The sequence below is a fragment of the Ambystoma mexicanum genome, chromosome 3p (assembly GCF_040938575.1).
Source record: "Ambystoma mexicanum isolate Mex_15411 chromosome 3p, UKY_AmexF1_1, whole genome shotgun sequence".
In the NCBI taxonomy this organism is placed as follows: Eukaryota; Metazoa; Chordata; class Amphibia; order Caudata; family Ambystomatidae; genus Ambystoma; species Ambystoma mexicanum.
The window spans coordinates 255,853,852-255,925,940 of record NC_090925.1 but is presented as its reverse complement, the minus strand read 5'-3'; the positions used below and the strand labels follow the sequence as shown (position 1 = coordinate 255,925,940).

Genomic DNA, 72,089 nt, shown 5'->3' with positions numbered 1-72,089 from the left:
AATTAATCACTTAATCCTCCTTGACCGCCTCCACTCCCTAGGAATTTGTGGAACCGCTCTAAAGTGGATAGCTTCGTTCCTCAAAGATAGGTACCAAATAACGCTACTCTCCACCTATTCCTCCCAAGCTTGACCAGTCGACACAGGAGTTCCACAAGGAGCATGCCTATCTGCCCTCCTGTTCAATCTCTACTTAATCACCCTTCCACCAATAATTTGCTCACACAACATCCTGTGTTACAACTACGCTGATGACACCCAACTAATTCTAAAATTCCTGAACTCAAAACCCAACTGCCGACCTGACCTCGCTTCCTGCCTCCTCGACATAGAGCTCTGGATGACCAGAAACCACCTCTTGCTAAACACCTACAAAACTGAAATTATGCTATGTGGCAACTCTGAACTTCTTCCACACCCACTACCATGGCCATCTGCCATGGGAAATTCACCGAGTCCCTCTAAGTCAGTATAAAACCTTGGTTGCACCCTTGACTCTGACCTAACACTCTTGCGCCAAGTCAACAACCTCTCAAAGTCCTGCCACTACCACCTTAAAACTCTTAAGCACATCTTTCCATATCTCTCCTTTCCCAACAGACTCTCCTCGATCCAATTAATTGTTATATCAAGACTGGACTACACTAACCCACTCTACCTCGGAATCCACGCTTACCAACTGAATAAATTACAAAGAGCACAAAATGCGGCAGCCAAGTTGCTACTAGCGCAAGGTCACATCTCCCCAGCCCTCAAAACTCTCCACTGGCTTCCGGTGGCCCGAAGGGTGACTTTCAAAACCTTATGCATTTCTCACCGAGCACTGCATAAAACTGGACCTCAATATCTTCAAGACAAGTTAAAACCCTATCAACCTCCACATACTCTAAGCTCTAGCTCAGCCGGCCTCCTAGTCATACCTAAAACAAACTCAGTCAGGTTAGGCGGATCATCATTCTCAGCCTTGGCCCCCATGCTGTGGAATGCATGAAACTAACTCAAACTGAATAACAGAGAAGCAATGACACCAACCCAACAAACTACCGGATCTCGAATAAGACAAATAACAATACAACAGCCAGATCCAAGCGAGAAATCGACAACTAATAACCGCTAATGTAAACTAAAAGGAGAAACAAATAGAATGAGGAAATTGGGTCAATGCAGTGAAATGGATAAAAAGAATGAATCGTACGAAAACAGTAATTGCGGTTTAAATGATTGAAATAGGTGTAATGATTGCAATGGACACACAAACTAAATGATCGAAATGAATAAAGAGAAGACGGAGGAAAGATGAATACAGGAGATTGATGAGTACACAGACCGACGACATGGAATGTATGAGTGCATGGCATAAATGGGACGTACAGAATAGAAGATTCAAGTACATGAGGCGGGTGCAGTGCATGAAACAGAGAGCATGGAACGGATCCAGTGCGTATGGCAAGTGACATGGCCTGAACCGATAATGCATGATGAATAAACGAAGCGAGTAGAGCGGACGAAATCGGTAGAATGGTTGAAGCGCGCTGAGCAGATGAGTGCGCTGAGCGGATGAGTGCGCTGAGCAGATGAGTGTGTAGATCGGATGAGTGTGTATGAGCGTGTAGATCGGATGCGTATGGAGATCGGATGTGTATGGAGATTGGATGCGTGTGTAGAGCGGACAAATGCGTTGAGCGGAAGGGTGCTTAGAACGGATGAATGCATAGAGCGGACGATAGCGTAGAGCAGACGACTGTACTCAGTGGACGATTGCGTAGAGCAGAAGAGTGTGTAGAGCAGACGACTGTATACTGCGGATGTGCCTATAGAGCAGATGAGTGCATATGAGCGGAGGAGTGTGTAACCCTGAAGGAGTCCATAGAGCAGATGAATGTGTAGAGCGGATGAGTGTATAAAGCGGATGAGTGTGTAGAGTGGGCGAATGCGTAGAGTGGAAGGGTGCTTAGAGCAGACGATTGCATACAGTGGATGATTGCGTAGAGCGGACGAGCGTGTAGAGGAGATGCCTGCATAGTGCAGTTGAACATATAGAGCGGATAAATGCGTAAGAGCGGAGGAGTGTGTAGACCTGCATGAGCGCATAGACCAGATGAATGTGTGGAGCGGATGAGTGTATAGAGCGGATGAGTGTATAGAGCAGATGAGTGTATAGAGCAGATGAGTGTATAGAGCAGATGAGTGCATAAGAGCCAACAAATGTGTAGAGCAGTCAAGTGCAAAAAGCAGATGAGTGCGCAGAAAGGATGAGTGCATAGAGCGGATGAGTGCGTCAAGCGGTGGAGCGGTTGAATGCGTGGAGAGTATAGATCGGATGAGTGCATAGATCGGGCAGAGCGGATGAGTGCATAAGGGCGAAGAACTGTGTAGAGCAGTCAAGTGCAAAAAGCAGGTGACTGCGTGGATCTGTTAAGTGCGTGGATCGGTTGAGTGCGTAAGAGCGGACGAGTGCGTAAGAGCGGACGGATGCGCGGAGCGGGTAGGTGCACGGAGCGGACGAATATGCAGAGGGACGAGCGTGTAAGAACGTGTAAGAAAGGAATTTGCAGAGCGGATGAGTGCCTAAGAGCAGAGCATCGCGAAAGAGCAGATGGATGCGCAGAGAGGTTGGGTGTGCAGAGAGGTTCGGTGCGCAGAGCAGGTGAGTGCGCAGAGGGAACAAGTGCTTGGAGCGGGCAGGCGCCTAGAGCAGACGAGTGCCTAGAGCGGACGAGTGCCTAGATGACGGAACAGGGAAGTATGTGGATGGAATGGGCGATGTATGTGGATGGAATGGATGACTTATGTGCATGGAGCGGGTGAAGTATGTAGATAGAACGGATGAAGTATATGGAAGGTACTGGTATAATATGCGTAAGGTACTGGTGAAATATGTGGATGGAGTGCATAAATAAACTTGGAATACACCGACCGGATCGGAGTACATGGAACAGATTAGAGTGCATGGAACAAACTTGAGAGCATGGAACGGGTTGGAGTGCGTGAAATGGATTGGAGTCCATGGAACAGATTGGAGCACATAGAAGTACGCGACATACATGGAATGGTTTAGAGTGCTTAGAACGTTTGAAAGAGCATATAAACAATCATGTCACATTACCATGCTTACTCTCTTCTTCACACCACCACTCAATTAGAACACAGAGATACTATGACACCATTCGGTATAACTGTTATCATACTAACATCCGCCTCATACTCCACATCACTCTAACTAAACACTGCTGGTTACACACCATCCAGCCAGGCGTTCTCCTCAGGCCTAACGCAGCCAGAATAGATCTGGATAAACGCACCAGAACGAACACATACTCCTGATCTCCCAACCACCACACCTAAACCTAAGAAGCAGCTATTACACGAATACGAATGCCACACCAGCTGCACACACATACGGTGCTCACACGCACCTTTGACTCTCTATACTCTCTCTACTGACTTGAACTTCGGTTCCCGAGGGCGTTCAACCTACCAGCGCCTTGAGACTATACCAATGGTACATAAGACGCTATATAAATGCAAAGTAACATAACAGTAACATTGAAGGGATTGAGTATCCTGGTGGAGTCTGGATCGGAAGGTGGCATTGTTGATCTGGAATCGCTGGACAGGCATATGATGGGGCATGTCAGGGAATGATGGAGCATTTGTGTCTGAGTGAGGGCTGGAGCACTCTGTTGGGAAGGAAGGGGGGCATCTGGGTTTGAATGGAGGGATGGGGTATGTATGTCTAGATTGAAGGATGTTGGTTTATGGAAGGGGTGGGAGCATGTGTATGTTGAAGGGACGGGGTAATCGGGTGTGGGTATAGAGAGAGGGTGGATGGTGCCATCTGAGTGTGAGTCTGGAGGTAGAGGGTGAAGCATATGGGTGTGGCTCTGAGAGGTGGAGCTTCTTGGTGTAGGTATGGAGGGACGGATGTTGTTGTCTTTGTGTGGGTTTGTAGGGAGGGATGGTGGCATGTGGGTAAGGAGGCAGGTGACATTTGAGTGTGAATTTGGACATGTAGGGCTGGGACATGTAGGGCTGGGGTATCTGCTTGTGAGTGGGGGCATGAAGGAACATGAACAGCGGAGCTGCTGGAGGGAGAGCCACGGCCCGACTTCGGTTGCATCCCAGATGTGCACTCACACAGCCCAGGTCACCTCTCGCAGAGAGGTCCGGGGTGCGTGGGCAACCAGGTGCCGGCGAGTGGGGATTCCCTTCCAGCATTGGGGGGACCGCAACCCAGCAGATGGATGGGGACACCTGGCAGGGTTGGGTTAACCTGCTGGAGATGTCCCCAACCATGCACTGGAAAGGAAGCCCTGTGCGGCCCGCTCTCGTCACCAAGCAGGCCGCTGCGGCCAAGCACTCCACTTTTTGACCTGCCAGTGGGTGGGCATTGGTGGGCGGACCCCGGTCAGCAGGGAAGCCCCGAATGGGGGCAGCTGGGAGCTGAGGGAAACCTGACTTCTCTCTAAGGGTGCTTCCCCAGGCAGACAGGGGCCCAGCACGCCAGGCGCGAGCCCTGAGCCATGGCGCATCAGGCTTACACAACAGGCATCGAGGTTAAACCACAATGGTCTCGGCTGAGCTGGTCAGGCCTTTGGGCTGTATCGCCACAGACTGCCTCTCCTGCACCTGGCCATGCTGTGTGTGGCTGTCTTTGGTGTCCAGCGACTACTGGCGCAGGATGGCCATAGAGCACGGGCCTTGCGACCATGTGGGCTTCGGCTACAGGTCGGGACAGCGCACACTCTGCTGTGCTAGAGGCACAGGGCTGGGGAATACCCCCTCCCCCGTACAGGCCTGAGGCCAGCTGCCCTGAGCTTTGTGCTCCCCCCAGACTACGCCTCAGATCAGATGTGGGGACCCGCTGAATTTATTACTAAGCAGAGGAAAAGAAACTAGCCAGGATTCCCTCAGTAACAGCCAGTGAAAAGGGAAGAGCCCAGCGCCGAATCCCCGTTCCACGGCAGGTGTGGGAAATGTTGCGTACAGAAGATCGACTCCCCGGCATCGCTCAGGGGACTGAAGTCCTTCTGATCGAGTCTCACCCCACGGACGGTGTTAGGACGGTAGATGACTTTGGCACGCCGGGATCAGGTCTTTTTGGAGTCAGGTTGTTTGGGAATGCATCCCAAAGCCTGTGGTAAACTCCATCTAAGGCTAAACACATGCGCGAGACAGATGGTTAACAAGTACCGTAAGGGAAAGTTGATAAGAACTTTGAAGAGAGAGTTCAAGAGGGCGTGAAACCGTAGAGGGGTAAACTGGTGGGGTCTGTGCAGTCCACCCACAGGATTCAACATGGCAGGCAGGTCGGTCGCCTGGAACGGTGAATGCCATTGCGGGACTGTGGCCCGGGCAGACCCCGCCGCTGCAGAGCGCATTTCCTCTGTGGTGGTGCACTGCGGCGGGCTGAGAAGGCCCCAGGGGGCAGGTGGCCCTCTGCTCCGGCAGAGAGTTTTACAGCCCCCTGACAGCAGTTTTGCTGTGTCTTCTGGGACATGGGAGATTGACCGCTGCCGTGCCCTTCTCCGGCAACCGTCCTGGCCCCCCTTGGGGTTCGCTGGTGTGGCGACGGGAGACAGGGCTCCCGATGCGACTGTGGTGGACTGTCCTCAGTGCGCCCCGACCACGTTGTGCCGCTCGGTGGGGAGCCCCACAAAGGGTGCCAGGGGTTTAAGGATTCTTGACATGTGCACAAGTTGGAGGGCCGAATGAAACCCTGTAGTGCAAAGAAGGTGATGGCCAGCACGTGCCGATTGCAGTGGGATCCTGTCGCAGTGGGCGCCCCACTGACCCGTCTCGCCCGCTCTCAGGGAGATGGAGCATGAGCGACTGTGATAGGACCCGAAAGATGGTGATCTAGGCCTGGTGGAGGTCCGTAGCGGTCCTGATGTGTAAATCGGTCGTCTGACCTGGGTATAGGAGCAAAAGACTAATCAAACCATCTAGTCGCTGGTTCCCTCTGGAGTTTCCCCTCAGGATAGCTGGCACACGGCTGGTAAAGGGAATGATTAGAGCTTTTCGGGCCAAAAATGATTTCAACCTAATGTGTACGAAGCCCGTCTCGCTGGCGTGGAGCCAGGCATTGAATGCTAGTGCCCAGTGGGCAACTTTGTTAAGCAGAACTTGCGCTGCAGGATGAACCGAATGCTGAGTTAAGGCGCCCGATGCCGATGCTCATCAGACCCCAGTAAAGGTGGTGTTTGATATATGGAAGTCGGAATCCGCTAAGGAGGGTTCTCTTTTCTTTGTGAAGGGCAGGGCACCCTGGAATGGGTTTGCCCTGAGAGGCGGGCCCGAGCCTTGGAAAGCATTGCGGTTCCAGCAGCGTGCGGTGGGCTCTCGCTGGTCCTTGAAAATCCAGGGGGAGATGGTGTAAATCTCGTGCTGGGCCGTACCCATATCCGCATCAGGTCTCCATGGTGAACAGCCTCTGGCATGTTGGAACAATGTAGGTAAGGGAATTCGGCAAGTCAGATCTGTAACTTCGGGATAAGGATTGGCTCTGAGGGCTGGGTCGGTCGGGCTGGGTAGCGGGGCAGGCCGTGCGCCGCGGCTGGAGGAGGCATCTCATTCTCCTGCCCCCGGGGGCGGCGCCAACTCTGCTTGCGAGCCAGGCCCTGCCTGTGGATCGCCACAGCTGCAGTGGTCACCTCTCTCCGTTCCCTTCCCAGGATTCGGGGCGTGACGTTCTGCCTAGGCTGATGCTTAGCAGCTGACTTAGAACTGGTGTGGACCAGGAGAATCTGTTTATTTAAAATAAAACATTGCGAAGGGCTGAGGTGGGTGTTGACGCAATGTGATGTCTGCCCAGTGCTCTGAATGTCAAAGTGAAGAAATTCAATGAAGCGCAGGTAAAGGCGAGAGTAACTGACTCTCTTAAGGTAGCCAAATGCCTTGTCATTAAGTGTAAGTGTAAGTGACGCGCATGAATGGATGAACTAGATTCCCACTGTCCCTACCTAGAAACCACAGACAAGGGTCAAGTCCAAGACGGGGTGCCTTTAGCAGATCCCTTTCCTCCATGTTGGGGTAAATGCACTCACAATTGCTGGCCTTAAGTTACAAAGTGTTTGTGGGTTAGTCCCGGAGGGAAAGGCTCTAATGTGGTGGGAGAAGCTCAAAGGGTGGGCCTGCCAGAGCTCCAGGAGAGTGCTGCCCGCCCCCCGGCCTTGGGCACCTGTCTCACGTGTGGGTCGACTGTCCCTCACCGGAGGGATAAGCTCCAAGGCAGGCGAGAAACCTCTTATGTGGAGGGGGGGAAAGCTCTAAGGTGTCCTGGCCAGACCTCGAGGATGACCATTGGTGCTGGCCCATGCCCTTGGGGACCTGCCGATCCTTTGTCAGGCCCATTGCAATGCATTGCCCTCCCAGATGGCCGCTCTCCTAGCCCGACCATCTGGTCGTTGGCAATAGAAATTACTGCACGGACAAGATGGCCAGCCGCTCTGGAGGTCCTGATGGAGGTCAATTTAAAATATGTTCTCCAGTTGGGTCTATAAGGAGCCCGGACGCTTTTGCCGAGAGGTCCCACTCTGTGACTATGGGTACACAGATTACAAGAAAACTTAGTCACCTTCCTCCGGATTACGAATGGACTGGGTGAGGGGGACCTGCCTGTGCTCCTCTTCGTTCTCGCTGCCCGACCCGGGGTCTGTGGCGAAACTACCACACCTCCAGCAGAGACTGTCCTGCTTGGGGCACTCTTCTGAGCACTCCATTGGATTGATTTTGCGCACTTGGTCCGTCTAGGGTTGGACTGCTTGGCCAGCCTCGGCTGTTTCAAGCAATTCGCTTCCACCTGCCTTGGGACTGTGGCAATGGTATGCACCCATCGGGGAGGGCCCCTCGTGTGGGCGGCTCTCCCCACTAAGCAGAGCAAAGGCCGTGCGGCCTGGCAGCTCCCCACTGGTCAGAGCAGCCTGGCATCTCCCAAGTGGTTAGATCAGAATGGATGGGGTCCCCCTGCAAGCCACGACGCGGCCCCTCCTCCACCAAGCATGTTTCTCCAGCAGTTCGGAACACATCTTCTGTGGGGTGCTGACCCCCTCTGTCACCAAACCCCCTACCGCTTCAAGTTGTGCCTGAGCCTGGCCTCGTCCCACCCACCCACCACATGGCAGAGCAGGCCGTGCCGCCGGCACCTGTGTGACTGACCTGTCCACCCGACCTGCACGCATTGGGGGACGCTCTTTGACGCTCTGGTCCTGCATATAGACCCAGAGGGTGCGAAGGTCGGCTCTGAGGCAGGCGTGCGCCCCCCCTCCCTTTGCCACTCTCGAGCAGGTGTGGCTAACTGGTTGATCCTGCCAGTAGCATATGCTTGTCCCAAAGATTAAGCCATGCACGTGTAAGTACACACTGCCGGTACAGTGAAACTGCAAATGGCTCATTAAATCAGTTATGGTTCCTTTGATCGCCCCATCTGTTACTTGGATAACTGTGGTAATTCTAAAGCTAATACATGCCGACGAGCGCAGACCTTCCAGGATGCGTGCATTTATCAGACCGGCTCGCCAGCCCCTTTGGTGACGCTAGATAACCTTGGGCTGATCGCACGTCCCCATGACGACGAGAATGCATTCGGATGTGTGCCCTGTCAACCTTCGATTGTAATTCTGTGCCTACGATGGTGACCACGGGTAATGGGGAATCAGTGTTCGATTCTGGAGAGAGGGAGCCTGAGAAACGGAAGGCAGCAGGCGCGCAAATTACCCGCTCTCGACTCTGGGAGGTAGTGACGAAAAATAACAATACAGGACTCTTTCAAGGCACTGTAATTGGAATGAGTACACTTTAAATCCTTTAACGAGTACCCATTGGAGGGCAAGTCTGATGCCAGCAGCCACGGTAATTCCAGCTTCAATAGCGTATATTAAAGTTGCTGCAGTTACAAAACTCATAGTCAGATCTTGGGATCCAGCTGGTGGTCCGACGCGAGGTGAGCTACCGCCTGTCCCTGCCCCTTGGCGCCCCCATGAAGCTCTTGCCTGAGTGTCTTGGGGATTCCGAAGCGTTTACTTTGAAATAATGTGAGTGTTCAAAGCAGGCTGGTCGCCTGAATACTTCAGCTAAGAATAATGAAATAGGACTCTGGTTCTATTTTGTTGGTTTTCAGAACTGGGGCTGTGAGACAGCTGGGGGCACTCGTATTGTGCCACTACAGGTGAAATTCTTGGACCGGCGCAAGACGAACCAAAGCGAAAGCATTAGCCAAGAATGTTTTCATTAATCAAGAACGAAAGACTGAGGTTCGAAGATCCATTGTAACTCCGACCATAAACTATGCAGACTAGCGATCTGGCTGCATGTTTCCCATGACCTGCTGAGCAGCTTCTCTGTGTTCCGGGAGAGTATGGTTGCAAAGCTGAAACTTAAAGAAATTGACAAAAGGGCACCACCAGGAAACCTCACCCGGCCCGGACACGGAAAGGATCGACAGATTGATAGTTCTTTCTCGATTCTGTGGGTGGTGGTGCATGGCCGTTCTTAGCTGGTGGAGCGATTTGTCTGGTTAATTCCGATAACGAACGAGACTCCTCCATGATAACCCCCCACTCCCCTCAACGGTCAGCGTTCAACTTCTTAGAGGGACTAGTGGCGTTTCACACTAGATTGATCAATAATACGTCTGTGATTCCCTTAGATGTCCGAGTCTGCAAGCGTGCTACACTGAACCGATCATCGTTTGTCTACCCTTCGCAGACAGGTGCAGCTAACCCGCTGAACCCCGTTTGTGATAGGGATTGGGGATTGAAATGAACAAGGAATTTCCAGTAAGTGCGGGTCATAAACTTGCGTTGATTAAGTCCCTGCCCTTTGTACACACTGCCCGTCGCTACTACCGATTGGATGGTTTAGTGAGGTCCTTGGATCGGCCTGCCCGGGTCGGCAACGGCCCTGGCGCAGCGGCGAGAAGACTATCAAATTTGACTATCTAGAGGAAGTAAAAGTCGTATGGGTTGGGTTAGCCTGCCGGGGACGTCCCCCCACCGGAGAGATGCAGTCCTTAGCGGCTCCTCAACGAGCTGGCCCCTGAGCCGCAGTGCCAGGCAGGGGCACGCTCCTCTATCCTGAAACGCCAGCAGGTGGGCGTTGGTGAGGGCCTCCCGGTTGGCAGCGAAGTCACTCACAAGTGGGAGCAGCCGGGAGCAGAGGGAAGCCCGGCCGTCCTCAAGGGACACCACCAGAGGTGGACAGGGGCCCGGCACGCCGGGCGAGCCCTGAGCCATGGTGCGTGTGGGCGTTGAGGTTCCGGCCCCCCATGTCCGTGGGCGAGCAATGGCCAGGCGCGCTGACACAGCGGGCGACCTTCCCTGTTGCCCAGGTGCCTGGAGATCAGCCCCATGCGGCCGGGCTGGGGTTTGAAGACTATAGCAATTCCCCCCACTCCGCTGCATGTGCTGTCTCTGGCCCGCCTCTCCGTCCGGCCCCTGAAAGGGGAGCAGCAGAGGGGGTCGGGGAAGGATGAGCGGGATCGGGGTGGGTGGGCCGGTGGCAGTGAGGCCTGCCTCTGTCCCCATGTGAAGCCGTGCTGCTGCAGGCGGCGGGCAGGCTTCCCAGGCTGAGATCTTGGATTTGTTTTTTGTTGTTTTGTTTTCAAAACCTTGATGGTCTTGGCCGACTCCCAAGTGGGAAAGCTAGACGGGGTGCTGAGCTGTCTCGCTGCGGGCAGGACAGGTAGCACTGCCTCCTCCCTGGCCTCTTGTCCTAGCAAATTTTCATCCCATTTTGCTTCTTCAATTTCGTATGAAGTTTTGTTTACATTATTTGTATTGCCATTTTAATGTTTTTAACATTAACAAACCCCTTCCCGACGACCTCCTCTGTCCCCATCCCCCCTCTCCCTCAAGATCACTGCGCTGCATATCTTCTGAGGCAAATGTACAGAGTATAACGGGCAGTAGTCTATAGAATATCTAATAGTCTTACTCTCTGAGGACACCATTGTTCACGGTAGTCTTTGTGCAGGAAGTTCAGGACAGTGTCCCACTCGTTCTTGAATTTAGCATAATCCCCCTTTCAAGTGTATGTTACCCATTCCAGTGAAGTGTAATGTCACATTTTTGCTATTCATACCTGTTCGCTAGGGGTCGTGGTTTGTTTCCACTTTTAGGGAGAGGGCCACCATCTAGGACCAAATGCTTTCCTCTGTGGTTTAGTCAGGAGTGTGTTCAGCACGTCACTCGGGCTCAGCATAGCTTCTCCATGTTCTCTCCATATTTGGGGACCAAAGATGGCTTTCATTTCTTTGTTGAGCACTTCCCAGAACAGTTTAAGGATGGGGCAGGATCACCCGACATGGAGCCACGTGCCTACTTCTTTGCATCCACGACAACACATCTGTGATACTGAGGGGTATATTTTATGTAGCTTCTTCGGTATTAGGTGCCACTGCACCAGCATCCTGATCTACATTTCAATGATCTGCATCCCTCTCATCAATTTGGGGATTCGCTGCCACACTTCCCACCACTGTTCTTCAGAGATCGGGAGGGGCAGCGTGTCTGCCCATTGTTTCATATAGGGCCACTGGACCTGTGCCTCTGGCATTGTGAATAATTTGTACATTTTACTAATCATTTGTCTATCACCAAAATGTGTTAGCAAGTACCTTTCTAGCGGAGTGAATTCGCTGGTAGTTTCATATCTCGAGTACAGAGCCAGTGCCGCAGTTGAGCATAGCAGTCCCTATTCTCCCGCAAACACATGGTTTTATTGCAGAGCTGGAATGACTTAACCTCCTGTCCCTCCATCATGCTGCCTGCTTTTTCCCACCTGGCATATGCTCCTTTCTCTAGCCCTGGGGTAAACTGTCGGTTGCGGAATAGGAGAGTGAACGGAGATGGGTAGGACATGATCTTTGCTTTTTTAACCATTGTATCCTATGTATCCCCACCAGGGCTGTAATTCGGCCTCTGTACAGGTTGGGGGGGGGGGGAGCCTGTCCGCTCTTGGGCACCAGAGGACCTCGTCTAGGGGCCTTTCCCACCACTGCCCTATCCATCCTTCGCCAGATGCTGTCGGGATTCCCATTGAACCAGTTTCGTATGACCCTCAATTGAGCTGCTCGTTGGTAGTCCATTTGAAAGTTCAGAACTCCCATTTCCCATGCCCCCGTGGGAGTGACCATGACCTTCAAGGCCACCCTCTGTCTTTTCTCTTGCCAGATGTAGTTGCGTACTAGTTTATTCAGGGTTTTGAAGATTTGTTTTGGGGGACAGCCAGGGGGGATAGCCTGAAAGTAATATAGCTCTCTAGGGAAAATTATCATTTTAATGACATGCAGCCCATACATGATATGTTAAGGAGCCTCCTCTCTCCCAGCCAGGTCTTAATAGTTTGCTTGGTACATATCCTCTAGGGTACTGGTTATTGTCACCCCCAGGTATCGAAGGGATCCCTCTGCTCGTGCAAATTGGCCTGTATCTGATGTTTCTGATGGCGTGCCTTCTTGTAGCACCATTAGTTCAGATTTTTGGTTGTTGGTCTTCAGGTCTGACACTCTGCCAAATTCCCCTAGGAGTGCCGTTAACCTCCGGAGGGAAGTGTCCATGTCTGTTAGCAAGACCAGGAGGTTGTCGACAAAGGCCATTGCCTTATGTTCTTCCCCACCAAACGTAATCCCTTTTATTCCCTCTCCTGTCTAATTCTAGCCAGGAAGGGTTTGAGAACGTTTGTGTACAGGAATGGTGACATGGGCATCCCTGCTTAGTACCCCTAACCTTCTTGAATTTTTTCCTGGGGTGCCCCAGGGCTCCCACCACTCCTGAGCCTCTAAGTACGCTCTTGCCGCCCTGGAGGTTCCTTCTTGGTTAATCCTGCATGGCAGGGCTAGTTTTCATAAGGATGGGCGGTGGAGTGAAGCAGCGCTCTCCTGCAGAGTCAAATGCTGGGGGTTGGGAGCATGCGCCGCCCACCCCTCCCCCGGGTTCCTTCCCTGCCCTTTAGCGGGGGGTGGGTGGTGCTGCAGGAGACTTAGTGCTGTCACCCTTCTATTACTGCAGTTTGCCTCTGATGTTGCTGAATGGTATGGGCTTGGGCCTTTGCCTGGGTCTGGGTATGCTGCGGGTCTCCTGCCGTAGGGTCTCCCCTTCCAAGTGTAGGTTATGGTGCGCTGGGGCAGATGCTTTTATAAACCTCCATGTCCGTTGTTTGGGAGGGGAGCGTCTTGCGTGTGCCTGCTTCATGGCTGCCAACTCCCTTAATTATGCCTGTTTACCCTCTGCCAGCTGGGGCTCATCACAGATCATGGGGGCCCTGCGCCGCATGGCTTGTGGAGGCCCTGTGCCGCGTGGAGCCGTGCTTGCTGTATGGGGCAGAGGCAGGCACAGGATTTCAGGGGAATACTAACCGCTCCCTCGCATTTCTAGCTGGGTGTCCGTGCCGCGCCGGCTCTGCTGGATTTCCGCACTGCGGTGCTTGCGCCATTGCGTCCCGGTGGGCGTGCTGGTCCGGCAGCTTTGTCTCCCCCAGGTCGGCCGCTGGGGATCTGCAGTGGTCCGCTCACACCCCCAGTCTCGCCTATGTTGCTGTGACTGAATGGGCACCCTGCGTCTTCTGCACCACTCACGTGGGTTCTCTCTGATCTCCTCCGGCTCGACTGCCAATCCCCACACAGGCATCGCTGCTGGCGGCCTCAGATCCGCTCACTCTGCCCCCAAACGCTCGAGTTGGAGTTTTCTTGGGGACCACTCGGTTCGCGGGTCGTCCCCTTTGCTTTTGCTGCCCTGGGGTCTTGTTTTTAACGCTGCTTATTGCTCCTTTTTCGGGTGGCCAGGGAGGAGCGCGCTCCTCATGGTGGAGTGATCACAGGGGCCATCTTGGATTCTTCTTATGAAGCTTTTTGAAGCCTTCACCTGCCCTTTCTTGAGTAATCTTTCTTCTTCCTCACTTTCAATAAATTTTTCACTCAGGACATGGCACATAGGGGGTGCTGGTCTCCAACTTTGACGATGTGGCTTGGCTGCATGACTTGGGCAGCGTCGGTGCTTATTACTTGACTTATCTGCCGCCTTTGATACTGTTGACCGTGGTCATCTGGGCCGGCCTTTCTGGTGCTGTTCTTTCCTGGTTTTCTTTGTTTCTCTCTAACCGACGGTCAATTTCCATCCGCCCTTTTCACTCTGTGCCGTCTGCCTTGCGATTTGGAGTCCCTCAGGTTTCCTCCATCTTCCAGGTTTTGTTTAACATGTACATGAAACCTCTTACCAAGCTTATCTGCTCTCACAGCTTCCAATGTTCTTCTTAACAGATGCCACAGATCCTGGTCCATTTAGATCTCTCTTGTCGAGACAGCTACCAGGTTTAGGGCCTGTCTCGAAGCTGTGGGTGCATGGATGTGTAATAGCTGGCTCAGGGGAAACAATTGAGGTGTTGGTGTTGGGCCCTCCTTCCTATGCCTTTTGGACCTCCACTTTTTGGCTATCTTTAGGGGTAAATATATTGTATTTTCTGTCTGCGGAATCTCTGATAAGTTCAGTATGTCAAAGGGGGTATCTTCAACTGAAAACCCCATAGTAAGGTTCTTTGTTTACTCCTTTCTCTGTTATGTGCCCCCTGTGGTGTCCTTACTTATGTCCTCCATGGACCAATGCAACACCCTATTTCTGGCACAAACCATCTACTTCTTATGGCACCTTCAGGTCCTGCAGAACTCTGCAGCCAGAGTAGCCACTTACACACCTAGTTGTGTTCACATTACAGTTCATCATGCCTTTTATGGAACGGGGGCAGAATATCTACAGGGCAAATTCTGTTTGTACATTCCTTCCCGGCCACTCTGCTTGGTAAATGCCTGATGTTAAATACTGACAAAACTGCATAGTACATATAAATCCATTATACATCCATATAAAAGTGTTGTGTGCAAAATGCATCATAAAGTCGAAGCAGAACCATATTACTTCAAGGCAAATCGCAACTGTTGGAAATGCCAGACTAAAGTGCAAAGAGTATAACGGATTCAAAAAGTGCCAGGTATACTTGAGAAAAGTGTCAAGTGTTTCTGAGTTCATTCCAGTCTAATCACATTTTTTATTTTAGGCAGTGCAAGTTGCTTTTCATGTTATTTTAACTCACTGTCCTATAAATCCATATTTGTAGTGACATTGTTAGCTTGGAAATGTTCTTTCTGAGATCTTTAGTTATCTATAGTTTGCCTGTACTTGTTCACACTACAGCACCATTATGAAAATCAAATAATGTATAGATCGATAATTGCGTCACAAACCTCCGGCACTGTGTATCAGCGTGCCCTTGCTGAAGGTGTGAAGTCGTGATATCTGTTGAGCCCTTACAGGAAATATTGTGACAAAGGATTGTGAACATTTGCAATAAGAAAGTTTACTTTTTATGTTATCCAATTCTTACATGTGCAGTTATGAGAACTGTTTTTCCGTAAATGTTTCACTGTTCGGCTTCTTTTTCTTCCAATCCCCCCCAGGTAAAGCAGGTTCACTCCATATGGCTCCACCAATTTGATCTTTGGTTTACACATGTATATGTATTATTTGTTGCTTTACAGTGTACACACTTGGCATAATAAAAACACTTCAATTACCCAATTGTCTATTTATTTCTTTAAGCTAATGTGTTTTGTTTTTAACCCCTTAACTGCCAATTCCCCCCACCCCCCATGTCAAGCCCTTTTTTGGTGGTTTCAGTATGTCCCCATTCAATTCCTTGTATTTTTTATTTTACATGTGATATCTCACCCACATTTGGCCCCCTTTCTTCTCACTTGTAGGTGGTCGTAACGCCACCTAGGAATCCTAGCTTGCTGTATGGGGGTGAGAGAAAAATAACCAAAAAGGGAGCACATTTTTAAAATTCCAATAAAATGATGTACAAAGAAGCCTGTGGTTGTTTCCTTGTAAGAGCTAGCAAGAAATGGTTTGCTGTGCTGAATTTGCCATTTCCAGGCTTTCAAGAACAGGATGAGTGGAAACAAAAACAAAACATTTTTTTATAAACTTACCATCTGAGAGCTTTGCGAGTTTACCCCTTTTTTCCCTCCAATAGTTCATGCGTGGACGGAATGGAAGAGGAGGATAGGAAAGCTGAAAGGGAAGACCAAGGCATACATTTCTGAAAAGTAGACCAAATTCCAAGTTTAGGAAAGGGAGATTTGTGCAGGTCAGGCTACATCTATGTAGGGAGCATGCCCATAGTTTGGGGAAAGATTTAAAAACTAACAGTTAAAAAAAGGTATGTGCTGGACCTGTAATGTAATGGCTTCTGTTAATATTGAGGAAAGCAATGCCCTGCTACATTCCCCTGACTTTTCCAGTTAGGAAATCGCATATTTTTTGCATTGTTTCACAAAACAAGCAATACTACAAGCCACAAACAGAGCCATAGTACACAGGAATGTTATGCTGACGGCCTAAACAGACATACTAAGCATGTGTAAATAAGGAAAATAAATGTGAGGCAAGACAAGCATACAATTTTTGATAGAGCACAGGCAGACCTTATGGAAGGGTAGGTGACTTGAGCAGGTTACAAAAGCATACAGTGCCTAAATCAGCAACTAAATGTATTTCACATTTGGGAAATTAAAGGGTTGTGCAACAAGGTGCAGTAGCAAATGTATGAAAATGTTAAACCAAGAGAAAACAACATATGTCCTACCATCCCACATTCCCACACGTGTCCTGACGAAAACTGTACCTCATCTGTCGGTGCCCCTACCTGGGTGCAAATGGAAAAGGCTAAACCACTGGTAACCCAAGTGTTTCAGGAGAACAGACTCCTGTCGGAACCCACAGAGGTCTGACTTGCGCAAATTGCCCTAGAGTTTATTACCCAAAATCCTAGCAAAGTCTGAAATTTAGGGGGAAAATTCCAACCTGGAAACTACTGAAACATACCGCCAACAACACATGTCCTACCTTCCCACAGGTGTCTTGATGAAAAAAGTACCTCATGTGTGGGTGTACTTACCTGGGTGAAAAAGAAAGTGTTGACCATCCCCAAGTCCAACGGCAGTATCAAGGAGCACCAGCAGGGTCTCCATCTGTTCCCTGAGGGGGAATTATGTAATGCTGCCTAGCCAGAGCTCCAGGATGGTCCGGGGTGATTGCCCTTGGACGACTCTACCATGTGGGTCCACCATCCCCAAGCGCAGCTGCACTCCCAGGGAGCCCCGGCAGGGTCCCTGACCTTTGCCGGAGGGAGAAGCTGTAACAGGCCAGCCAGAGCTCCAGGATAGTTGGGGGTAATGTTCCTGGCCTTGGGCAGCTGTCTCCTATATGGAGTGACCATCTCCAAAGTGCAGCGGCTGTCCCAGGGAGCCCTGACAGGGTCCACTTCCCTAAGCCAGTGGGACTCTTCCTGGAACCGCTGCTGAACTGCTGGATGTTCAACCAACATGGGAGACAGCTGCCCAAGGCCGGGGACATCACCTCCAACCATCTTGGAGCTCTGGCTGGCCTCTGTTACAGCTTTCCCCCACCAGGGAGCCCTGGCAGTGTGCCAATACCTCCATGAAGGGAAAAGCTGTAATGCAGCCCAGCCAAAACTCCAGGACGGCTGGAGGTGATGTCCCCGGCCTTTGGCATCTGTCTCCCATGTGAGTCCACCATCCCCAAGTGCAGTGGCAGCCGAAGGGGGCCCGGCAGGGTCCCCTTCACAGAGAGAAATTGTATAATGCAGGTCAACCCATAGCTCCAAGATGGTCAGGGGTGCTGTCCCTGGCTTTGGGTGGCTGTCCCTCGTGTGGTTTGACTGTCCACAAACCCAGCAGGGGTCCCAGGGAGCCTCTGCAGGGTCCGCGTCCTTCCCAGAGGGTGAAGCTGTAACGAAACCCAGCCAGAGCTCCAGCACGGTTGGGGGTGCTGTCCCTGGCCTTAGGCATTCGTTTCCCATATGGGTCTACCATCCTCGAGCACAGCGGCTGTACCAGGGAGCTTTGGCAGGGTCCCTTTCCTTTCCCGGAGGGAGAAGCTGTAATGCAGGACAGCCAGAGCTCCAGGAAGGTGTGGGTAATGCCCCTGGCCTTGGGTGGCTGTCTCCCATGTGGGTTGACTGTCCCCAAGTCCAGCTGTAGTTCTGGGGAGCCCTGGCAGGGTCTCCATTACTCCCGGAGGCAAAATCTGTAACGCAGCACAGCCAGAGGTGCAGCCTGGGCTTGCAGACAGTCAACTCACATGGGAGACAGCCGCTCCCAGGGAAACACCAAGGTTTTGCTGGTCTGGGGGGAATTTGTGCCCTGACTCTGCATTTGTGTCCCAGCCCACCAAAATACCTCCCAGACTGCCCAATGCCGTAGAATAAAAAAACTACTTGCATAACATTGGAGCTCCTTGCATAAAGAAACCTGCAAACAAAACAAAAAACATTCATTACCTATGTTCAGTCAAGCAAAAACAAATCATAACTATCACGCTCTGATCACCGCCCCCTTTCAAGCCATCACTGGTGGTCTAGTGACCCTCACACCCCAGTAAAAACACATTTGCCCCTTCCTAGGGGCCGATTTTTATTAAGACTATTAGTGACCATAACACAATTTAACCGTATAATTATAGGTTTATGGATTTTGGTTGACTGTCCCCCACGCCGCCTCCCAACTGGTTGAAAATCCCCTGCCTCTTCCCCTCATTTTCTTTACATTTTTTAAACCACTGAAGGTAGATGGTGGGTTGGGGTCAGGCAAATTGGATTGTGTAAGATGGTGGCGGGGTGACCTACCCCAAAATCTGACATTAAAAAAACTTCGGTACAAAACATTTGGAAAAAAATCACCTAGTTCAGGTTCAATTTGAACACATATTGTGAGGCAGAATCGTGTGCATTTCGCTTGGGGAACACTGCAAAAAGATTAAGACTACAGGAGCAGCAGTATACCCAATTGGTAGCAGTCTGCACCACCCAGATTTACCTGGTAGCTGTGGCTGAGCAGTCAGACTTCTCTCAAGAAGAGTAGGGCAGTATGCAGAGTATACACAATAGGGTCAAGACACAGTAGAGCAAACAAACACTGACCAGAGCTTTGTATAAAAAGTATATAATTATTTATATAAAACACACTTTAGGCAATACACTAGCACTCTCAATGAAAAGTAATCTAAAACACAGTCAGGTAAGTATACACACCTCCCTTGATAACTATCAGACAAGTCAGGGTTAAAGCACAACTATTTGTTGAGCTCTCCAGCAGAAGATCTTCTCTTGTCGTTGGAAAAGTGGTGGGTTTGTCGCAGCAGGGCTTCACCGGTGGTGTCGTCGGTTGCAGGTGGCTCAGCTTCTTCCCTCTTCGGATTATTAGGTCCTGTGGCGACTTCTGAAGTTCCCGTACCAAAGGCGCTGTTTTTATGCAGAAAAAAACCCATTCATCAGCCTAGCTGTCAATCACACAGGCTAAGTGTGAGTCGGGTGGCTCACCACTGGGCCAATCAGAGTAGAGTGTGACTTGGGTTGCTAAGGCAACGCAGTCCAGGGTGCCAATTCCCCCCTCCACCCTTCCTGTGGAACCCAGACAGAGAGGCACCATTTGGAGGGCTTCTGTGGAGAAGCCCGCCAAAATAGTGGAACAAAGGGCTCAACCTTGGTCAGAGTTACAGAGACGGACACAAACGCCATTTTAGAATCGAGTTCTGGCAAAAAGACCCAACCGGTGATTTAATATTAAATAAATAAACCGCCTGTATATTTAACATTGCACCAAAAAGTAGTGCGTTTAAAATCAATGGGAAAATCCCATAGAGAATATTCCAGAGGAATATTTCGCGTGATAACCACTGCCACCAGCCAGAAACTCGACGAGGGGGGACGGGACAGTGCCCCCTCGAAAACAGACCCAGGGGCAATCGAATTACCCCTTACCAGTACTTCCACAATATGAAGGTTTGTACTGGTTCTGTTCACAATTTTGGACTAGTAAAGCCAATGGTGACTTTACATGCCCTGGGAGACAGTAGTCGGTCCCAGGGTATGGAGTCTATGTTTGGGGTCACTGTGACACCCCTGTGGCACTGCACTCAGGGTGCTGTGTACCACACATACGGAAAAACAGATGATACCCTATGGAGTAAAAAAGAAACCCCATAGCCCATAAGCACATAACAAGTCAAGGACATACCTCAAATCATGTCTAAGAGTGGGAGTAAAAGAGTCTCACTCTTAGCAGGAGAAAAAAATAAACCCCAAAAATCCAGCAAAGCTGCTGGGGGACTCACTAGGTTTGGGAAATTAGCCTTATCAGAGAATTCTCCCTAACACATAGATCCTTAATTATGCCAACGGCTATGATCACTTTGGTCCAATTAAATGGCCATAATAAATCTTAAACCATGAACTGATAATTCTAGTAATATAATAAATGAAAATAAGGCCTACTTTAACAATATAAATACTTTCATGGAATATACATGACTGAAAATATGAAACTGTCAAAAGAATTACATATTGAGTACAACAGGGAGCTGAGTGACGGCTTAAAAAAAGGAGAGTACTTTGACCATGTCAGGGTCAAAGTACTCTCCTTTCTGGGTGGACACATAGGACTGGAGCTGCGAGACTGTGGGGGGCTGTACCTTCAGAAAGATAATAGCCAGCATATAAGTTATTCCCAAGGCATCTACCCTATCCACGTTATCCTTTGCCAGGTACCAGTCTGTAATTCAAGACCTAGTAGAGTTTGGAAGAATGAACAACTCTGCATTAGAAGGATCAAAAGATCTGAGGGTGTTGTCTTTGATCCCACTAAAAGTACATTTGAATACACAGTCTGCAAGATGGACTGTGGAAAAGACGTACTTGAGCTTGGGTATGCAATGAAGTTGGCAGATGAGGTTCAAGGTTGGCAGAGTTATTGTGCAGCTGCCTGCAGGAGGCACCATGGGTGGGGTCAGGAAGCTACCATGACAGCGCTGCTTGACTTCAAGTTGGCAGCTGCCAATTTATAACTGATACAAATTGCTAGATCTGAAGATGGTGAGTTACTCAGAAGAGCCAATCACCTTGTCACGTACACACAAGGACTTGGGCACATTCATTAACACCCTTCCTTTTCCAGTATCAAAAGGGGCAGGACTATATGGGAGGCTTTGGTAGAAGGCCTAGTATGAGAGTTTCCATAAAAGTATTGCAGTAAAGAGCAAAGTAAAAGAGGAAGAAGGAAGGTGAAGGGGGTGGAAGGAGAGTAAGACTTGAGGTGGATGGGAGAGGATGGTGAAGATGCGTCAAAAGAAGAGAAAGGGGAGAGCAGTGTGAAGAGGGGAAAACTAGCAAGGGGGGAAAAGGAGAGATGGAAGGTGAGACACAAGAGAAAGGAGGAAATTACTTGGAGAACAGTTTAAAAGGTACAGACAAAATCAGTGTAGGTAGATGAGAGCCACCGATGGAGGAACATTTTGGGAGAGGTACTGAGGAAGAAAAGGAAGGTGGAGGAAGGACGAAGTGCAGAAGGTGGACCCTGAAAATAAGGTAAATACTGTGAAAGAAGGCCTGTGTCCATTAAGAAGTATGATGGCTGGCGCCCGGTTGTACATCTTAACCTAAAAACTAGTCCATCAAAAGTAGAGAGGGGTAGTGGAAAGACTAGGACGACTGCAGTACCCTGGGTAAACCAACCTGACCATGGTTTAACTCTCAACACCAAGCTGAGTGGGCCTCTCTTCAGTTTCTGGCCCTGCCAATGCATCACATCATCAGTTTCTGGCCCCTGGAAGGGCCTATCTTTGTCTTCAAGCCCAGGACAGACAAATGGTCTTTCTGGCAAGGAGAGTAAACAAATCTTTATGCCTAACCGGGCCAATACGTCATCAATCCTAGGAGGGTCTACCCATGCTCATATAGAGCACTAGAGGGGGACTAACTGAACTATTCACACTTGGCAATACAACACTAGTTGAGTAATATTAGAATACAGAAAGTGGCCATGGGAATAAAGTCCTCTAGAAGAAAGGGGGACTCCTTACGGTGTTAGGAATGTCAGCAGTGGGAATGTTATGGGTGTGGAATGCGAACAGAGAACACTAGTAGAGAATGCAAGGCAAGGTGTACGGTGGTTGGTGTAAGGGTGAGGACAGAGAGAGTTGTTACAGCATAAAGATGAACTTAAAAGAAATTAAGTCACACATACTGGCTGTGTTCTGGTTCACTTCCTTAACTGGTGATGAGTTGCAGCAATGACAAAGAGCCTGCACTTGCCATAGATTGTGGTTGCCCTGGCTGAGCAGGTACAGGGTTAGTTGCACAGTCGAATAGTGGCTCACTCTTCAGGCATGTATTGGGGTGTATCTGGGCTGTGCGTTAGCCTACAAGGACACATGAAGCACCCTAGCAGCATAGCCGTGCATGCACACGACACAACACGTGCTCCAAGGACGCATTGTCTGGTGTTGCAAGTTGTTACCTGGTAATTTAAGACATGATAAGGAGTTGACATGTCTGTTGCTTAGCTATGTAACAAGCTGAAGGCCTTCACTGCGGCCCTGTGCTCCGTGCTGTGCCCGTCCCACATGCAGTGTAGTGACTGAAAGAATTACTTGCACACATAAAGGAAGAATGCAGTAGCACAATTGGCTGTTTCTCTGAAAGGTTTTTTTTCATTGCACCTTAAAAGGGAGATTACAGACATTTGTCCCTGTGAACAAGGTGCCAAATACCAAGATCACGAAAATAGGGAAGCAACAGAAACTAATTTAAAGATTATGGCAAATATAACAGGCACTGGGTTATTCCTAGGTTATTAAATGGAAAGAAAGATTCCAGTAGTATATGTTGGCAGTATATGGTCCTAATTATTTGAGTAAAAAGAAAGAGACACTGTTTCATTGTCGAGGTCAGGCTGGACAACAATTTCTTAAAACTATCTGAATGCATCAAGATGGGCAACCAGTTTGATATATGCATCGCCAAGATGGACAAGCATTACGAGGTGAAGGGGAATAACATTTTTGCTTGTTAGCAATTTGCCATCAGACAACGGAAATATTGTGAGACCACTGAGGAGTTTGTTACAGCACTGTGAGGTTTGGCTATAAAGTGTTGTTTTGAACATTATCAGAAAGAGTACATTCTGCACAAGTTGATGATCAACAGGAGATCAAGAGGTCCCCTCGTCTAATGGGAACTAGCCCAATCACACTTTAGCAGCTATTTCCCATTAGAGAAACGGCCCTCCGACCTGGAGAGGCAGAAAGGTCTTCTCGTCTAATGGGAACTAGCCCATTCACACTGAAGCAGCTATTTCCCATTAGAGAAACGGCCCTCCGACCATTAGAGAAACGGCCCTCCGACCTGGAGAGGCAGAAAGGTCCTCTCGTCTAATGCAAACTAGCCCATTCACACTGAAGCAGCTATTTCCCATTAGAGAAACGGCCCTCCGACCTGCAGAGAAACGGCAATTCCGACCTGCAGCAGGGTTTCACCGGGCAAACCAACGGTCCAGGAGTTGCAGCAGTCATTTTCCTTCAGCTCGTCTTCAGTTCTTTCGTTCCAGTGGTCGGCTCTGCCTTCCAAGTCCCAGAGACCTGCTTTTAAATCTATGTATCTCTTCTTTTCTAACCTCCTGACTCTTGATTCAGGCCTTTCGTGAAAAATAACAAACACAATGTACACAGTTCTTTTGAGACATTTACAGTGGCTCAACCTACTGTTAAACTGTATTTTCCTCCTGTTGGGACACCCCCTGCTTTACCTCTAGTTCTATACACCCCAGTCCCTGACAGAGTAGGGGCCAACGCTCTCGTTTTTGAGTTTGCTGAATCAGGCCTACTGCTGAGATGGGACAGAATGGTGTTCCCGGCAAGCAAGATTCAGCAAGTGATCTTGCTGGCCTATCAAGGACATCAGGGGATGGCCAAAACTAAGGCCTGTCTGAGGTTGAAGGTCTGGTTTCCGGATTTGGAAAAGAAGGTGGATTATTTTGTAGCCGGATGCACTTGGTGGCAGGCAGTGGTCCTGGCACAACGTGAGCCATTCATTGAGTCCAATGACTCAATGAATGTTCATTGAGTCATTGGACACAGTAGCACGTAGTAGAGTTCCTGTGGTCAGTAACATTATTGCAATGTGGCAGTGGCCCTGGAGAAGGCGTTTGCCTCTCATGGACTGCCACTGGTGGTGTGCTCCGACAACGGGCCACCACAAGTAGAGTTCCTGTGGTCAGTAGCATTATTGCAATGTGGCAGTGGCCCTGGAGAAGGCGTTTGCCTCTCATGGACTGCCACTGGTGGTGTGCTCCGACAACGGGCCACCATTTAAAGTTGAGAGTTTCACCATCGCAAGAAAACCCCATGTGGCCGAGGGCAAACAGGGAAGCGGAGCAGTTGATGAGGACCCTCAATAAGGTGTTCCACATAGCAAATGGCCAGGGACACTGTCTCAAGCAAATCGTATACCAGTTCTTGAGGGAGTATCGGGTGACTCCCCATGGTTCCACCGGGGTTGCGCTGGCAGAGGCCATGTTTAGAAGGTGTCCGAGAGAGCTGCTGCCAGACACAGTGGACTGAGAACCGGCAGAAATTGACGATGACAGGGTGGCTATGGAGAGGAGAGCAAGGAAGGAAGGGGAGAACATCCGACGAGGACTCAAATCGCACTAGCTGGTTGCAGAGGATGTATTGATAGTGAGAAACCAGCACCCACAAGGGAAGTTTTCGCTTCTGTATGAACCCAACCCCATGGGCATACTAGCTGTGAAAGGGTCAATGGTGACAGAGTCTGATGGCAGTGCCACAGTCACGAGGAATGCAAGTTTCTTAAGGTGGACCAGGGAAAACAGTCCGCCAAGTGGGTTGCCTGGAAGAAGGTGTGCAGAAGAGCTCCACGATGGTGGCGGGGGTGACCGATCTCATGTCCTCCTGGACAGGGGGAAGCAGGTGAGGAGGTGCCGGGCTGGGGTGATGGCCGCGATATACACAATGAAGAGGGCGGAAGAAACCTGCTCACCTAAAAGACTATGTGCTGGACACATGAAGTTGATTTTGAACTATGCTGAGGGTTAATCTGGGTATTTTGTGATGTTATTGCCAAGTTGTATGGTGGGAGAGTTTTACACTGTTTTGTTGATATGAAAAAGGAGGAGTGTGGTGTGTTACTCTAAGAAACACATGCAACAGAGTGACGTAACTCTGTTGCATGGAATAAACAAAGGGTGTTCCCGCTGTGTATCAGTGCACGTGCGGAGCCCGGACGGTGAGTAGCTTGTCTGGTGTTGTCTGTGGGACCGAGGGGGCTTGCCGCATGGCAGTCTGTGCGGGGCAAGTACTACACCTTCCACTCAGGGAAAGGTGGCACATATTTCTATGGAGAACAAAGCTGCATTGTTCCATAGAAGCAGGCAGGAGCCCATTCTTATACTCCAGGTCTCCTAGCAGAATGGATTTGGATTGTAATCTTCGGTGCCACCATGTCCGGATTAAATGCTATTTGGAATGGGAGAAAAACATTGCATCAGACACACTGAACAGGTTAATACAGGTCCTTGACAATAGTGAAGATGGTTTTGCACAAATGGGGCCAGCCACAAACGCACTTGCTTGTGACCGAACAAAATGCTGTTCACTACTTGTATGCTTCCCGAAGTAGAATCTGACATTTCTGTCTCAGAGATGCGTGCCTCTTAGACTGATAAAACATCACTTTGGATCCCACTGTATTTCCCACATCACTCACCAAATGTAAACAGACTCTGCTCTCTACAATGATATTGATTGGGTCATTTTGGCCTTGTCAACTGGTTGTATGACTTTCAACAGCTGACTGACCAAATATAGGAGGAGGGATTGATATGCCACCTCTCCCTACCATTGCTAAAGTTGAAAGCATGGTTCCTGAGCAACTAGTTTTCGATCACCTTCAGCTTTCTTCAGAAAACATGTACTACGTCAGCTGCTAGGGCGAGTTCCGGAAAGAAGCAATTTAAGAGCAAGTGATTGACATTCTGCAAGTGTGGATTAGAAGACAATGTAAACCCCTTTTTCATGTCATTTATATTTATCTTACTTGGCATCAACAGGCGTCGTGGTCTATGTTAAGATGGATTTCCAAAATCAAACCTGGGGGTGGTGAACAGGAAACTCATTGAAGTCTAGCCAAACCCAATCAAGGTAAGGTAGCAAAGTGGCAAGGCTAAGACTCAGGAGGTGTGTGAGAGTGATCTAGGGCTACAACAGACATAGAACACCACAAATAATTCCAGTTAGACATGCAAGTACATGAATATACAATGATTTATCGGCCTTTAAAATGTACAGTTAGCAAATGAAACCTCTAGGCAAATGTTGCCACAGCCTTACTATAAAACAGATCTATACATTCTTCCTTTTTCCCTTCTTTTTCAGAGCTCCCCGCTCAATTTGTGCTGAGCTCCTGCAGCCGGTAAGACCCACCTGTCAGCCATGCTTTTAATCCCCTTCCAACCCTTGTGTGCGAGCATTCTGGTGATAGTTTTAGTTTACTTTTGCTTCATTCACCCAGTGTGACTGTGTCCGTGCCTCCTCCTTCGTCCCTCGCAGCACTCAATTGGTCCTTGTGTCGACACACATGGCCATGAAGCCCTTTTACTGGCCTTTCACAGGGCACCATTGCTCGGGCAGCCAGCAAATGGCTACAGCCAAGGGCAGCTCCTCTGTGGTCAGCTCATTCACCCTGTTTGCCCCTGTCCACCCATGGACACTGGACAAAGCACTCAACATCTAAGGTAAGGTGGTACGGGCAGTGAGCACAGTCATTACTGTGCTCTGGTAAAACCCTACCACTCTCGTACAACTACCTGCTCCTAACACTATACTAATCTACACTCTGCCTTTAGCTCACCATTGTACCACCACCACCCCACACCAACAGGACCGGGCAGGGTTACAAACTGATACGCTGGGGATAGAGGGAAGGCTAGGTATCCATTGCACCTGGTACATTGATTGACTCTGGGCGGGCGTATACTCGTGCATTGTTTGTATCATCTCACACAGTGCATAGTGCATTCTCCACTACTGTGTATGCTTTGAATCTGTGTGCATTTCCTACTGCAGGGAAGGTTTTGAATCTATGCGCATATCCCACTACAGTGAATCTTTTGAATCTAGGTGCATTTCCCACTGCAGTATATGTTTTGAATCGATGTGCATTTTCCAGTACAGGTGCATTTTCCAGTACAGTGTATATTTGATTTCTATGTGCATTTCCCACTGCAGTGTATGTTCTGAATCCAGGTGCATGGTCTCACTAAAGGTTAGGTTTTGTATCCAGATGCAGTTTTCCTCACGTTTTATGTTTTGAATTGTAAGGAAGGCATGGTTAGTAACAGTAAGACAGACAAAGTGATCATAGTTCAAGGGTGTTTATTTTACTTGAATTGGTTTGAAAAACGCCCATTTAATCCTAAATCTGAAGATGGCAGCAAACTACATAATACACCCATCATATAATAATAATGCTGTATTAGTGGTGCCTTGTCAAAATAAAAGGGCCTACACTCGATAAACCTATTGTCAATCCTTACCTCTAAATACACATAGTGTGGAAAAGAAAAATGTTCAGGAAATGATATGTCAGAATATTCAAGCCATTGGCTTCCCTTCCCTACGTTTTCAGCACAGGATAACTCTCAGCTGGATACCTTACAGAGACCTTCGATTCAGCATGTACGCGGTGCTAGACCACTCAGGAAAAAGGTATCATATATCTTGGTTTGAAAGTTCAATCACTCATCTGCTGTCAAACTTTACTTGCGTTGGTTATCACACACGTTTCATACAATGTTGGTTTCAGTGCTTGCCACAAAATGTTGCCGCTTGCAACCTTGGCTTCAACACAGACCAGTCTTGTATCTGTCTCCCCAAGCCAATGGCTGTGTTGATTTCACTGATGCTGCTTTGTTGTCGGAGCCAGGAACATTACCATCAACGGGAGGGCGCCGGGTACCTCCGACACACAATGCAGGATTACTCAGCCTGGTTTCCTGTTCTAACGCTTTCTATTCTCAAGGCTTCATGAAAGTAACAGTTACTTGTCGAAAAGGTCAAAAGGAACTTCACTCATTGTGATCCCCTTCGGTTTCGCTGTCCTTCTCTTCGTGTTAAACTACCGTCTTGGAACTGCTGTTTCCTCGTGTGCTTTGCCTCGCTCAGAGTGTGCTCTTGTGTACCGCCTTTTATTCAAGGGGGAAGTGTAATGGAAGTCAGGTGTGTGTGGTGGTCAGTAATTGCCTGACCCTGCCTGACCATTCTATTGGGACATGTCAGGTATGCAGCTCGTGTGTTAGTCCATTTCTTTTTATAGCGGGCTGTCCCTGAGAAAGTGGATACCGCGTCTCACCATCAGTGTCCCACTCCCCGAAGACCCCTCACCCATGATATCCTCCCGTACTGGTCCACCCCCAGGAACTGGATCCAAAAGCAACGGCCGTGTCCTGGCCACCTGGATGACAGATCCTCGGGGACTAGTGGGTGAGACACCTTCTAGTTTCTTACATGCCCTTCCCTTATGCGATGTAGCTGCTTCTGTTGCACAGGGTGTCACTCACCGGCTAGGATCGATGTGGAGCCAGGGAAAGGTGAGTTGGAACTTCCGGCCTGATCAGCTTGATTGAAGAGCCTGGGTTATCCCATAACCCAGGCCTCCCTATCAGAGAGCTCTTCCTCTCTATACTCCCCTCTACTGCCTTCCAATCAGGACAAGACAGAGGAGTGAATCAAGCGAAAGAGCGGATAGCACACACTGTCTCCAGAGCAACCGCCAATACCACAGAAACAGGGGGGTAGACTGAGGTTGGGTACAAGTGCGTGGGACCCGAATCCTAGCAGTATCCACCCCCAAAGGCAGAGGCACCCCTTTGGAGGCATGGAAAGCATGCAACAACTCAGGGGCATGGACATTGGCCAAGGGTTCCCATGTCCTGTCCTCAGGACCATAGCCTTTCCAGTCAATGAGGTAATACGAAACACCATTCCATACGTCCATGCCCAAGATAGCAGCCACTTCATATTCCTCTGCCCAATCTACCACAACAGGGCCCGGACGGGAAGGAACACGCGTGCCAGGAGGACCCGGCGTGAGTGAAGAGACGTGAAATAATGGGTGTTCCCGCCAGGAGGAAGGAGGGGCCAGGCGTACAGCAACAGGATTGATCACTTCCATGATGGCATAAGGACCAACAAAGCATGGAATGAGCGAGCGCTTTCTTGGTATACGAAGGTTACGTATTGAGAACCAGACACACATACCCACCCAGTAGACTGGCACCGGGGAACAGTGCACATCCGCAAAGCGATTGGCCTTTTCTTGGGCGTGTGGGAGATGAACGCAGATGTCTTTATGAAGGGACATCAGGTCCCTTATACAGACAAGAGCAGCAGGATTATCCAAAGGTAAGTCAGGGTCCAAGGGCAGAGAACGAGGATGACAATGTTACGCTCACCTGGTATCCACAGGGACGCCACCCAGCCGGGTTACTCGCTGGTATGCTTCTCAGTTTTGCCCAGATGTGGTCTGCGGGGATGGTTCTGCCTTGTGGTAGAGTTAGGCGTGCTCTCCGTCCTGCCTTCTTTGCAGGGGCGCGTTGTCTTTCGTGGGCGTGTGCGGGCCATTTACTTCACTGACGCCGGCCCGTTTGATATCGTTTAGGTAGGTCTTATTGCTGTTCTTTAGTATTTTTGCTATCCGGCATACCTCTCTTGTTTAATAATGTCTCTTTTTCTCCCTTAGGTATGCAGAGCTTCAGTGCAGCGAACTGGCTTGGTTGAGCCCTGCTGGTAAATGATGGCACTTTACGAGCGCTATGATGCGGTAAATCAGCGATAAGCGCAGTGCTGCGATGGCTTGCCTTTGCTAACCTGTTTTGTCTTCTTTCCCAGCAAGTCGCGGTGTTCTTCAGCATGTGTGGAATTTTCCAGAGTGATGCCAGCCGAGAGGCGACCAGCCAGGTAAGCCTTTTGAGCAGTTTGTAATTTGCAATGTCTCTTCTGCTTTCTTAATGTTGCCTCTAGCTTCCTCTTTCAGGTCGTGCAGTCCGGGAGTCATGCAGATCCAAGGGAAGCTGTTCTCAGGAGCTGCGAGTAACTAAAGATGAAGACTGCAGGTAAGATGCTGCTGCTAATGATGTTCCTTTCGTCTCCATGCAGGTTCTGCTTCTCCGAGGTTCGGGAGTATAGCTGGACACGGTGAGCGTCACGTTGCAAGCTGCAAAGTAATGCGAAGCGTGTTGTCTTGCTCGGGTGTGGTTTAAATAGCCCCAACAAAATAGTCCAGGTAAAGTAGTCCCTAGGCTACCACACCCAAAACACTAGAACACATAGCTGGTTCCGAGGAACCAAGCTATGTGGATGCCTCCATGTTGGCTGACAACACAATAAAGTAGTTCCCAAGCACATTGTTTTTCATGGTGTATGAGCCTGGCCCCAAGAGGGTTTTGGAAGAGGATGCCAGGCTCTAGAGGCCAGAGTCCTGACTCCACCTGGCCAATGGGTTTGCCAGAGGGGGTTTTGGGCGAGGGTTGTGACAGACAACCGTGCAACGCAAAGAATGGAGAAACCCCTGTGGCAGAGTGCACAGAACTATTGTAAGCAAATTCTGCCGAATGTAAAACCAACAGCCATGTTTTCTGGTACTGCAGGCACAGCCATTGCAAGTACTGTTCCAATGTGGCATTTAAGCGTTCGTTCTGCCCATCGGTTTGCAGGTGGTGTGTGGTTGAGTACCTCTCGTCAATCGAAAAAGAGGAGCTCAAGGATCGCCAGAAGTGTGATGTAAATTGGGTGCCTCTGTCCGTGATAATGACTGAAGGCAGGCCATATGATCGAAAGACATGTTTGAGGAACAAATCAGCCAGGACTGGGGCAGATGGAAGACCCGAGCAGGGGTCGAACAGAGCTAGTTTAGTGAACCACCCATACCGTATCAAACCCTTGGACCCGTGGCAACTCTACAAGGAAGTGCGTAGAGATCATGTGCCAAGGTTTGTATGGTACGGGAAGAGGGTGCAGTAATCCCAGCAGTCTACAATGGGTGGATTTACTCTGAGCACAAACCGCACATAAAGCAATGTGGTCAATGACATCCCTGGACAGAGGGACACCAGGACCAGCGATTTAAGAGTTCCAATGTTTTTTGTCTGCCAGGATGTGCTGCAACCAAGGAATCGTGGGACCAAAGCAATGCCCAGGAGCGCGCCTCCCCAAGCGGTATATAGATCTTTCCTTGTATATACGATAGGCCTTGGACGATTTCTAGATTCATACCCGACACCTCGTCGGGTTTGGCAGACACCCATTCTTATAGCAGTTTTCTGAGAGGAGGCTGAGGAGTACAAGCCCAGGCTACCCTACTAGGCAGAAGCAAGGGAACAGTGCTTTTGAAAACCTGGGCATCTGAGCCGGACCGTGAAAGCGTGTCAGCGCCAGCATGGCAAAAGGACTGGTCGCTACGTAATCACAAAATTGAACTGAGAAAAAAAGATGCCAGTGAGCTTGTCTGGCAGAGATACATTTCATAGTCTGAAAAAACCAACAGGCTACTATGGTCAGAATAGACAGTGACCCTGTGTTTGGTACCCAACAGATGGTGGCGCCATTCAGTAAAGGCATCCTTAACGGCCAATAGTTCTCATTCCATCACCGTATAATTATGTTCACAGGGAGACAGCTTCTTAGAGTAGAACGCCATGGGATGCGCTTCGTTGGTTCCGGGACATCTCAGAGAGTATGGCTCCTACAGCAAAACTGGAAGCATCGGCCTCCAACAGAAATGGGAGCTCCGGATCGGGATATTGTAGAATCGGGGCAGATCTGAGTCAGCTACCAAGGAACTCTAGCATAACATTGGTCCCTCCCTCCAAAAATCACAAGATGGATCTTACTGATGCAGAAATTCTTCAATCTGATTTGACTCTGCAGGAACTGGCAGGGCCTTCCCAACCAAAGCTCCACTCACTAAAATCATTGGCCAAGGCTTCCTGCGTTGCATCCCGGCTCATAACAGACAAAATCAGAGCACAGCAGGACGGGAGCAATCTACCCTCAGAAACTTACAGAGCCAAGCTACAAAATGCCACAAAAAAGCCTGGATGCGTTTTTTTCCAACTCGTCCTCTGACACGTGCCCATTGGCTTCATTACAGGCTCCAGTGGCATGGTCTAAACCTTACCTGTACCCTCCAGTCTCTGCAATTTACAGCTCACTGAGAGAATAAAATCCCCATGGGTACAACAGTTCAGCCCAGTGGCCCTGCCTGCTCAACACTTCCTGAAGACCTGCCTCCGGCCGGCAAGGTGAGCATGGCATGTGACAAAAGGTCTGCTTCGGCGCAGTCTGCAGATATGAACAACCTAAATTCTAATGGGCCAATCCCCAAAGCCACCTTGAACAAATCTGGTTTGTCATCACTAAAAGAAAACCAGTGGTTGATTACTTTCTCGTCTGAGCCAGAAGGGTGTTTGCCGGATCCAAAATGACATGGTCCTCTCACCTCTAGGCCTGCAGATTGATGCATTAATATTTTCCCCAAAACCTTTGAACACAGCACACCAGGATCCAAATGCTGCGTCATTCCAAGTGCAATGCAACAGCTGCCATAACCATCGCCCTGGCACCTTCTCAAACTTTACAAAGCCATTAATGAAAATTCCAAAGATCAAGCAACTCTACTGGCTTTAATCAAATGTAAGGTGATCTATATACAATCAGTCATCACATCTCGGCAATCAAGGTCATTCGTGGTCTGATCAGAAATGCCTTTTAAACTCTGTTTTAGATCTGCTACATCTAAAACCCCTGATTCAAAATAATTGTTTTCTTTTTAAAAAACGAACGCAAGGATAGTTCCCAAACATCACCCCCTACGAGACTACCTCAAGATGTCGAGCTCCTCCTGGACAACCAAAAAACCCTTCTCAGCCTCCAGTCAACCTCGATCAATCTCTTATAGCAGCGAGACCTGTCCTGGTGGCTCCCTCCATTTATTTCTACAGTTTCCAAGTCTGCCCAGCCGACAACCCTAGGGCCCACAAGCTCACAGTCGCCTTATAAACCTAGGTTGCGTCACAAAATTGGACATAGCTTCCTCCTGTGATGCCCACCCTAGGAAGCGGTTTCACCACCCAGCGAGGGAGTCATTGCGGGGGGGGGGGGGAAACCTAAGAACCAAAGGAATGCCAAAAATAAAAACGAACCAGGCAGAGTCTTTTATTATTAGAAATGTACCTAATGAGTTCCCCTGACCTTTATTCTGTCTATTGCAGATTATTACAAAGAGAAGAGAGCCTCTTCCGCCTCAAATTCCAACTAAAGAGATCTCTAAAAAGCCAGACAAATGTTAATTCTTACAGTCTGGAAGACTAGGAGTGCCTTAACTTCACCTACACGGTTGAAGATGAAGAATATCTGGGGGCCCGAGAGAAAAGTCCAACCTCCTCAATTTCCAAAGACAGCAGAATAAAACGTTCTTGTTCCCTTCGACCTGCGAGTTCCATTACTCCAACCTCAACATCTATCTGCTGACTCACAAAGTTGATTTAAATACCTCCAACAACTCATCTTCGTGACAACCTAGTTCTCAATGTCTGCCGTTGTCAGAGCAAATAAAAACTATACTTCAAGCAAAGCCTTCAATGTCCCAGAGACCTCCTCCGCCATGGGCTAGACCTGCTCACTCGCTGCAGAGCTCGTTACCTTGGCTGGACTATGATCCACACGCAACATGCAACTCAACACATACCTATATTCCGAAGCCCACTCAGTAAAATATAACGGGAAGAAAGGAGGGTGGCAATTGGATTGGACGACAGCTTGATAACAGCATCAGATTGTTCCATACTGTCCCAACTGCATGGCTTGTTCGATCTGAAAATATCACAATTCTCGAATTTCCTCAATAACGCAAAATGATGAGTCATTGGCCACTTGAGATCTGATTCAGGGTCTCAATTTTGGAGAAGGCCCAGTCCCTTCTACCGCTGGGCTTTGATTGTGCCGATGCAGCTTCTGAGAAGAGTAGGTCTGTTTGTTCCTGGCCCAGAACGACTTTCTCATTTTCCTGAGACTATCTACAAAGAACCCAAGTAGAAGTCTACTCAAACCCTCTGCAACTTGAACACCAGGGCCACAATACCACTAGGCCACCAGAATATATAAAGAAGGGACGCTTGGTCTTGCCATCAGAGATGGCAATCACATTATAATTACAGTCCCCAATACCAGATCCTAGTACCAGATCATCGAGATGTGTCCTTTATAGATCAGGCTTGTTGTAAAGAACAGCTTAGAACCTCCCAAAGGATCAGGAGATGAGCTTTGTTTCCACGACCCAAGTAACAACGAATTTCCAACTGGTCTATGGCCTTTACAATACCAGGGGCCACTCGCCCCATTCTCATGGCCCAGCTATCTCCTTGGGTGCCTTGGATATAATGTGCCTCCAGGAGACCTGCCTTATGTCAGCCCCTTCCCTCGATAGATGCACCTCTTTCCGCAATCCGGCATACAAAGGTGACCGAGGGTGTCCTGCCTCTCGGGCCTACTGACCTTGGTTAAAAATATCAATGAAGTGACAGTGGAGGAACTAGACACTTAACACTTTTCTTACAAGGAATTGCAATCACCTTTCCAGATACCAAGGAAGAAAAGTCCCAACAATGTCTTTTGTTGAACGGATATTGGAACCCCTTGGCCATTACTACAGAAGTCTTTTTTAATACAACGGCTACAGCTTTGGACAAATGGATCCTAAGCTTTATCCCACATGCCATAGTAATAGGAGGGGACCTCGATTGCATGTGTATTAACAAAAGACGGGTAATCTAACAGAAAATGAAAACCAGGCAGCCATTGGGCTCAGTTCATGGTAGCAAGAGACAATCACATGCTGAACGACCAAGTTAAGGGGACTGTACCCTGAATGCCCCTTGGTCCAATGGCTCAAGTATTTGGGACTACATTTGTATTTAAGTATAATGCTACACATCTTTCCTCCCCAAAACCACAAGCAACCACACCCTACACTATCTTGGAAATTCAAATCAATACGGAGCCAATGTTTGGGATCAATGAACATCGAATTGAACTCTGGGGCAAATCTGAGGGTGCCTCAAGACAGTCTTTAACAGAAAGATTCATGAGGCAGTCATGTTCTGCTGAGAGTGTTGACTATATACCAACAATCATCCAAGGCTCCTAACAGACTTACTCCTCATCTCCATCTCTGATGAGAAAATAAACCAGGAAAAAAGAAATCTTGAGGAAAGATTCTAGACTGATGACTAACCTGCGAATTTTCAACAAGCCCTTTTGCGGAATAAAAGGAAGGCAAAATATAAGAATTGGCTGAAAAGCCACAAAGCAGAATTTGTCCAAAAAGAGGCAGACACCATGCTCAAGGCCATTGCAAGAAAAGACGCTAGAGGTATTTGGCAACTCCACAGTACAGGGGTCCTGCGTACGGCTGCACTAGCACATGTGATTTCAGAGGATGCATGGACAGCCTTTTATCTAAGGTTCCTGACCACCAACTTTCACCTAAAAACCTAATAGTATGGAAATTTCCCCTAGACACCGTAGACAGATGCTTATCAAGAAGGCTAATCCCTTGAGAGCCCCGGGACACGATGGCATCTCAAACTCAGTGATTAAAGAAGCCACTGAGGCATGGACTCCCTTCATTTTTGAATGATTCAAGCAAATAATGAAAAACGCTGAGTTTCCTAGTTCTTGGAAAACTGTGATAACCATCCCCATTCATAAGAAGGGAACAAACGATCCAACAAATTATCGCCCAATTTCCACCTTGGATTCAGTGGTCAAGTTTTTCGCGACCTTCTTCTTACGGCATCTACATACCTGCATCTACCTCTATGATCTAGAAGACCTTACGGAAACAAGATTTGTCACAGGGGCAAGAACCTCTTCCTTCTGAACCTAAAAAGTTTACAAAGACAATTCTAGGATTTACCTGGCCTTTGTCGACCTTAAAGGCATATATTGCAGTCTACTGTGGTCAAAAATTGAAGCCCGGAACTGCCCAATTAATCTAGAGGCGATTAAATTGCTTTATCAATATACAAACCTTCAGGCTCGCCTTAATGCACAGGGGCACCTTACCTCTAAGATTGCAATGTCCAGAGGTTAGAAGCAGGTGTGTCCTCTGGCCCCTACTCTCTTCAACCTCTTTATCCCAGACATAGGCACCTATATGTCTGAAGTACAGGCTTTCCCTAACTGGGCAATCACCCCCTTCCTTGTCTAATCTTTGCAGATGACCAGTCCAGTTTGCAAAGGTCACTCGACTGTTTGCATTAATATCTCATGGCAATTTTCCAGTGTATGAATTTGATCAAAACCAACATTGTGGTTCTGGGCAATCAGGATCGGAAGAAAAAGGCAAGGTGTAAATGGTGGTTGTATACGAATTGTTCGTTTTACAACTGTTCGAAATGACAATTGACCTTTTCACAATTGACCGAATTGTGAAGGTCAATTGTACCATATATGTGGGGGGAAACCCCCCACAACCCCCCCACCCAACGCCAAACCCCCCAAAACCCATATCTATCTATATATATATATATATATATATATATATATATATATATATATATATTCGGTCAATTGTGAAAAGGTCAATTGTGACCCTTTAAATTCGGTCAATTGTTCATTCGAACAATTGTAAACAAACAATTTGGGTAATGCCTAAATGGTATGTGGATGAAGGAAAAAAAAACACTTAAAAATTAACAGCAGGGTGGATCAACCATGGCAGTCAGCTTTGAGGTCTAAACTGTGACATTTGCTGACACAAGCTCACCTGATCCGTGGAAGATAGGTTAAGGGCCTGATCACGACTTGGCCATTACCGCCGGCGGTATTAGCGGCAGCGGCAATAGCCCTACCGCCGAACTCCCCGGCGCTAATGGTGCCGGATCACGAGTTTGGCGGTAAAGTAATTCCCCATTCCCCATTGAGCCCATTCGGGAATTCCCCATTGGGCTCAATGGGAAATTTTTGCGCTCTTAACGCCGGCGGATTTCCCGCCGGTGGTAATAGCATGAATTTTCGGAGGATTTCCCCCCAGCACAGAGCTGGGGAGAAATCCGCCGAAGCCCTGATTCGGCAGACCCTTAAATCCGGCAGTATTAGCGCTACCACCAGATTTAAGGGTTACCGCCGAAGTCGTGATCAGGCCCTACGTTTTCAATGCAACCAGTTTGGACTTTCTACAAATCCATCACAGGCCCCAACATACGGCACAGAGGGCTTCTTTGTTTATGCCGTGGGATACTTGGCTTACACTATAAGGACTCTTTTGGAGGAAAATATTGGGCCGAAGTTCATTCCGATTTCGGTAATTCGATCAAGCTGGGCTTAATCTCTTCTGGCAAGTCACATGGAAGACTTACTGAACTGTATTCTTCCTTTGCAAATTGGTAGCGGGTGCAAGTGGATCTTGGTCACCTGGCCTAAGCCCCGCCCACCTGGTGCCTTCCGGGTTGCCGCTGTTTTTCCCCACTTAGCAAGCCCCCCCGGCCCGCCTGGTGCCTTCCTGGAAGAGTAGAAACAGATCAAGCCTGTCCGACAGCCAAGAGACTGAATGAGAGGGGGTGGAGGCAGGAGAAATAAGATGCAGAATAGGATTAGTGAGGAATGCAAACGAGAAAGCAGAGCAGACACAGCGAGAAAGAAACTAAGGAAAACTGTAGCAAGAAGGAAGGAGAACAGACAGAATTTTAAGGGTTGAGAAGGAAGAGAGCACAAAAGGATAGGTGGTGAAAGGTGAGAGTGAAGAATGGAGGTGGGACAGGTGAGGAACAAGGGTGATAGCACGGGTGCAGATGGTGTCAAGAATAGGAGATCTTGGAAGGAAGGAGGGTGACACAGAATAATAGAAAACAAGCCAGTAGCAATGATAATTAAAAACGAAAAGTACAATATAATGATATTGGGAAGTAAGATGCTGAGCAGCATAGTATACATTTCAGCAATAGTGGCCAATATTTTTATCATGGCAGGTTAGGACCTATGCCAATACTCAATTCCCCATCCTTCTGTGATACAACCTGGATGTGAAACTTTTGCCCCAATCTTTATACCAATTAAAGAAATCCCTCGACTCACCTTTATTTGAATCGGACAGAGGGGCTTTTCGTCCAGACCTATCTGACTTTACCAGAATCACATTACAAATTAGCTGCTTTCCCTCTTCTTGAAGAATCAGGGCCTCATCACAAGTTGGGCGGTAACGCCGGCGGTATTACTGCCGGCGGTATTAGCCCTACCGCCAAACCCCCCGGCGCTATTAGCGCCAGATCACGGGTTTGGCGGTAATGGAATTCCCCATTCCCCACTGAGCCCATTCTGGAATGCCCCATTCCCCATTGGGCTCAATGGGGAATTTTCGCGCTCTTACTGCCGGCGGATTTCCCGCCGGCCGTAATAGCGCAAATTTTCGACAGATTTCCCCCCAGCTCAGAGCTGGGGAGAAATCCGGAGAAGCCCTGACCGCCAAACTCGTGATGAGGCCCTCAATATTATAAAAGCCACGTATTAGAGTTATTGGGCAATTCGCCTTTTGGCATTTTACTTACTCTCAGCAACCACCTCTGACTATGGCTAGGTGGTCTCTGTAAAGTTGTGTTTCCTCCATCCCTTCCAGTGAGCTTGATGATAAGGGCAGTTTTTTTTCTCTTGCATACATGCTAACGTTTTGGATCGCCTGGGAGGGAGATGTGATCATGAGAATTGGGAGAATGAAATGTTCCCATTGAAATACATTGGGTTTAGTGATATTTTAGGCGGGAAATAGTCAAAAATACAGTTTGTTTTAACAGTAAAATCAGGAGTCTCACGCCTAAATTGGGAGAGTTGTCATGTATGCTCTAGGTGTGTGATCCTGGGCAAATATAGAGGACTCACCTTAGCAGGGCCTACATTAATTTCCACGCCTATTGCTCCCATTCACGAGTTGCATGGCCCATCCGGAGTACCCCACAGAAGAATGTGCAAAATTCTTTGCTATGCTTTGTCATACATGCCAACCCTCCCGATTTAGGCGGGAGAGTCCCGATTTTTCTGTGAAAAATACTTCTATTTTTCACGTTCTCCCACCTAAAATAATTCTTTCCCTAATGCATTCCTATGGGGAAATTGCTGTCTCCCGATTTCTCTGAAGAAATCTCCCTCCTTGGTCCATCCGAATGTTGGCATGTATGCTTTGTTGATGTGCAATCCAGGTTACTAACGTACATTGTTTGCTTGGTTGCCAAAGATGTGCTTTTAGAAGTCACATTCAGACACACATTTTCCTGAAAATAAAATGCTATTTTAATAAATGCGTTTTGTTCTACCATACGATGATGTGTTATCTTTCGGTATGTTTGCATTACTGTTTGTTTTTCTTATCCACAGTGTTTTAGAAGTGCGATTTTATTTCCAGCATATTTGGTTGGGAGTCCGCTTGTTTTGTACTTCTTTTGGCGGGGCATTCAGCTTTTTTGTCCTTTCTGACTTGGCAACGCTGGTGGAGGTAAAGCCAGGTCAGAAGGAAAAAAATAAGCTGAATGCCCCTTCAAAACGAACCCAAAACAAGCTGACTCCCAACCAAATAAGCTGAAAAAAACAAGCACACCTCTAAAACAATGTGGATAGGTCTTAAAAGTTGAAAAATAACTATAACGCAAATAATACATACAGAGAACACAAACATAATATGTTAACAAAAAGCATTTATTAAAATTGTTATTTTCTAACAATTGGTGTCTATTTTAAATTCTTGTATGTGTGCGACTTATAAAAGCACATCATTGGCTTTTTGGACCCTTGGCTGCTCTGGTCCTTGATTCGTCAATCACCTCTGTTCCTTGGCTCCATTGAACATCCGCGACGGCAGCATTGCCTTTCACCGCGCCTTTGGCACTGGTGTGTAATGCACAATGGTTGCTACATGTTCAATCAGTTGTACATGTAGCGAGCATTGTGCATTACTCACCAGTGCCAAAGCCGTGGTAAAAGGCAATGCTGCCGTCCAGGGCTGGCCTTAGCAGCAGCAGCGCCCTGGCCTAATTGACGCCCCTCCACTCGCGCTCCTTTGGGAGCCTCACATGGTCTTTATATAGAGCAGTCTTCTATGCGCATTAACACATGCCATGCGGCCATGTTTTTTTTACCAGCCAGAGCGAGCTAATTGACTGGGTTCAAATCCCAGCTTCACATCCTCTTAATAAATCTTGACATTGGGCACAACATTTTCTTTTACTGCGCCCCATCTGCCAAAATGCGGAGTCGGTAGAAGTGACTCAATGTAGGTTTTGAAAACAAACCAGTCATAGTGGAAATGCGAACCAATCGAATGCACATCACACACTTTTTAGCTTCTTGTAATGCAGCCTCCCATGAAGTACCCGAGAATCAAAGGCTGACTTAACTCCTTGTTGCTTCCGATGCGGTGATGTCCACACATATGCAAATTATGGCAGATCTTTCACTGTTTAAGTTCAGACCCGCCCTGCATCCCATTGAGTTTGCGGAGGAGGGGCTCATGTGAGGCGGGTGAATTTAATAAGAAAAGGGCGCTTGCTGCCCCTTCTCCCAGCTTGGGGGAGCCTTTGAAAGACTCCCCAGAGCTGGCTGGCAGGGGGCTAATGGCACCCTGAGGGGGCTTTGCAATATGGTAGGTCACCTGGCCTGCCCTAAGGCCGGACTTGCTGCAGTCGCGTGCGCTTTTATTTTCTTTTCTTTTTTAACAATTCCAGCGCAGTTCATGGTCTTGGGCTGCTGACTTTGGCCGGTGTTACGTATCAGTATTCCAGAGGGCCCCGCACGTGGGGCTGGCTCCGGTCCAGGAGGCCGCGCGGCCTAGGGCGCGGCATCAGCAGGAGCGCGGACAAAAGGACACCCACACGCTGTACTGTGTTCGCCCGGAACTGCCTCCCACTGTCGGGGGCGGGGTTTTTATTAGACGGCCCTACGTCACTGCGGTACGTAGGGCGGATATAACATTCCTCCTTTATTTCAAATAAACTTAACATCAACACAATCAACATACTCAACTTCAACCTCCTGACACAGTTCTCTTTTCACACTATACCAGCTCCCCCTTGTGTGGGATGCCTGGCGACGGTGTCCTGCTCAACATACATAGTCATTCAGCCTCGCGGGCGGCCTCGTGTTGGTTCTCAGACTATACCGCTTCACCTGGGGGCGGTCCCCGCTCGGCTCGTGAATCTGCTCACCTTCACTGCGTGTGTCCCCACTGCCGGGCAGGCTCTCTGGTTGCCAGCTGCGGTCCCATGCGGCTTCTTCCTCTGGGTCTTGTGCCGGCTCTTCGCTGTCCTGTTGTAAGTTGTCGTCGTCTTGAGGGCCCTCGCGATCCGTCCAGAGAGTACAGGGCACGGGCTTGAACCAGGAGGCATTCCTTGTCACTTTCCGGCGTCCCCGGGTCACCGTTATCATGGTCCCGCGCCGGTTGCTGACAGTCCATGGCAGTTCCTCGTACCTGGTGTCTAGCTTGGACTTCGTGGGGTTTCGTAACATGATGACTTGGTCACCCACGTGATGGTCGGACGGCCTTGCTCTTCGTTTGGCACTCCTGTGAGCATTGGCACGTCTTCTCCTCATTTCCATGCGGGCATTATCGACGTCATCAGGGGTCCTGCTTGGGTGATGGGGAATCGACGATCTGATGATTGTTCCGAACATGAGGTCAGCAGGTGGTATGCCTGTGGTGCTGTGTGGGGTGACCCGATAGTTCTGCAGGAACCGGTATAGGTCGATCTTCCACGGGCTGGCGTTTGCCCTTGATACTCTTAGCACCTTATTGATGGTCCTCATAAAACGCTCGACGTCCCCATTGGCCTGTGGCCACCTTGGCATGATGTGGTGGTATTTGATGCCCAGTTCCTGTAGATATTGCTTGAATTCTTCCCCTGTGAACGGGGGTCCATTGTCACTCTTGATGGTTGTGGGCAGACCATGAGTGGCAAACATCTTTTCTATCACCGGGATGACCACTTCCGCGGCGGTGGACTCCAGTATCTCGACTTCTGGATAGCGTGAGTGATCATCGATTGCCACCAGTAGATGTAGACCCTCTCTGATTTTGCAAAAGTCAATACTGATCGCTTCCCATCGTGCCTGGCCGCGCTCGGCCGACAGAATCGGTTCTGGATCTGGGGGCCCACCCGTTATTTGGCAGGGCAAGCATGTGTTTACTAGGCCTTCGACACGATCGTCGATATGAGGGAACCACACCCTGTGTCTGACCCGGGCCTTTGTTCTTGCGAGACCTTGGTGTCCTTTATGTGCTAAGGCTACTATCCTGTTTTGCAACTTTGGGGGTATGATGATGCGATCTCCCCTTAGCAGGAGCCCTCCTTCGGTGATTGAGAGGTCCTGTCGAACCGTGAACATGCCAGATAGGAACTCCCTAGCCCCCTCGGTTCTGTTGCGGGTGTGCGTCATGAATTCCTTCCAGTTTCCTGACATCATGGCATCTTTTACCAGGTCGCAACAGGGGTCATTCTGGGTTTCTGTTGCAATGTCCTCAATGTTTGCCGCTTTGGGCCTCATGGCGCGAACCACTTGGCAAATGTGTTCCTCCGTTTCTTCGGCGATCAGAACTTCCTGCTGAGTAGCTGGTCGTGAGTGTCTCGAAAGGAAGTCCGCCGGGTTGCCACTGCCTGGCTGATAGACGAGTTCGAAATCATATTGCTGGAGGTGTAGCAGCCACTTGGTGATTCTGGCTGGTGGGTGCGCCGATGACCCGATGAAGATTGGTAGTAGGGGCTTGTGGTCAGTGATTGCCGTGAACTTGCGCCCATACAGGTACATGTGGAAGTGCCGACACCCCCATAGTACGGCAATGGCCTCCTTCTCTATGTGGGAGTACCTTTGTTCCGTTGCTGTGAGTGCCCTGGATGCATATGCGATCGGTCTTTTCTCGCCCTCCTTTGTGACCTGCATCAGGATTGCTCCCAGTCCTACTGGGCTGGCATCCACGAATAGTTCTGTCGGGAGGTCTGTGTCGTAGTAGGCCATCTTGGTTTCAGTCGACAGGGAGTCTTTAATGCTCTCAAAGGCTTCCTGGCATTCCTGCCCCCAGTCCCACTTAGTGCTGACCTTTGTTAGTTCTCGTAGCGGTTCAGATAGGGTTGCTAGGTTTCGAATGAATCTGCCACAGTATGTGGCCATTCCCAGAAAACTGCGTACTTCGGTGGGGGTCGCTGGGAGACTAGCAGCTTGGATGTCCGCCACCTTTTGTGGATCAGGTGAGATGCCGGTGCGGTCAAATTTGTACCCAAAGAAGGTGATTTCCGATTTTAGGAACTTGCACTTTTCTCGATGGATTGTGAGTCCGGCTTCTTCCAGCCTGCCCAGGAGTGTCTTGAGTCTCGTGATGTGTTCCTTGGTGTCTGGTGCATGTATTAGGATATCATCGCTCACGTTCAATACCACTGGTATCCCTCTGATGACCTCCTGGATGGTCTGTTGAAAGACTTCCGCGGCCGATGAGATGCCGAAACTCAGGCGCTTGTACCTCCTCAGACCTAGGTGGGTTGAAAAAGTGGTAATGTAGCGCGACTCTCTGTGGAGCTTGAGTTGGTGGTACCCCGCCTTTAGGTCCACCTTCGAGAACACACATGACCCAGTGAGGTCGGTGATGATTTCATCGATTGTTGGTGTTTTGTGTCGTTCCCTTTTTATGGCCGCATTGGGCAGGCGCATGTCAATACAGATCCGGACTTTTCCGGGCTGTTTGGGCTTCCTGGTGACCACCATCGGGGAGACCCACGGCGTTGGTCCCGTGACCTCTTCAATGATGCCGGCAGCTTCCAGTGTCCTTAGCTCTTTCTCTACCTGTTCCCTCATGTGGAACGGTGTCCTCCGGTGTCTCACCGCACGTGGGTGTACTGATTGATCAATGTGTAATTTGATAGTCTTTCCCTTGAGACAGCCTATCCCCTTCTGTAGCTTTGGGTGTTGCTTGAGAAAGTTCTCGACTTCGGCTGCATTGTCAATCTGGCAGATGAATTTGACCACGCCCAAGTCTTCAGCCGCATCTCCGCTCAGTAGGCTTTCGATTCCCGCCTTCACGACATATATCTTTGACCACACCTTATGTTTGCCATGTTCAAGAGTGGTGCGGAACCTCCCGATAACTGGCAGGGGTCTCCGGCTGCCGTAGGCAAACAGACGGGTGTCTGTGGATTTGAGCTCAGGTGGTGGTGTTAGGGTTTGGAAAACACTGGTTGGCATGACGTTTACCGAGGCTCCCGTGTCGATGGTCATCTGTACGTACTGGCCTTGGATGGTGACCGTGCATCTTCGTCGCCTGGCGGTTCTTGGCGGTGGTACTGGACCCTGGTTCAGTGTAGATACCAGGTATACCTTTCGGCCCTTTCCTTCGCTCTCCGTGCCTGCCGTTTGCCGTAGGGCTGAGAGATCATCTCCTTCCTCTTCTGTCGAGGAGTTGACTACTGCAACCCTCCTTGCGCTGGCTTGCTTCTTTTTTTTCGGTGACCCCTTTTCCTGAGAGCCTTGCGGGGGCTGCAGCGGCGTGTTCGCTGATCTGCACACTTTCGCGTAGTGATCCTTCCTGCCGCACGCTCCGCACGTGGTGCCTTGTGCCGGGCAGTTTCGCCTTCCGTGTCTTTGGCCACCACACCACCCACATTCTGTGGGTCCTGGTACTCGAGGTTGCCACCTGTTCTGGGTGTGGCTGCCGCCAACTTCACCTCTCGTAAATTGTCTGTCAGAGATCTGGGCGACCATTGCTGTGGAGAGGGATGGCTGCAGTTTCTGTAGTGTTGCTTCCATGTTGGCGGCCCTGGAGTGGGCAAGCTCCCTCTGTCGACCCAGTTCCAGGATGCGTTGTAGAGGGATGCCTTTCTCACTGAGTACGAGTCGCCTCAGCTTCTCCGAATGTATGCCATTTATGATTTGTCTTCTAATCTCCCTCTCAGTGTTCGTGAACTCACACGACATGGCCAGTTTCCTCAGCCTCGTGTGGTAGGCGTCTAGAGTCTCATCAGTGGCCTGGATGGTCGTGCAAAAAATGAAGGTCTCATAGTCTGGATTCAGTTGTGGGAGAAAGTGTGCCGTTAAAGCGTCCTTTGCACTCAGGTATGCGTCTTGGCCATCATCAATGTTCAGGGAGTTGAAGATGCGTAGCACCTCGTCGCCCACACTGAGGAGAAGATGAGCTTTCATCTTTCTGGATGACGTGATGTCTTTGCATTCCATGGCCACCTTCGATTTGTTGTTTGTGCTGTCGTGCTGGCCTGATGTTGTCCTGCCTTATGGGTTCGTCCATACTTTGCAGTGAGGAATGTTCTTTCGTGGTGAATGTGCCCACTGGCACTTGTGCGCCGTCCGATGGGTGCCTTGTGGCATGTGCGCCATGCGGGAGAAATAGAGAAGAAGAAAAAAATTCTCGACCCCCCTGGGAGAGGGCTTGAGAGAAAAAATGTTTTTTTTTTTGTTTTTTTTTTTTTGGGGTGGGGGTCACGTGGTCTCTGTGGCCCCCACCTGGTGTCCAAAAATGTGTTTGGGACGTCCGTGGGGCATCCGCGTGTAAATTGTTCTCGAGCGCGTGGTTGCTCGTTCACTTCCTCGTCGCCATTGATACGTATCAGTATTCCGGAGGGCCCCGCACGTGGGGCTGGCTCCGGTCCAGGAGGCCGCGCGGTCTAGAGCGCGGCATCAGCAGGAGCGCAGACAAAAGGACACCCACACGCTGTACTGTGTTCACCCGGAACTGCCTCCCACTGTCGGGGCGGGGCTTTTATTAGACAGCCCTACGTCACCGCGCTGCGGGATGTAGGGCGGATATAACAGCCGGATCCCGAGATCCGGCTCCATATCTGGTGCCGGACCTCGGATCCACCGAGAGCCGGCCCAATGACCAGCACTGCTGGTGTAATAAAAATGTCTTAACCTGGTCTGCCTTCAGCCGATCTATTTATAAGCACTGTGTGTGCCCTTCAGTGAAGTCCTGTTAACAGTTTTTGGCTTTTAAAAACATATCAGCCATTTGCCAGGCACTGCCATTAGATGCCCAGGTACTTGCACCTGCTACGGTTCATACAATTAAAAACAGCAGGGCCTACCAAGGGCCTTTCCCATGCCTACACAAAAACCCAAACTACATACAATTAAAAACAGCAGGGCCTACCAAGGGCCTTTCCCATGCCTACACAAAAACCCAAACTATTGGCATTGCCAATGCTTGTTTCCATCATGATTTAACTAAGTGTTGCTATAAATACCCTGTAATTGTTTACCTCTTTGCTAGGTAATGCTTCTTCAAAAGGTCTCTAATATTGAAAGAGCCCATCAATGCAAAATGCCTCCACACAACCTACAATGGGAGCGTGTGGCTATGAATTAGAATGGCAATCAGCCCGAGCCTCACAGCTTAACTGCTTATGGGACGATGGGATGTTCGCGTTGTTTCATATGCATTTTTTTTTTTCTTTTTTGTAAATGTGGCCAAGTCGTGCAGGGAATGGCAAACAGGCGGGAAAACAAGCGCACCATTAAGGAAAAACGCGGACAAAAACTTGGACAAGCGACCTGCAAATATTATAAGCGACTTTGGGCAAAAACAAACCCAAAATCGCTTAGAATACACGGACATACAAACACTGGTCACGTGTCGCATACGCCTTACGCTAACCTCTTTGCCACCGGAAGCTGTTCCCCTACATACTGCCTCTCCGAGAACACTTCCGGAGCACGGTTTCCTCCTTTTCTCTTTGGGCATTTGTTGCAGGCAGAGGTGAGCTGAACGCGTGGAAGGGAGAGCGTGCGGTACACCCCGTTTCGGCGCGGGCCGGTTTGCCGCGACCGCTTTGACGCGGCGGTCAGTTCGCCGCGCCCATTTTGGCGCAGAAGCCTTTCTGGCGCCGTCGATTTGGCGCTAGGGACGTTTGGACGTGGCTGACATTGCAGCCACGTCTAAACTCCCTCACACCAAATTCAAAAGAATAATTCTTCTCAAATGCAGCACGTTAGCAGGTGATGTTAATGTGTTGCATTTGAAAAGAATTGCGGGTGTGAGACCGTGAGCAACTGCTGCGAGAACCAGCACGCCTGCCCCGGTGGTGCGCTACTTGGGGCACAGCGGGAAGTGCACCAGGATCACACAGCTTGTGACACGCAGTGAGCACAGTTGGAGTGGTGGCTCGGTCCGCACTTCCCTGCATGGGAGGAATCTGAATGCCAAGGGCACTGCTGACTAGCCCTCACGTGCCCGTGGCAGCACCATACCCACGGGAAGGACGAAATACCCAGCCCCCACTCATGCCTACTACTGGTGGATGGCAGCTGTATCCCGCCCAGAGGCCACCCATACCTGCCCCCCAGTGCCACATACGCGCTGGCCTGATCGGAGGCAGCAGGGACGTGGAAGTGTCAGGAAGAGGGCACTCTACATAACCTGTAACGATGCAGTGCTGCACTGCTACCTGTGCCAGGCAGAGCAGGACACTGCTGGACTGTGCACATTACCAGTGCCCTTAGCACGCGTCTTCGCCAGCTTGCCCCATAACAGGTGAGCAGTGGTACCCACTTGTCATTATACACCTGTCCTGTGCATTCTGTAAGATCAGGGGCAGTGGGTCCACGGCCAGCCAAGGGGTAAAAACCACACGGACGTGCCTTCAGGGCGGATGCTCGAGGGAGGGGGCGTCCTCGTGCAGGTCACCGTGGCGAGCCCCACTGCCTTCCTTAGCTCCGTTACTAATATGCCCATCACTGTGTGGACATCTCACCAGATGGGCCAGCCCCCGCCCTCCACACCCGGGGGCTCCCTGGTAAACCTTAACCACACGCGCACCAAAGCAAACAGCGCTGCATCCCTGGACGTGTGCAGACTAATGGGGCCGCACATGGGTTCTCCGCAGGTGTCGCCTGAGCAGTTTGACTGCACTGGTTGCAGGCTTGCAGCGTGATGGAAGCATATACACACTTTTAATTAGTGAGTGGGCGGGGGATTCTCGGGTTTCATCTGACATGTGAGTGCTTGTGGGTTGCCCCCACCCCCTGGAGACGCCTAGCTGCTTGCTGCCTTTCTAGCAGAGGCTTAGTGGGGGTCCTGTAGCACGAACTGGAAAGTCATCTTTTCGCTTCTAGGTGGCGATTATCGATATTGCAGATGCAGGTCTTGTGCACAAATAATGTCCATTAGCATCCCACACACAGACTGGGAAGATAAACCCGGCAAACCCACCCAAGAGCGCCCCCACCCACAAACACCAGCATAAGGAGACTGTCCACATCGCCACCCCGCTGCACCCCAGTTATATCAAGCCTGACCAGTGTGTAAGCAATCAGTCTTTTTTGGTATTATTGGGGCTGTCATGGGGTCTTCTTGCATTTAGAACCATGCATGCATGGCAGCGCTTCGCTGCCCATATGCAGAACGTACCCCTGGGCACTGGAGATGGTGAGCTGGGGGAGTGCATTCTCAGGGGATACTGTGGGGAGAGCTCTCCTCCCATGCCAATACCCGCGCCAAACCATCCTGGCGCCCGAACATCCCCGCGGCGAACTGGCCGTGCCAAACGGACTCTGCGGCCAATCGGCCAGCGCCAAATCATCCTGCTCCGAGAACGTGTACGTTGGGGGGCTGCGGTGGTACCTGGAGATGACCAGGGGACCGAGCAAGATTTGTGGTACAAGGGACTCTTTGTGATGTGTAGGAAACAGCTGGAGTGCTGGGAAACATTGCCCCCCCTCCCATCATGTTTGCATAGCCTAGGCTCTGACCTGTCATTTAGTTTCGTGTACACCGACCGCCGATGCTCCTTGCACCCGTGGAGTGCCCCCTCTTTAACCGACTCTGTTTTAAGGGCACTTCGAGAGAAACTGGCACAGTTTGGGAACAATGCCGTTATGAATTATACACTCTCTTCCCCCTTCCGTGATTTTCTTTTCTTGACATTTTATCTACCATATTTGCAAAACTCTCTCTTTGCTTGGAGTTTTTTTTGTTTTGTTGCTCAGACCGTTCAGAAAAAAGTGCAATTGACCTGCAGGATAAAAAATGACTGATCGTTTGGTAATACGGCTTCCACGGAAAGCCGTCCTTGAATGCCGCCCTCCTCTTCCATGCCCTAAATAGGTCTGTTTTCTTCCCATAACCTGTTAAAGGTACTTGGAAGGCTGTCAATGGTTTCGCATTTGCGCTAAGTGAAGTACCGTTCAGACGTAGGGCAAAAATGGACATAGGTTTATGTCCGCATCGTCAGTAAATTGCACGACCCCTATGGCCCTTGAAAATATTGTCCACTGCATTTCATTGGGTAGTTCCCATCAATACGCTATTAGAGCACGCGTTTCTGTTTGAGTTCCCACCCCCAACTCTGTGTTGAGACCCATGCCTTAGTTAACTAATGTTACGTGCTGGAACTTTGACAACAAGGCATGCTCTTGGTTTTAGCTTTAACTGGTACACGCGTTTTGAAGTTAAAAACCTGGGGTCAATAAAATGAGCCCATAGCCGTTCCATTGAAATACTTGAAGCACCTCAATTATGGACGGGGGACAAGTAAATCACAGATTTTCTTGAAGGGACTTATGTATCAATTCCCCAACTATCTTATTGTCTGTTCATAGAGCAGCTTGGTTTGTTTTGGCTGAAAGTGGCCCTACTTAGCCAACATATTATATTATATTATTGAATTGAGGTTTTATTTATATCGCGCTCATACACAAGTGTTTCTGAGCGGCAACGGAGGGGAACAAGGGAGAACAAAAACAACGATCTTACTAGGCCCGGTGACATTGAGAACGCGCAAGTGCTTAGGAGAGGGACGGGGAAAGTGCATGGAAGGGGGAGAAGTGGAAAGTGCAGAGGGAAGGGAAAAACAGATCAATAATAAAAGGCAACAGTTGAAGTGCAGCCAGCAAGTGCTGGGTTTAAGGCAACAGACAGGGTATGTCTGATAAGTGCAGGGGGGAAAAGGTGGCGGGGACTGTTTGGTCACAGATACAGAACCCCAGTGCAAGGGGAGGCCTGGAGGCAGTGAGGGTGGGTGGCATGGTGAGTAGGTACCTGGGCCCGGAAGACAGATGGTAGGCCAGGTGCACAGAGCCGAGAGAATGGGCGAAGGCAGGTCTCGGGAGGCAGTGAGCTTCTGGGGGGAAGGAGAGGGAAGGCAGAGTACCTCTGAGGAGGTGCAGTAGGAAGTGACTTTTAAAAAACATTTTGTGTAAGGATATGCAGTACTCTGGTTTACTGTGGAGCATTTAACCAGTCCATATTGACAGTGTCCAGCATGCCCTGGATGGGTGGATATGTGTCGCGCTATTGCAGCAAAGCTACATTTTGGATTTTCCTTCCCTCCCCATTAACCTAACCCATCGCCCACCTTTTGTATCTGGTGGGGGTTGAGGGCGGCATTGCACATGTCATCGGAGTTGCCAAACTGGGCTATTTCCCGCATAGTAAGGCTGCAGAAAACCAAATGGTGCGATCAAGTGTCCACAGGTTTGCTGTTTCAAGCTACTTTTTAACATTGCTTCCATGTATAATGCTAATATCTCCAATGAACCTTGCAGTTGATGCTTAGGGTGTTGAGCAGTGCGAGGAAAAGAAGTAAAGAGTAGGCGGATTAGCCCTTAAACATTGGACTGCCCTGCAGCATTAACACTTCTATGGCAGGTCTTGTGCTGGTTAAGAGGTGCATGGGTTCATTACCTCGGGACTGAACCATTTTATCAAAGCATATAGATTTTTTTTAAAAATCTAGAGCAGTGATGATTGGGGGTGGGGTGCATTCAAATCTAAATGGTGATTGTTCTCATTAAGTGGAACAAAGGTGTACAGTAATGCTTAGCATCAAAAATTGAGCATGTGCAGAATTCTCATCGTACCTTGTCGGAAGGATTGGCTTATTCAATCCTGGATTTTGCTGCGCAATCAGGGACTTTGCCGTGTGCTATTTAGAACAGCCTTGGAATGCCAGTGGATAACCAAACTGTAATGGATGGACTTCAATCACATGAGGTGCAGTACATTCTGAGCTCTGAATGTTGCCTGCTATTGCTTTTGGAATAAAAGGGAGCAGCTATGTCGTCCCCCCTCACCCCCCTTAAATATCTGTTCTGCTTATTTACTTAGGACTCCGAGAAACTAGCTTTATGCATGTTCCACTAGGGCCATGTCAATTAGTTTTTTAGGCGAAGGAAATGCCAACACTGCCAGAGGGTTCTGTCTGTTTAAAACCCCAACAGTGATATGTTGGTGGTATTTCTGGAGTACTGTTTATGGTATTAAAGAATACCACTTTTAACCATTTTCCCACCCATCTTTGGTGTTAATGGGTCTGCACCACTATTTTCCCACAAAAGTCAATTTTAAACCGCTGTTTAATTACATTTCGACGCTGGTGGGAGAATCTTACTTTTCTGAGACAGTGTTTTTAATGTACTGGCAGCGTGCTTCGTTTCTTTACAGTAAATTGCATGACATTTTACAACTGTGGCATATATTACAGCAGAACGCTTTTACAGCAGCAATGCTGACATACATTTTGGAATCCAGCATCACTAAAATGGTATGAAATAATTCTGTGCCGTATTGGTGATATGTCTGTTGTATTGCAGCACTGTTTGTACATTGTATGATTTTTAACTTTCTGGTTTTTATTGAAATGAAATTAATGGGTGTCGCCCTCTTACTTAGTGGTCCATTGTGCTAATTTGGGGGAAATGATCCTTTCTACTAAAATATTCACCACCTGCCACGGACCAGGAGTAATTAAATGCCTGTGCTCCCTCCCATGTTTTTAACACTTGTTTTAAGCTGTAGCTTTCCTCCCTACCGGCCTCGTGACATTTCTAATATAAGCACTCCCCATTGGCTAGTTATCATACTTGGCAAATACGAAATTGTGCTGTGTATGTATGGAATTCAGGTGGCGATTGACTTTATGGCTGGCTAATAGCTTGCAACTAGAAATGTGTACCTGCCTTAACTGTACAGACTTTACCCAGTTAACACCCAAATCAATCTGTTCATTGCTTAATCTTTATCGGTGGATGTCACATGACCTTCCCTTACTAAACGGAGAAAAGATAGAAATGCGGTAATCGGGCACACTTTCCCTTTTCCAGGGACACACCAAGAGCCCCACATTGAGTCAGATTGGCTTGTATCTCAAATAATTTGGGGATCACACACAGCTCACACTAGTTAACTCACATTTGTACACATGCTGTGCATGTAAGGCTTTAGGATAGTGGGTTTCCTTTCTTTCACCATTTTAGTTGCGCCGCCACCTGGCATTCCAGATTCCTTGGAATTCACATTGGTGCTTATTTAAAAGTCGCTTCATATCAGAACATGTCCCCCAACTTCTATTCAGTTATTCTCCCTTGCATTTGTTAATCGGTCCCCATTTGTCTTCAACACATGGCCAAGTGTCTGTGTGCACGAACTCGAATATTTTCACTATATTTCATAGTGTGCTTCAGCAAAGTTTTTCACTCGTTTAAAACATTACACTAGTCGTCCATTTTCTAGTTCATATGAATGTGCTCATGAGTAATAACATGCATGGGTAATAAAATAACTTCACACACATTCTCCAATGTGCCCCTATTACACCGTCCCATGAATATTGGACACTCTTTTCTCTCAATCAAATTATCTCCCCAACCCCCAGATTTGATTGGGAGTTAGTCAACCATGCCAGGACTTCTGTGCAGTGAGCACTTAAGAATAGTCCATGTCAATTGGGTCCGTGATTAGACAAACGTATCCTGCCTCGTGTGTTTAAGAGAGGCTTTGCTGTGCGTGTAAGCCACCTTGCTGATCTGGAACTCTAATTACAGGGCAGTTGGTGGCCAGGACCGTGCATAAGATCTCAATCATGATTCTTTGAGAAAATTCCTCTCGACTCTACCTTGGCCAAGATAGGTGAAGTCCAGTGGGCCAAAATACCTCATTGCCCTCTTAAATATTTGCACCTTTCCTCCAACCAGTCTCCCTTGTTTTAGTTTGATTCCCGTTAAACCAAATGCGTTTGAAATGTGTTGCCATTGTTGATTAGCCTTGCTGGTCTTGACGATTCCTTTGGGGTATCGGGCATGATAATTACTTTGTAGGACCTGGATTTAGTGTAATCTTTTATGATGGTTTGTAACCTTCAAAATAAAGATTTAGAATGCAAAAAAAGGAGAGGGTCTTGCTTATGCTTAAGTTTACAAACTCTAACGTCTCCTATTAGTATGATGTTGGTGCATGAATGGCAAAATTTAGCTCAATCCTACAACAGTACTCTTTCAACCCTCGCAGATATTTGCTGTAAAAACTGATGTCTGATTCATAATTTGTGGTTTCTTGTAGATCAACTTGTCATCCTTCAAAAGAGACCATGCAGAACGACGCTGGCGAATTTGTGGATCTGTACGTCCCTCGTAAATGGTAATTATCACTCAATATTTTAGCTTTTTGTTAATGCACTACAACATTACAAGGTATTTCTTATGGGGGTTTTTCATTGTCTGGATATCCTCCCTACCTAATGCGGAAGAGATTAAATCCTAACCTTTCTTTTGGATCTCTTCATGAATGCCATGATGCAATAGTTCTACAAAGCTCGGTGGCTCAATGGATTTTTGTTCAAATATGCCTTTTTGGTTGCTACCCACCTTATTTGTAAGACTTAAGACTGCACTGACAGTAGTGTAAATGTGTCCACACTGGGGTTTTATTGTTGCAAAGGGGCCGTTCATCTAAACTTTGTTTGTGTATACTTGTGTGTATACTTGTTGATTGGATGCGAGTGCAAGCTCTTGCTTGTGCCCTCAGCCCTGCTTCGGTATTATACACTCGATTGTACAATGCTGTAGTCCTTAAATACGATTCCACTTCAGGAAAGGTTTACAAATATGGTTTTGATTAGGATATGGATATGATGCATAACCTCTTTAATGAAATTCAGTAAGCAAAAATGTATCTGCACCCATACGAATTTGAAGATGTATGAGACCGATGTAATAACCAGTTAAGGAAGCAGGATTTCAAGACAACAAAAATGTATATAAATAAAACTGTAACAGACCATACAACTTGTACTAGTAATGTGTTATCTAATGCTTGGCTAACAATAGGATGCTAAGGAATTATGAATGGGGAATGGCTAAATGTAAATGCATTTCAATCTTCATTTCGCGTGTTAGTGCCTATGGGGTTCTTCTACTGGTTGCTTGTGAAATGCTAACCCCTGATTAAGGCTTGCAGAAATTCACTGTCTGTTTTTCCTCCACAGCTCTGCGAGCAACCGAATCATTGGTGCCAAGGACCATGCATCTATCCAGATGAACATCGCAGAGGTAAGATTGAATAAAAATAAAAGCATGTTAGTCTCTCTTTAACCAAAAGCAGGTGTTCACGCTCTTCTTTCTTTTCGAGGCTAGGGTGGTTCTAAGTGAACTGCCATGCGTAGTAACGCTAAATGCACTTATTTTGACCTGCAGTCGGAACATGTCTTGTTTTTCCCTACGACCGTCACCTGTTGGAATTATTTTTAGGGTTCGCTTTTAGGCGGGCCTACTCCCTCACCCCCAATGCAGCATCGCAAGAGGCTTCTTTGTGTGGCAGCATGTTTTGCTGCCTATATCTGCAATGTAATCGCTAGTGTTTAACTTGGCTAGGAAGGCTGTGGTATTTCCTCTGGCTTTTTTTCACCCTGTGTGGATTTGTGCTACATACATATTGCTGCTCTTTAAGCCATGTGTTTTCCCCCCAGTGTCGAGGCCTTTTTTGGTGATTTCGGTATTTCACCATTCAGAGACTTCTAACATTTTCTCCTCTATTAAGGGGTTAATACATTGATTGTGGTGACTTCAGTCACCATCTGTGTTGCTGGTGGGGGTATATCTTACCTTTACCATATTTGTTCATACAATGTAAGGAAATCTGGGAACGTGGTTCAGGAAGTATTTGTTGTCGTACTCCTTGTTTATACGAAAAAAACCCAGCAAGAACCTGTTTCAAGGGCAACAATGTTCTGTGTTGACGTTTAAGTTTGGCCTGAAGTAAGTTGTGTAGTCCATTATTAGCCCAACACGGACAGATTTGAACTGTCATATGCAGTATACATTTTAAATGCATGCCACTTTCTTTTGGCAACAGCCATCTTGTATCGTTGTCTGATGGGTTAATCTAAAGAACATCCTTGCAGATGTTCAGCTTCTGCTTTAGTAGTGCTATGCCTGCCTTGAATACCGAACTGTAGTCTCCTCCCTGCTGTTTTCTTTATATTTTTTCTTTTGTCCGTGCCACTTCTGAAGATGTTATTATGTTTAACTCTGTTAATCTTCGAGGCGCGGTGTACATGAGGAAGGTGCTGCAGCCCAAAGACGTGTTGTGCAAGCTACTTAAATATTTGCTGCTTTAGAGGGAGATGCAATATGTATGGGCAGGTTGGCAGTCTTCTCAATTGAGATTTGCTGAGCAGGAGCCAAAGGCAGTTTCTGGTTGTCTCACCCAGGGTAAAACTAGCTCTGGGGAACTTGGACCTACTACATAGCACGGCCCCAAGTCTCACTTCAAATGAGATGACTTTCTTTACTTTTTGTTCATTGTTATGTGGTTTTGAACGGCACACCACTGCTATATATGAGCCTTTGTTATAAATGTATTCACGTATATTCCCAATCGTATTGAGTTAAAGTTGCTTAAGTATATTTCTATGGCATGCATTTGGCATGGAGAGTCTCTAGGTAGCTGTTGCTGTGCCAATAACCAGGCTCTGCTAGGCTCCAGGCAGGAGATAATATCCTCCAGCAATTTCTAACCCTGGGATGGTCATGAAGGGCCGCCTGGGAGTATATAAGGAAAATGAGGGTTCTTTTTGGCAAGGTCTTTTTTAAAAAAACGTTTATTTTTGGGCTACAGGGTCTCTGGGGTGGAAGTCAAGGAGTAGGGTAATGGAGGCAGCAAAGTATTGAGTGTGCCAGTGGGCCTTTATTAGCATGGTGAGGCTGTGGGAGCTAGTGGTAACCGTAAATTCAAAGGATTGGCAGAGTGGGGGTGGACGGCTGGTGCCTGTGCACATGTTTGGCTCCATGCTGTGTTGCGTAAACTTACTTTGAGAAGTGGCTAAATTGCAATCCGGTGGTGGTATAGAAAATGTGGTATAGAAATGGCCAACGGACCAGCCTGAGAATAGGCTGCTCTCGGCCATTTATTGGATCGGGTGGGGGAGGGCGCAGTGGGGTGGTACAAGGTCGAAAGGTGGCACAACATGGTTTAGGGCCTCTTAAACTTTGTTTTCCCTCAATTCAAACATAGGACTAACTATAGTCCCTGTTGTAAGACACTGGATCTCATTTGCCAGAGTTTGATTTTCATGGATTTCCGCAGGTTAACAATTCTGTGCACGTTAACACCTGCAATACCGATGTGGCAGCAACATGCAAATAGTCTGACTGGCGCAAGCTGATTTATCGGTGTCCATGTCTGCCCCATCGCAGCCTGTTTCTGCTCATGAACTGGCACGTACAACAAGGAACACGCACAACATGAGTCTCCTGTACAGTGATTTGACTGCAGACAAACTCTGAATAAACTGGAACTCAAAACGCAGGCCAAATTAAAGTTGTAAGCTAATAGCCACGCATAAAAAGCCACTTGCCCACTTCATTCTCCACATACACACAGCACACTTCCTTACTCTCCACGAGTCAATTGTCACTAGCCAAAGACTGGCTAGTGCACATTTTGCGGCTTGCCACCTGTCTCAAAGGCATGCTCTAATCCAAAAACGAAATAACGTGAACATCAATCTCTAAAACGTATACCGGCTGCTCCATGACTGGATGGAATGGTGCTGATGTGGCTGAAGACCGTAACGTCTAGATAAGGAGCTAGAAACTTGATTTTAAACCCTGGGTGTCAATTTTGTAACCACACAAACTATTTTTAGTCTACTTTGCACACAGTTGTGCGGCGAGGCGGCTGGGGTGTAGTGGTTTTTCTGTTTTCTTTTTTTTTATTGGTGGGGCATAAATCTTTCCCATGAACGTGCAACAGTGTTTCAAAGGTCGCATCCAGCCAAGAGCCTCAGAGGTGGGGAGTGACCCCACCCTCAAGTTGTAAGATTGGTTTTGCATGCCTTGGACCAATCTGTTTTTATAGGGCAACTCCTAAAAAAAACCAATAGTTGGTATGTCACAGTGCATAGGAGCACTTTGATTTCCCCCAAACTCCCATAAGTATATTTGTGTTGATCCCACAGTTGTTTATACTAGCTGCATGAATGTATTCCAGTGGTCCCAAAAAGACGATGCTGGTTGTGCTCAGGTCAGTGAACATGCTATGCTTCGTAGTGTCACCTCCAGCAGAGCACTAATTCACAGCCCCTCCTTATAACCACACCTACTCATTTACGAAAATCATTTCTATGTTCACCTCCGCCCTGTTCACCTGCACCGCTCTCTGACGAGACCTTACTTTAACAATGCAATGCACACATATGCACAGGTTTGTGTTGTGCTTTTTTTAAACAAAATTGCATTCATTTACTTCATGGTTGTTGCAGCTCGAACAGTTTTCAGCCTCCTGCAGCTCCTCTGGGTGGCCCGTCCTGGTTCTAGGCATAAAGATGGGAGTGGCAGGACTTCACCAGCCTAGGCACACCTAAACCACAGGGCACTGAATGGGTGCCCCCGAGAACAGTAAACTGGCCTGTATTGCCAATGGCTCATGCACAGCTGGGGTATTTAATGTGCATCGCTTACTGGCCTTATGGACAAACCTTATGTATGTTTTAATTTTTTGTCTTCCCCCCCTCAAATCAAGGCATCACGTTGAGACATTGACTCTTCATCCAAGGGAGTTGTTTTTGCAGACCCGTGGCTTTAATAATAAAGGGTGTTCTTGTATTGGGCAGAATCCTTAGTCGGGAGTTGAAAAGATGTCGCTGAGCATGTGATTAGTAATATTTTTGTTTGTAACTATTTTTGTTTATTTGTAGGTTGACAAAGTCACGGGTAGATTCAATGGACAGACAAAACCCTATGCCATCTGTGGAGCAATTCGTAGGATGGTAAGCAGAGTTTACTATGAATGTACTTGAGCTGCTGTGTCCCGATTCAATATCCCTCGTTTCTGATGGTCAACTGGTCATGTATGGACTGTCTCCTTTCCGTGTGTTGCATTTACCTAACAAGGTATTGTCCCATGAGTGCAGGCTTCAGGGACCAAAGACTTTAGCTCCTGCGTATCTGGCAAAAACCAATAATATGTGCAGCTTCTGGCGAGAGCTAGTACATAGTATGTTGACGCTTCTTGGCATTAGTTTGAGCGTTTATACTTTTTTATAATGTGTCCCTATGCTTCTGTATGTTGTACGTATGCTTGAATGGGACACGTTTGCCTGGGCACTAAAGAAGCCCCATGTAGGTGTCAAGCGAACCAGGATCTTCGTAGATAGAAGCAGGAACTTACCTCAACAAGCGATTTCAATCCCTCAACCACCATTGGGGTCTTTGTGAGTTCATAGATCTAATATGTAACGAGTACAGCAGCCTATATTTGTTTTATGCACTGAGTTGGGAAGCCCCAAGTCCTGTGAGTAGTTTGGTTAGTTATGTAATTGCCAAAATGCCAAACTTTGTTTTTTTTAATTTTTTTTAGATGCACCTTTTACTGTTTGCCCATGTTACTTCAAAGCTCTCAAAACGCAGACCCGTTTTTACAAAACTGATTCAAATATGAACGTGCTACTGAATATTCTCCTCATGTTGCAACTTTTATAACTCCCAAGCAAACATCCATCCTTTCTGTGTTGACGCACTTAGTATCACTAGGTCAGAATGTAACCACTCATATGAAACATGCAGTCGTTCCCGTACATATTAGAAACTGCTCCTCCTGATCGGTCTCCCCAGAAAATGACTAGTGCGACAATGGCTAGACATGCGTGGAAGGATTCACCCTGCAGCTTGCACGTTCCTAAATCTCTGGGTTTCATTGACTGTAGATATACAAGCTTTTCGTGAAAGATGGGACAACCAGTGTTATCAGAGATCCATGCTTATACATTCAGTATGTCTCATCATAAGGCCTTAGTTTTTGATGATATTCCCATATTCTAATGCTCTAAAATATCATGTTTGCCAAATGTTGAGCCCCCCGCCCCCTGGATTGGGAGTAATACTTTCAGGTGAACCCAACAGCCTATATGCACTTGAACCCTTTTACTAGATCTACTAGCGTTCCACAGGAATACGTCCTCTGGCAAATGTTTAATGTAGGGGTTCAGCTTGTGAAAGCTATTGACTTGTGGCTGTTTGGACGTAGTTGGAGGGCATGGCGATTCATCATGTGGGTTACATTATGTTAAGAGCTCTGTGCCTTTGGTCCCATTTCCACTACAGTCTTTTTCATGGCGAAGCTCAGTACTTGTTTGCTTGTGCAAGAGTGCCTACTCGTAGTCCTCTCATCCCTCCTGCAGAACAGGGAACGGAACATAAAGGGTGACACAAAGTGGAAAATGGCTCACAGTTGATGCAGACACCTGGCGTTGCATTTGTTTCCTGGTGTCCCAGCTTGGGTGCCTGTCGCAAGCTTTGTTTGTTTTTTTGGTACAAGCTCTATACTGTCACGGTCTGACTTCTTCCAGTTTCTACTTATAACACAGCCTATGACACCCACTACTGCTTGAGAATTGACTGATTTTGTAAAGTCTTTTGCTTGATTACTAACCATGTTTTATCTTTATAGGGAGAATCCGATGACTCCATCCTCAGGTTGGCCAAGCAAGATGGGATTGTTCCAAAGTAAGTAATTATTTTAAGGTGCTGTGAAGTGCTCATCTTGTAGTGGTTCCCACTTTGTGCGTACTATATTTCTTTTTTATAAATCTCAATTGACTCTGAGCGGCACCTGTTTGAGGGTAATACTTTGTTCTTAGGTTCTTGAAGTGAATGTTTGCGCTGTTGCCTATGTTGCTAGCCTTTGACCTCGTGCATAACACCTGTGCACAGTGAGGATCAGTTTTTCAAATGTAGGTAACACTAGCATATAGTGCTGAAGGAACTCTGGATTTGACCTAAATAACCTGCCGGTTATTTTTAACAATTGTCTACCTTTTGGATTGCTGTTAGGTTAGGCGAGGTTTGTTTTTAATTCCTTTGGAACAATTTTCTGTGTACAGGTTTTTTTAGGCTTTAACTGATTTGAGTGGGCAGCATTGGTGCTTGGGAGGGATGATATGGGTGTCACTGCCTTCTACCGTGAGAATGAGTGGAAATAGCTGTTCAAGTTGGTATTCAGTAATGCACACACTGAGCTATTTAGAATCTTACAATTTAATGCCTCCACCCACGCAAGATATTGTCTCTGTTGCAATGTTGGTTCTGACCATTTTTTTTCTTTTACAGGAATTTCTAACTGGAGGATCTTGTGTGAATGGAATATGTAAAAATAAAAAGTGGTAAAAAAACGAATTGTGTACATTTGATGGCTTATTTTTAATGACCTTTCCAAATGTTCCAGGTAGATAGATCTTGCACCAGGTGAAATGCAGAATGTATTGCCCTTCGTTTTTTGTGTGATTTCTAAACCCATCTACACGTCAATTAAAAATCAGTGGACCAAGTGGAAGGTCATTGCTCAAGGAGTTACGAAGTTTGGCGTTTAGGTTTTTATAAATCGTTTCTGGCAATTTTTTATGATTTTAGTGCTTATGACTCAGGCCATGATCTAGCCAGTGCAGAGTTCCTGCTAGTAAGGGGAGGAGTGGTGGATTAATTGGACTATGCGGCCTTGTCATTGTTTCTTGCTCCTAGGGGAGTGACTGGTTTAGAGGCTTTCCTTTACACCTGTATGGCAGTCACTTTATCATGCTGTCGCCCAGTCGGATTGGTCTGGTTTTGCAACCTTTTACAAAAAGTGGTTTTCGGTATTAAGGAGCTGTTGGGGTTCTCTGCTTATGAGAGAGGCAGTATAGGGACGTATTTGGTAGACTGACAAGGATTGTATATCCGATAAAGTATGGAACATTATCTGGTGGGAGTGATGGGTTTGAGGAAGAGGCAGTGAAGAACAGAAAGTGGTGTGGTGCTGGTTGGTTCCTGAACTTCAGTGCAGTGATCAGATGGTGATATTTTACAAATTAATGATCCTAGTCTTTGAGAACAGATCCCATTTCAGCACGCAGGCTCAGAAGACTAGTGTTCCAAGTTTTGCTTCTCACCTGAAAGCAACAGTTGCTAATTCTAGTGCTCATTCACTGATAATTCTAGTGCTCATTCACTGTAACTCGCACAAAAAAAGCAGTATACTGACCACTTGCATGGTTGGACTATTAAAATGGTTTGCACTCTGGACACCCAAAAAATAAAATTGCAGGTTTCATAGTGGGGGTGGGGAAGAATGGGCATTAAGGACTGACTTGGAACTTCAAAATGAGCCCATGTTGAGCATGCCTCCAACGCGCCCCATTAGCCTCCGATTTATCCTCCATAAGTCTTTAGTCCTGGGCGCAAGGAATTCTGGAGCAATGTCAAGTTGCTTGGCCTAATCAGCCCTCTAAGAAAAAGCTGCCAGAAAGTTGCGGTTAAACCAACGTTCTGCATTCTTACTGAAGTGGAGGGGGCATGAGCAGTGAGTGACTGCTGTCATGTTCGTGGCTGCTGCGATTAATCTCACTTGCATGTTGCCACCGAACCAGGTGTCCACAACTCTACACTCACAAAGGCAATGCTATCTAGACGAGTTTCAAAAGCAATTGATGCCAAGGAGACCTAAACAGTACAGGCACTGGCCTCCCTAGCAATATTAACTCCCACAACACATGCTATGCCTGGGCTTATGCACAGGTGCAACCACAGGCTATGAAAGCAATGCCCTTGTACAAAGCTACATGCTAAACCATGACATTGCATCAAAGTGCCATGAAAAGGAGGGTGAACTAGAGCAAAAACCAGCTTAGCCAGACAGACATTGCCTTCTGCGGGTATTCCCTGAGCATAAATGTTTTGCGTTCCAGTAAACTCCTTTTCTTTTTGCATGCAAAGCAGGTCCTGCAATTTAACATGCATTCCACCATCTGATCACATCTCGTTCGTCTTGTCTAGACACGAGACTCGCATCAATTTTGGGTAATGATTAAAAAGGGGTATTATTTGGCTTGCGAGTTATTGAAAATTGCATCTTGCCTCTTACAGAGACCCACTGAACTTACCAGCTGTCAGCACTGCTTCCCTTTAGCAGGTAATTGTTACGATTTAAGGAAGATTCGAGAACCCTTCTACCAGGCTTTTCAGCACACGCATCTTAACAATAACCCGTTCATTATACCTGCAAGTACATACTTACTGGTCACAAACTGACAAGATGTATGGTGACATCCTTCCAGTCAAGTGTGACCTGACATCTTCATCCAGGGTATTTCAATCTTGCCTCATTGTCTAAAATAATCTACTGATAGTACGGACACCAACATCACACCTAACCTTTTGAAACCATAGCTTACAATGCAAAGTAAAACTTGTTGCCTTCCCATTACAGTATATTCTGTTTCCCATCTGACCTCTAGCTAGCTTTCTAAGGAATTGTTGCAGGGGCCATCATTTCCAACTGGAGCCAATATCGAACATAGACCTGCAGCATAATTCTGGTTTCGAGCAGAATGGGGTTGCCCCTTCACGTGGCTTGAGTGGCCCAGTTACAGACTGCCCAGACACTGGGGACGAACTTGCTACTCTGGGCCCCACACTACATTCACAGGTGCATTCTATTTTCGCTCCTTTCCTGTACTTCCAGGACACCGCTCTTCTGGGATTCTGAAATAGCTACTCCGGAATCTTGGCCAGCTGTTGTGCAGTACATCTCCTCTGATGCCAACCTTGTTGATCAGTTAGTCCTACACTCCTTCACAGGCAATATCCCACTGTGCCCTCTTCTGATGCTCTTTGGTCAATTCAACTAACCTTGCAAGCTGAGTGATGGGTGCTGAGTTCATCCAATGAACCATGCCAATATTGGTTTCTGTATTGGTCAATTGTGCCCCACTGATGAGAACTGTTGCTTGTTGTTATCAACGCAGTCAGTTATTTAATCATTGACCCTGGTAAATTTTCCAAGCTGCAATAGCTGTATTTGCGCATCCCAAACCTGATCAACCCCTTCTCTTGCATCTGTTAGTCTGTATTTGAGCTGTTCAATTCAATAAGGATGTGTCAACTGACCAATTATGTTACCATAAGACTGCTGCATTACGCCACCTTTTTTTATTAATGAAGCAAAGGAACCCATGTAACATTGCATATATCGTTCTTGTGCACCAAAGCCCACCGATACACGTTCAGTGATGGAGCATACACGTTTTCATAACTAACGTGCAAATAAAACAAACTTACAACAACCATTGCATAGATGATGCCCTCAATACAGAACATGGGACAGTCCAGGCATGATAAGGAGGATCCCTCGCATTAATTCTGCAGCAATGACTGTATGAATTAATGATGCTCTCTGTATCCACTCATGGAACAGGAGTCAGACCTTCAAAAAGTTATGATGGGCACCTGAGGCCAACACACCCACCTCCAAAGAACTCCCCAGGGCCTAACCCACCACAAAGCCACCCCTAGATGTTCTGGGGTTTTCCATTGGTGTGCCAAGACCATCCTAGCCGCTGTGCATCATGTGAGTAGGCTCGCCCTGGGTCTGCTTGCTGCATAAACGACCCTTGTGATGTCTTAATGTGCTCAGGGATTTCCTTCCAATACACATGCGCCTTTGGGCAGGACCACCACATTTGCATCAGATCCCTGACCTCCCCATAATTCCTCCAGCATAGCAGCGAATACTGCTGATGTATTCTGTGAAGCCTCTGCAGAGGGAGGTCCCGTCGGAAGCACAGTATGCTGCTTCCTTTATTGTGGCACATCCCGATGCCTTTTGCGCCCTATGCCAGATTGGCCCCAAACCTCTGGTGAGACCATAGTCTCCAAATAGTGATCCCACTGCTCCATGTACAGTAGTAGCCTATCCTCTGGAGTCGCAGTTTTGAGAAAACTTGTATATTCCTGAAACCCTCTTTCGGTCCATTCCCTCCTTCATTGTTGTCTCCAACCCGGTTTGTGACCTAGGGAACCCCCTGCCCCCCACCCCCCGGCAGCCTGAACTCCAGTACCTGATGCATACAGTGAAACGGCTCCCTTTCGCTCAGCTGGAATTTTTCATATGCATATGCTGAAATGAGTGGGGGATACTCCATGTACAGATCAGCTAGTGTCAGCGTGTCTGCTCCAGCCCTCCCAAAACCCATCAGACCATCTCGGACTAAAATCCACGTTGTGTTGTACTGGTGTGTATGGGCCTAGCCCCAGGACCAACCGCCTCACCCCCCCTTTAGCATTTGCATCAGCGCACACAAGGAGTTTCTCCCCTGCGCCCTGCCAGTCAAGGCTCAAGTGCTAAAGGCAATCGACGGGTATAGAGTTAGCACCCTGCACCATAATCCCTATCAAGTTGATTCCCAAATATTCAATGTCTAGCACCAAGAAGCAGAAATGTACACCCAGTTCCCTGGAGAAATAACACATCAACACATCAACATATAAAGCAATTTTGTGTGCACATCTATCCCCTTGCGCGCTGTTGATCCCAGTATCTTGCCGTATCACATTAGTCAGGGGCACCATTGCAAATATCAGTGGGGAGAGGGGGCACCCCTGCCGTGTACCCCACCTAATTTCAATTTCCCCGCCGAGACGCCCATTGACTGCCACCTTCATGGATGGGAATCTGTAAGTTGGCTAGCACCATTCAAACAAAAGTCAGACCACAGCCAAAAGCTTCTAGGGTATTCCGGTGATAACCCCCACTCCATGCAGTCAAAGGCCTGTCGTGCCCAAGGCAGCAATTGAGAACCTTTGCCCAATCAATGACATTGACTGCCCTACTGGTGTCCCCCGTGTCTGCCCGCTACAAATCCTGCCTGATTGGGATGAATTATCTTGGGGAGAACCCTTCCAAACAGATGGGCCAATACTTTTGTGTATATCTTTGCGTCACTTCAACAGGGATATGGGGTGATGGCTACTACACTCACGCTCCTTATGAGTCTTGAGGAGCAGTGTATTGGTGGAGACGCCCATGTCCCAGAGAGATTGGACCCCCCTCTCCCTAATCACATTAGTCTGGTCAGAAATGATGTTAACCAGAGTTTGAAGACCTTGTAAAAGCCATTGCCGTACCCACCTGGGGTGTTATTGGTGGTAGTTGATCAGCTTGACCCTCTTCCTGACGTGATTCTCTCTCGAGGGCCTCCTTATCCTCCGATAGTCAGATTAGCTCTCTGTATAAAGGCATTCTGATCCCGTGTCTAGCCCCTATATAATAGGCCTCCATTATACCCATCTTCTGTCCCTTCCTACATAACTCCCCAAAGCTGCGTAATGTAAATCCTGTCGCACTGTTTGTGTAGTCTAGCGGTTAGCCTTATGCCTGCTACAAACGGTGGTGGTTAGTGTAGCATCTGGGCAGATCAATCTGCAGCATGCGCTTTCAATCGAGCCCTGGCTTTCTGAAACTCCCGCCGAGAGCGCAGTGTTTTTCTGCACATGGGCCTTTTGCCGCTGCGTCCACCGCCTGTTCTAGCGCTACCCGTAGTGACTCCCTTCCCCTTAAAAATGCTGTGCTCTCAGAGATGAGCTCCCCTCAACACTGCTTTAGCTGCATCCCACAACAGCCTCCAGTCCACCCCACGTGTCACTCCTGGAGGTAATTTCAAATGGTAACCTCCATGCGTGCCCTGAGCGCTGTCCCGCAATATCAGTGGTCCTTATTTATCGGCCTACTTCATGTCTAGGCAATCTCTGTACTGAACATTCTACTTGCTAGCTATCTTCTCCCATTACTTAAACCCAATTCACGCTTCATTGTGCTAGGCGATTTCAATTACTGGCTGGGTCACCCCAATGACAAGACGGCAGCTGAACCTGCGCAATCATTTACTGATCTAGGTTTCACCCAAATAGTGCAGGTCCCTACCCGCAATCTAGGACATACCCTCGATTGGGTAGCAGTTGTCAATAGCCCTCATCATGATGTCTCAGTATCACCTTGCCCTTGGTCGGGCCATGATGCTGTTCACTTCTCTATTACTGTACCATTCATCTCTAAAATCCAAACAGCCCACTTGGTAGTTACTACATATCGTAACACCAAGCCTCTAACCATGGACAAAATTGAAGCTCTTTCGTCTCAGACTCTACATATTCTAGAGACAGACGATCCTGACATTCTTGCTAAGAAAATCAAATCGGCTCCAATCTCAAACTAGTGGCGGACTCTCTTGCCCCATGAAAGACCAAAAGAAATCTTCAGAAAAGAAACTAACCCTTGGTTCTCGCCTGAACTTCTATCTCTTAAAGCCCTTTCCCTTAAACTTTTCTATATTTGGAAAACGAATCAATCACCTACAGCTCTATCCAGCTATAAAGAAGCTGCAAATAACTACAAAAGAGCCATCACTGAAGCCAAGAAATCTTATTTGGATGCCAGAATTCTCCAGGCAACCTCGAATTCCAAGGAATTATTCAAAATCTTGAAAGAACAAGAGGTAGTCCCAGAACCGGCACTATCCGCGATCACCAAAAATCACGAGTGCTGTCTGGACATTCAGAACGCCATGGCAAATAAACTGAATGGTATCCGGGAATCTATAGCAACCAAATAAAGTGTCTCTGACATACAGGGTATCCACCTAGTCAGTAGCTCCTTTACTAGGGATCCCAATATCCCCATCTTTGATTTTACTCCTATATCAGAGGAGGAGTTGGCATCCATCATTAACAAACTCAAGGCAACTAATTGTACAGGGGACCCATGTGCCTCCACAATCATCAAAACTTGTCCCCCCACTCTTATTCAGGCCATATGCAAATTTGTAAATGCTTCTTTGCAGAATTGTACGGTCCCAGACGATATGAAGCAAGCTTGGGTTACCCCTTTATTGAAAAAACCCAACTTGGACCAAAACGTTCCCACTAATTATAGGCCAATAACCAATACCCCTTTTCTACTGAAGATATTGGATCGGGTAGCCTATACTCAAATAGCGCAACATCTTAACTCTTACCCCATTCTCAATCCTTTCCAGTCGGGGTTCAGGCAGGGCTTTGGTACTGAGACCTCGCTTTTGGATCTCAAGTCACAAATACTCCAAAGAATGGAATCCCAAAAGGTCTCCCTTCTGATTTCCCTGGACCAGTCGGCAGCATTCGACCTGGTCGATCATGCCATACTAGCAGATAGGCTTATGTCCGTAGCCAACTGCTCGCAAGCCGCTACCAACTGGCTATTATCATTTTTATCTAATAGATCTAGCAGGGTATGTGCCAATAATGCCAAAGCACCAGCCATCCAGATACTGTTTGGAGTGCCACAAGGCGCTAGTCTGTCGCCGTGCATTTATAACCTCTTCATGACCCCCTTTTTTGCCCATCTTGCACAGGAGGGCATACTCTTGTACAACTATGCGGATGACACTCAATGTGTCATCCCCCTCTCGGGCCAGCACGATGAGGACGAAAAAGAACTTAATCGCATCTTTGCCATGATAGAACAATGGATGATGCTGAATAATCTTGCACTTAATCGCGGCAAGACGGAACTCCTGGTCGTGGGATCCGACAGCATTGTAGCCAAACTAGACCCAGTTTATAAACACTTCCAGCTGGGAGATGCCTTAATCTCCACTCTCCCCAAGATAAAGATCCTGGGTGTGGTTTTGGATCAATCATTAAACATGAAATCTTATGTGCCCAGTACTGTATCCTCTGCCACTTACTATATTAAACTGTTATCCCATCTGCGACCCTTTATTTCTCAATCCAATGCAGAGACCATCGCCCGTGCCATTATAGGCTCAAAACTGGATTACTGTTGTAGCTTATTGGCAGGCTCTAGCAAAAAAACCATCAACCGTCTCCAGGTGGTTCAAAATGGAGCAGTTAAGAGTGGTATCTGGTCTTGCTTACAGGGCGCATGTTTCTGAGGCATGGCGAGCGCTGCACTGGCTGCCTGTGGACTCAAGAATCTCCTTCAGACTTATGGTTATTACATTTAAATATCTCAAGGGCAAGATGCCCCCCTATCTTCAAAGGTATATAGGAATTAAATACTCGGTTAGAAATCTTCGCTCTAACAATCAGAACCTGCTCCACCAGCCCAAAGTGAAAAGCAAGAAAGCACAATGCGGTGCCTTTGCGGCACCGGCTCTCTGGAACACACTGCCGGATCAATTGAGAAACTCAGCAGCCTGAATATCTTTAAGAAGGGCCTTAAAACCTTCCTCTTCAAATAGTCATCCTTAGTTTGCAGCTTCCTCCCTATGGACTCTCCTGCTCTTGTCTGCGCCCTCACACCTGCGGGTTTATGGTTGTGCCATACAAATGTAGTAAAGTAAATTCAGTCAGCCGCCAGGGTTTCCTTTCTCTTGGCACCCCAATCCACCTGTACAAAGACTGGGGAATGATCCGAAGGGTACTGTTCACCTATATCCACTGAGATGACCGAGGGAACCACGGAAGCACACCAACATATCTATTCTAGAGACTCCCCAGTGCACCGCTGAGAAGTGCATATACTCCCTTTCCTCTGAACGGAGGAACCTCCAGGTCTCTGAAACCCATACCCCTTAGAAACCTTGCCAATTCCTGTCTGGCCTGCATCGTTGGAGGTTGGGGTAAGTGTTTTGTCCATCTTTGGGTGCACTACACAATTGAACCACCTTCCCCCCCCAGCACCACCTGTCCTTTGATCACCCCTCACGTGCACACCCAGCATCTTAATAACCTGCTCCTGCATTTCAATACCAGAAGCCTTCCCTCCAGGTCTCTATATAGGAAGCGTAAAAATAAGAGCCCCCCCCCCCCCTCAAGCAGTATTTCTACTCCCTTTTTCTCTGTACCTAGGACACAGAATACTGCTGAGGCTGCTAACGAAATAGTTTGTATCTCTTCCTTCTCTCATCAGCTGCTTGCAGATGCATTTCCTGAAGGAAGACTAAATACCTCTAGTGTCTTTTCTTGCAATGGCTTTGAGCATGGTGCCTGCCTCTTTGGACAAATTCTGCTTTGTGGCTTTTCAGCCAATTCTTATATTTTGCCTTCCTTTAATTCCACAAAAGGGCTTGTTGACAATTCGCAGGTTAGTTATCAGTCTAGAATCTTTCCTCAAGATTTCTTTTTTCCTGGTTTATTTTCTCATCAGAGACGGAGATGTGGAGTAAGTCTGTTCGGAGTCTTGGTTGATTGTTGGTATATAGTCAACACTCTCAGCAGAACATGACTGCCTCATGAATGTTTCTGTCATAGACTCTATGATTTGCCCCAGAGTTCAATTCGATGTTCATTGAGCCCAAACATTGGCTTCTTATTGATTTGAATTTCCAAGATAGTGTAGGGTGTGGTTGCTTGTGGTTATGGGGAAGGAAGATGTGTAGCATTATACTTAAATACAAACTTAGTCCAAAATACTTGAGCCATTGGACCAAGGGGCTTTCAGGGTCCAGTCCCCATTAACTTGTTCGTTCAGCATGTGATGGTCTCTTGCCACCATGAACTGATCCCAATGGCTGCCTGGTTTTTGTTTTCTGTTAGATTACCCTTCTTTTGTTAAACCATATGCAATCGAGGTCCCCTCCTATTACTATGGCATGTGAGTTAAAGCTTAGGATCCATTTGTCCAAAGCTGTAGCCGTTGTATTGAAAAAGACTTCTGTAGTAATGCCAAGGGGTTCCAATATCTGTTCAACGAAAGACATTGTTGGGACTTTTCTTCCTTGGTATCTGGAAAGGTGATAGCAATTCTTTGTAAGAAAAGTGTTAAGTCTCTAGTTCCTCCACTGTCACTTCATTTATATTTTTAACCAAGGTGAGAAAACGAGCTGGGGGTAGATCCCTGTCTTCGGCTGGTGCCTCCCTTTGGAACAGCCTCCCGGCCACCTTGAAACTTGAGGAAAAACATCTTCGGTTCCGGAAACCTCTCAAGACCTTCCTCTTTGCCTCTGCCTCCCTTCTCCCCTGTTGATCTGTTTCTTCTCATGGCATTGTGCACCTGGCCACCCTCTGTTCTTTCGGGCCCAGGTATCTGCTCACCCTGCCACCCTCCTGCACTGCCTCCAGGCCACCATCTGCACTAGAGTTCTGTATCTGTACCCATACAGTCTCCCTCCCACGTTTCATCTGCACTTATCAGATATACCTTTCTGACTAACTTTCACCTGCCACTTGCTGGCTGCACTACAATGGTTTAAAGCCCTTATTTATTATTTATTCTATTTAATATTTATTTATTTCTCTCCTTTGCTTCGCACTTTTTGCCCCATTTTCCTTTCCCATGCACTTGCGCTTTCTTAAATGTCACTGGGCCTAGTAAGATCGCTGTTTTTTCTCTCCCTTATTCCCCTCCCTTTTTGCCTGGTTGCACTCTGAAACACTTGTGTACGAGCGCGATATAAATAAAATATTTCATTTCAGTAGGCCCGAGAGGCAGGACACCCTCAGTCACCTTTGTATGGCCGATTGCGGAAAGAGGTGCATCTATCGAGGGAAGGGGCTGACATAAGCCAGATCTCCTGGAGGCACATTATATCCAACGCACCCAAGGAGATAGCTGGGCCATTAGAAAGGGGTGAGTGGCCCCTGGTATTGTAAAGGCCATAGACCAGTTGGAAATTCGTTGTTACTTGGGTCGTGGAAACGAAGCTCATCTCCTGATCCTTTGGGAGGTTCTGAGCTGTTCTTTACAACAAGCCTGATCTAAAGGACACATCTTGATGATCTGGTATTACGATCTGGTATTGGGGACTGTAATTATAATGTGATTGCCATCTCTGATGGCAAGACCAAGCGTCCCTTTGTGTTTCCTGGTGGCCTAGTGGTATTGTGGCCCTGGTGTTCAAGTTGCAGAGGGTTTGAGTAGACTTCTGCTTGGGTTTTTTGTAGATAGACAGAAAGTCGTTCTGGGCCAGGAACAAACCGACCTACTCTTCTCAGAAGCTGCATCAGCACATTCAAAGCCCAGCGGTAGAAGGAACTGGGCCAGCTCCAAAATTGAGACCCTGAATCAGATCTCAAGTGGCCAATGACTCATCAGTTTTGCATTCCTGAGGAAATTCTAGAATTGTGATATCTTCAGATCGAACAAGCCATGCAGTTGGGACAGTATGGAATAATCTGATGCTGTTCAATATCAGGCTGTCGTCCATTCCAATTGCCACCCTCCTTTCGTCCCGTTATATTTTACTGAGTGGGCTTCGAGATATAGGTATGTGTTGAGTTGGATGTTGCGTGTGTATCATAGTCCAGCCCAGGCAACGAGCTCTGCGGCGAGTGAGCAGATCAATGTCCCATATACCTCCTCTGCCATGTGCCAGAAGGCTTTGCTTGAAATATAGTTTTTCTTTGCTCTGCCAACGTCAGACATTGAAACTAGGTTGTAACGAAGATGAGTTGTTGGAGGTGTTTAAATCAACTTTGTGAGTCAGCAGATGTTGAGTTGGGAGTAATGGAACTCGCAGGTGGAAGGGAACAAGAATGTTTTATTCCGCTGTCTTGGAAATTGAGGAGGTTGGACTTTTCCCTCGGGCCCCCGGATATTCTTCATCTTCAACCGTGTAGGTGAAGTTAAGGCAATCCTAGTCTTCCAGACTGTAAGAATTAACATTTGTCTGGCTTTTTAGAGATCTCTTTAGTTGGAATTTGAGGCAGAAGAGCCTCTCTTCTCTTTTGTAATAATCTGCAATAGACCGAGTAAAGGTCAGGGGAACTCATTGGGTACATTTCTAATAATAAGACTGTGCCTAGTTAGTTTTTATTTTTGGCATTCCTTTGGTTCTTAGGTTTTTTTCTCCCCGCGATGACTCCCTCGCTGGGTGGTGAAACCGCTTCCTAGGGTGGGCATCACAGGAGGAAGTTATGTCCTAGGTTGCTTCACAAAATTGGTTTATAAGGTGACTGTGAGCTTGTGGGCCCTAGGGTTGTCGGCTGGGCAGATTTGGAAACTGTAGAAATAAATGGAGGGAGCCACTAGGATAGGTCTCGCTGTTATAAGAGATTGATCAAGGTTGACTGGAGGCTGAGAAGGGTTTTTTGGTTGTCCAGGAGGAGTTCGAC

General features: G+C 47.9%; 1 protein-coding gene across 2 annotated transcripts; it reads left to right on the top strand.

The window, feature by feature from the left end:
- Positions 1-46,619: 46,619 nt before the first annotated feature.
- LOC138580314 (small ribosomal subunit protein eS21) lies at positions 46,620-60,401 on the top strand. 2 transcript variants are annotated; one of them, XM_069650744.1, is made up of 6 exons: positions 46,620-46,713; positions 53,290-53,367; positions 54,215-54,278; positions 57,926-57,997; positions 59,677-59,732; positions 60,336-60,401. In XM_069650744.1, the coding sequence occupies exons 2-6, from the start codon at positions 53,318-53,320 to the stop codon at positions 60,343-60,345; spliced, it is 252 nt and encodes an 83-aa protein (XP_069506845.1). In that variant the 5' UTR covers positions 46,620-46,713; positions 53,290-53,317; the 3' UTR covers positions 60,346-60,401. The 2 variants fall into 2 exon arrangements, with proteins under 2 accessions (XP_069506845.1, XP_069506844.1); XM_069650743.1 differs by having other exon boundaries at positions 46,693-47,487.
- Positions 60,402-72,089: the final 11,688 nt, after the last annotated feature.

Excerpts from the sequence above, each read along its gene's own strand:
- LOC138580314 (XM_069650743.1), top strand. The coding sequence starts at position 47,255 with ATGGCAGCTGTATCCCGCCCAGAGGCCACCCATACCTGCCCCCCAGTG. Across the intron at positions 47,488-53,289 it reads GCCAGCTTGCCCCATAACAG|ATCAACTTGTCATCCTTCAA; the intron begins GTGAGCAGTGGT and ends GGTTTCTTGTAG. Across the intron at positions 53,368-54,214 it reads CTGTACGTCCCTCGTAAATG|CTCTGCGAGCAACCGAATCA; the intron begins GTAATTATCACT and ends TTTCCTCCACAG.